This window comes from Bos javanicus, chromosome X (genome assembly GCF_032452875.1).
Source record: "Bos javanicus breed banteng chromosome X, ARS-OSU_banteng_1.0, whole genome shotgun sequence".
NCBI classification, from domain to species: Eukaryota; Metazoa; Chordata; class Mammalia; order Artiodactyla; family Bovidae; genus Bos; species Bos javanicus.
In genome coordinates, this window is record NC_083897.1 from 143,165,761 (window position 1) to 143,223,748 (window position 57,988).

Consider the following 57,988-nt stretch of genomic DNA (forward strand, 5'->3'; position numbering starts at 1 on the left):
ATGTCCTGGCCAGGGTTCTTGTAGGAGGGTCGCAGGAGCGTCAAGTCCCAGAGGGAGATGGGAGGACAGAAGTCACAGGGGGAGACATGGGGAGAGATCGAGGCTGAGATGCATCGAGAGACATAGATGGGAAGAATCTGTGCTCCTGCTTTTGAAGGTGGATGAAGGGGTCATGAGAGAATCCATGCATGCTGCTGCTAAGTCGCTTCAGTCGTGTCCGACTCTGTGCAATGCATGGGGGCCCCCTAAAAGCTGGGAAAGACGAGAGGACAAGACGGTTTGAAAGGAGGAAAGATAACGGGAGGAAAGACTCCAGTGTCTCTCCTGGAGTCCATTTCACAGGCTCTTTCTTCAGGTAGTTTCAAACATTGTATGAAAGTGAAGGTGCTCAGTCGTGTCCGACTCTTTGTGACCCCACGGACTGTTTCTCCGTCCAAGGGGTTTTCCAGGCAAGAGTGCTGGAGTGGGTTGCCATTTCCCTTCTCCAGGGGATCTTCCCCACCCAGGGATCGAACCCAGGTCTCCCGCATTGCAGGCGGACACTGTACCCTCTGAGCCACCAGGGCAGCCCCCAAAGATTGTGTACACATACGACATGAATCTGAGCAAACTCTGGGAGATAGTGGAGGACGGAGGAGCCTGGCATGCTGCAGTCCATGGGGTCGCAAAGAGTTGGACACGACTGAGCGACTGAACAACAACCTCCATGTCAGCTTTATCCACTCACCTCCTGATGGACACCTAGGTTGCTTCCATGTCTTAACTATTGTAAACAGAGCTTCTGTGAAGGTTGGGCTGTATGTGTCTTTTCGAATCATGGTTTTCTCTGAATATAGGCTGAGGAGCGGGATGCTTGGGTCGTAGGTCAAAGATGTGGCTCTCTTGACGCCAGGAGAGAGGAGCGAAGGTAACAACCTTGGGGCATTTTAACCTTGGATACCCTCACTGTTTGGTGAGTGTAATCTCAATGTAGATGCACCATAAAACTTATGTGTGCTACCAAAAAAAAAGCATTTAAAAGCTTGATACATTTATCCCAGTTGTACATACCGAGAACAGGAACACTGTTTGCCTCCAACCTTCTAGAACTGAGATGTGTTGTTGTTCAGTCACTAAGTCGTGTCTGACTCTCTGCGACCCCATGGACTGCAGCACCCCAGGCTTCCCCATATATCACCAACTCCCGGAGCGTGCTGAAACTCGTGTCCATCGAGTCGGTGATGCCATCCAGCCATCTCATCGTCTGCCGTCCCCTTCTACTCCCGCCTTCAATCTCTCCCAGCATCAGGGTCTTTTCCAGTGAGTCAGCTCTTTGCATCAGGTGCTCAAAGTATTGGAGCTTCAGCTTCAGCCTCAGTCCTTCCAATGAGTGTTCAGGGTTGATTTCCTTTAGTGTGGGCTGTTAAGATCCCAAACAAGTTGTTTGACAGCAGTATCAAGCCAGAAGAAATACCATTTAAGGAGCAGAACATGTCAGCTGTGATTGGTCCAAGTTGAGTTTCTGGTTCAAGTTACTAAGGGAATTTTTTCTTTTACTTTGGAGGTGAACAAAGCCCACCTGTTTATAGATCTTTAGAGACATGAGGTTATCTTCCTTAATACATCTGAGGTTTCCAGAAACTAGAGTCTGCTTGACAATACATGTGGAGAAAGTAGATGCTGTTATCATCTATAAACAAAATCACACATGGTAATTTCAGACCAAGTGCCAATATCTGGATGCTTTCAACAAAACCCTCTTCTTTCAAAACAAACTGAACATCTTAAAAGCCAAGCGTGCTTTATCCTCAGATGATCTCAGAATATCCCTAATTCCCCATTTGACTGGCCCTCTTTCAGGTGGATTACTCATATAATGCCGGATTGGGGATTTATCTTTCCAAAATGTGTTTATTTTTTTTCCTTGCCTACCTAAACATGTTTGCATTTTCTCATTCCCTTCAAGTGATGAAATAGTGCATAGTCTTATCATTCATTCAAAGGAAATACTTGAAAAGACGTTGCAAATCTGACAGTGTTTGGACTGATCCAAGGTTCTGATGCTAAAGCTGAAACTCCAGTACTTTGGCCACCTCATGCGAAGAGTTGACTCATTGGAAAAGACTCTGATGCTGGGAGGGATTGGGGGCAGGAGGAGAAGCGGACGACAGAGGATGAGATGGCTGGATGGCATCACTGACTTGATGGATGTGAGTCTGAGTGAACTCCCGGAGCTAGTGATGGACAGGGAGGCCTGGCGTGCTGTGATTCATGGGGTCGCAAAGAGTCGGACACGACTGAGCAACTGAACTGGACTGAAGGTTCTGAATGACTTAGCAGACAAGCCTGGCTCCCCTTACCCGGTCGCTGAGACTTTCCTCTGTTCGGATACCCGCTCATGGTCCAAGCGTTCTGTGGTTAGTTTCTAAGGGCCAGAGTGAGGATTGACCAGCTGTGTGTAAAAATTTCCAGAACCGCTTGTCTCCAAGGCAACCCATCGGATGTTGTGATGATTTCGATGGCCAGACATTCTGCTCTTGCGTTGGTCGATGGTTGGGCTTGCTGCAAACTCTGTCACCTTCTGAGAGTTTGTTGTAAATTCATTTCTGTCCCAAGGATCAGGTCAGATCAAGATGTAACATCCTGGTCACTAGAAAGTCCTTTCTGTGTCTTTCTGGACCCATTGGGTTTTTTGGAGAGGAGGGGGTGGTCAAAAACGCACTCCTTTTCCTTAAGATTTTATATTTTATTTTTGGCTGTGTTGTCTGTTTGTTGCTGCTCAAGGGCTTTCTCTAGTTGCAGCGTGCAGGGGCTCTTCTCTAGCTGGGGTGTGCAGGCTTCTGATTGCAGTGGCTTTTGTTGCAGAGCACACGGGCTTTGTTGCTCCACGGCACGTGGGGTCTTCCTGGACCAGGAATCGAAGCTGCGTCCATTGCGCTGGCAGGCAGATTCCTTACCACTGGGGCACTGCCAGGGCCAGCCCACAAACACACTCTTCAGGACCCGACTTGGAATTCTTGACTACGCTGGCCACTTTTTTACACGAGGTGCCCCGGGCTCTGAACATCCCACGTCTGGTCCGTACCTCGGAACGCAGTACTCCTCCGGGTTCTCAAGAGCGTACCGTGAGAAAGGGGCCTTCCTTTCACGACGCTGTCTTTCTACCAGCATGATATTCGCTCAATAACCTCCAGTTAGGGTTTGATTACATGCACCACTGAGTCAGGGGACGTGAGTTTGAGCAAATTCTGGGAGATAGTGCCTGGACTGCTGCAGTCCATGGGGTCGCAAAGACATGGTCACGACTGAGCGACTGAACAGCAGATCAGATTTAAGGATGGTTAGACCTGCTTGGGTTGGTTTAATTTAACCTTTAATATAATTCTTTCAATTTGGGGGGAATTTTCAGCTGTTAACGGTGCAGATGTTCTCTTTTCTCCTTCTCGTCCATTCTGTCTCTTTTCTCTGGGGCAGTCCTTGGATTCTTGCTACCGTTTTATAACATAATCTTCTGGATATCTTTCAAAAGCCTCTTTGGAGGAGCACCATTTTCAGTTGTATTTCGGGCTCGCCAGTTCTCTAAGTAATGAGCGCTCTATAATTATCTCACATGTTGAATTATGTATCACAACTTTTATTAAAATTTTTTTTTTTTTTTTTTGCCTACCCCAAGGCTCGCAGAATCTTAGTCCCCCAACCAGGGATTGAACGCAGGCCACCACAGTGATTCAGTGATCAGAGTCCTCACCACTGGATCGCCACGGAACTCCCCTACCAAGTGCTTTTAAAAAGAGTGAGAAGGAGAAGAAGGTTCATCTGGACTGTTTTTCTAGATTCCACAAATGCATGTTAGTACACGGCTTTCTTTCTCTTTCTGACTTACTTTACTCTGTATGACAGACTCTAGGTCCATCCACATCTCTACAAATTATTCAGTTGCATTCCTTTTCGGGGCTGAGTAATACTCCATTGTATAAACGTACCACATCTTTTTCATCTGTTTCTCTGTCGATGGACACTTACGGTGTTTCCGTGTCTTGACTGTCATAAACTGTGCTGCCTTGAACATTGGGGTGGGTGTGTCTTTGTGAATTATGATTTTCTCAGGGTTTATATGCCCAGGAGTGGGATTGCTGGGTCATATATGGTAGATCTCCTCCAATTAAGGGCTGCCCTGATGGCTCAGCTGGTAAAGAATCTGCCTGCAATGCGGGAGACCTGTGTTCGATCCCTGGGTCTGGACGATCCCCTTGAGAAGGGATAGGCTACCTACTCCAGTAGTCTTGGGCTTCCCTTGTGGCTCAGCTGGTAAAGAATCCACCTGCAGTGTGGGAAACCTGTGTTCAATCCCTGGGTTGGTAAGATCCCCTAGAGAAGGGATAGGCTACCCACTCCAGTATTCTTGCCTGGAGAATTCCATGGGCTGTATAGTCCATGGGGTTGCAACGAGTCAGACATGCCTGAGCGACTTTCACTCTCACTTTCCAATTAAAAAAAGAAAAGAAAAAGAAATAAAAGAATAAGCCAAAGATGAAGAGACCTCTCCCCGTAGCATCTTAATGCTGTGAGACCATCTTTGACAGAGGGTCAGTCTGGGAAGAATGGAACCAACCGCCCTCCACGAGGTGGCTTTTGCCAGCAGACCTGTTTGTGACAATGTTCTTTTAAATTTTCTTTTTTTTTTTTTTAAAGTCCAGCCCCATCCAACATCTGGTATTTATTGTAATGTTGTTGATGGAAGCGCAGGAGGAGAAAAGGGCAGAGCAGGGTGTCGGGGAGACGCTCCACCCGGCGAGGAGTGGGTGGCACGGTGGTGACGTGCAGGGCAGGAGACGTCTGTGGTCAAGACGTGAGTCATGAAGTCGGGGGACGGGGAGCCTGGAAAGAAGGAGGACCCTGGGGTCTGGGAGGGACAACCAGCCGCTCGACGCTGGATGTAGAACTTAGGAAGATCTGCCGGCAGCTCGCAGTCTAAGACGGGCGTGGTGCAACTTGAGTGATGCTAGGATCCTAAAGATGCCAGCCTCGCTGAGAGTGGTCCCCCTTCTCATTGGCCTTGATAATGATTACAAGCGTTGCTGGCTTTTATCCTCCTCTGTGCTAACTAAGCTGTATGGCTTCTCCTCTTTTTTCTTTCCTTTCTTCTTTGTTTAGCTGCACAGAATTCCCAAAGTCCTGTCGCCCCGTAGGAATCAGATTGATGTCATTTCAGCCTTACCGTGTGCTTTTTATTAATGATGGAAAGTTTCCTTCGCCCGCACCAAAGGAGTTTTATGAGAGACCCAAGGCTGTACACGAAACTGTTATTAAAAAATGATAATAATAATGATATTGACCCGTCTCTTTGCGGGGGATTATCTGGAGCTATGAAAAGATGCATAAAAAGTTCATAAGATGAGATCTTACACTCTTTCTATCAGACATTTCATCCTGTTCAATAGAACCGTCTTCTCTCAAGTCACGAGAGTGAAGCCTCCAGCACCTCGTCAGGGCATCTTGAATTCATATGGAGAGGCTGCGGATGCGTCCATTATTTTTAAAATATGCTCAACGGACAGATTCTGGAAGCTCCAGATGTGAGAAGTTTACAAAAAGCGTGTTTCCCTTGGAATCCTGTCAGAATCTTTTAGGGTTTGTTCATCTTTCTTACTTTTGCTTGCCTGTATGTTAAGCTGTGTCCAACTCTTTGCGACCCCATGGACTATAGCCCGCCAGGCTTTTCTGTCCGGGGGATTTTCCAGGCAGGAATACTGGAGTGGGTGGCCATTTCCTCCTCCAGCTTCTTTTGTAGCAGTGTTGATTTGCTACTTTGAGAGAAGCTGGTTATCCTGAAGGTGTTGCTATCTTTCAATGGCTGTTAAAGATTTTCTTTTTTCACCTGGAGTGTTAACATTCGTTTGCATTTCTCTGTTTATTGTTGCTATGCTGTGTGTTCGTTTGCTCTGGTGGGCTTTTCTCCCGTTTCGGTGATTGGGGGCGACTCTCCAGTTGGGGTGCGTGGGTTTCTCATTGAGGGGCTTTCTCTTCTTGTGGAACAAGAGCTCTGGGGTGCGTGGGCTTCAATAGTTATGGCACGCATGCTGAGTTACAGTTGGTAAAGAACCCGCCTGCCTATGCAGGAGGCGCAAGAGAGGGGGGCTCAATCCCTGGGTCAGGAAGATCCCCTGGAGGAGGAAATGGCAACCCACTCCAGTCTTCGTGCTCGGAGAATCCCCTTGGACAGAGGAGCCTGGTGGGCTACAGTCCATGGGGTTGCAAGGAGTTGGACACGACGGAGAGACTAAACAGCAGCAATTGGTCTTCCTTTGTCCCCCCCGGGACCTCTCACAGACGTCTGTAGACTCTGAAGGGCAAACTCCCGAGGTTCGTTTTCATTCTAACCCAGCTTTGTTTCCGTTCCAGCAGAGAAACAGACGGCCACGATCCAGCCACGTGCCCATCTTCGCTAAACCGTGATGGGACTGGTAATCATTAAAAAAGCGTAACGCTTCACAATTGTGACAGCTTGTTTCTCTCGTGGCCTGAGTCCGTGTCCGAAAACATCAGGTCCTGGTCTCTAGAATCTGGGGATGTGATGTTTGTTGGACAAGAAGTCCCTGCAGAGCTCAGCCCTGCCTGAAAATCCCAGCTATTCAAGGTTAGAATTTTATTTATTATTATTTTGTTGGCTTTTATGTATTTATGATTTAATTTTTTATTGAGGTATGAGCAACATAGTGATTCGTAATTGTTGCAGATTATGCTCAGAGAAGGCGATGGCACCCCACTCCAGTACTCTTGCCTGGAAAATCCCATGGACAGAGGAGCCTGCTGGGCTGCAGTCCATGGGGTCGCTAAGAGTCAGGCATGACTAAGCGACTTCACTTTCACTTTTTACTTCCATTCATTGGAGAAGGAAATGGCTACCCACTCCAGCATTCTTGCCTGGAGAATCCCAGGGACGGGGGAGCCTGGTGGGCTGCCGTCTATGGGGTTGCACAGAGTCGGACACGACTGAAGTGACCTAGCAGCAGCAGCAGCAGCATACTCCATTTAAGGTTTTGTAAAATATTGGCTCTATTTCCTGTGCTGGACAGTATATTCTTTAGCGTGTTATTCCAAGTACAATGTGTCCTTCCAGCTCGTCTATTTTATACACAGTGGTCTGTACCTTGTATCCCCGCCTTCTATCTTGACCCTGCCCCTTCCCTCTCCCCTTTGGTAATGTCTGTGGGTCTTTTTCTGTGTTGATATATTCGTTCATTTGTTTTATTTCCTTTTTAGATTCTGCGTGTAAACGGTAACATAGACTATTTGTCGTTCTCTTTCTGACTTCACAGAGTATGATCTTGTCTAGGTTGATCCACGTTACTGCAAATGGCATTCTTCCATCCTTTTTCATGGCTGCGTAATATTCCGCTGCATATCTATGTACCACATCTTCCTTATCCATTCACTTGCTGGTGGACACTTAGGTTTTCACTTCCTCATTTTCACTGTCGTACCCAGTGCTGCCGTGAACACTGAGGAGCATGTTATTGTTTCGAATCGGTGTCTCCTTTCTGTCCGGATGCACAGCAGGTTTGGGAAGCGAGAATGGAGGTGAGCATGAACAGGGAGAGGCCTTTCCAAACATGCTCTGAGAACAGAGCCGTGACGTCACCCAAACCTTCTGGTCCTTGATTCCTGCCTTCTGACCCTCCAGGAAGTCCTTGTCCGTCCAGATGCCCCGCCCTGCCCAAGCTGTTGCCTGGGAACCCGGAGGCTCTGAAAATGCTGAGGGATCGAAGGCGGGTCAGCAGCAGAAACTGGAAACACTCGACCTTTAGATTCAGGTCAGCGCTCCTCCGCGTCGGTGGAGAGCACAGCGTTCCACGTCCGTCTGGTGTGTCTGCCGAGCAGACCGGGCACGGAAGCACACACAGCCTCTGCCAAAAGACGTCGATGACAGGTGAGGTCAGCCTTGAGAATGATTTTCCAAACGCATTGAAGCTCCAGATCATCCTTTCAGTGCGGAAAGCTGAGAATTCCATTATTAACAGCCTGGAGACGTTTTCTTCTAGGAGCAAATGGGAAGACGCAATAGGAGGTCGTGTGGAGTCCCCTCACTCAGAGGGATGAGGGGTCAGAGGTATCATTCCTATTTATGGTGCTGGTGGGGGAGGGAGGGGACATCATCACTTCTTCCGAAGTGAGTGTGCCAGCAAACTGAGAATTTCCAAAGCATCAGCTTTCTAAGTTTTGATATGCAAGACGCCCCTGGTGGCTCAGGGGTAAAGAATCCACCTGTTGACGCAGGAGATGTGGGTTTGATCCCTGGGTCAGGAAGATTCCCCTGGAGGAGGGCATGGCAACCCGCTCCAGTATGCTTGCCTGGAGAATCCCATGGACAGAGGAGCCTGGCGGGGCTTCAGTCCCTGGGGTCACAGATAGATGGACATGACTGAGCAGCCTTCACTTACTTAACGGAGTTGTAGGAAACTGATGATTCTTTTTCCCCAGCCCCTCCCTCTTGTATCTGGAATGACTACCAACGGCTGCCTTCACCTAGGAGGTGACGTTGTCATTGTTGAGATGCTGGGAGGAGAACCCATCTTGTCTCATGAGCAGGAGATGACGCCTGCTTAGACCAAGAGGGGATGTGAGCTCTGGTGTATGTGGCTGCTTCTCCCTTTGTCTCAGTCTGTCTGTCTTCCCTATCTGTCTGTCTGTCTACCTACCTATTGTATCCATCCGTCTATCATATGTCTTATCTACCGTCTATCTTATCTACCTAACTACCCGCCTACCAGTATCTGTCATCTTGTCTAGCATCTGTCTATCTATCTGTCTCTCTATTTGTCTGTCGTGTCCGACTCTGTGCGTCTGTCTACCTATTAATACCTACCTACCTGTGTATCCGGCTTCCCGTGTGGCTCAGCTATTAAAGAATCTGCCTGGGTTTCTTTACCGATGCGGGAGACCTGGGTTCGATACCCTGGGCTGGGAACATCCCCTGGAGAAGGGAGAGGCTACCCACTCTTGTCTTCTGGCCTGGAGAACTCCATGGACTGTATAGTCCGTGGGGTCGCAAAGATCAGACACAACTGAGCGGCTTTTACTTCGCTTTACCCGTGTATCATACCTGTCTATCCTTCTAACTGTTATTTATCTAATCTGTCTATCTGTCTGGCTCTGTTTGTCTATCTACCTGCCTATCGTATCTGTATATCATCTCACCTACCATGTATCTTATCTGTCTGTCTGTCTGTCTGTCTAATCTCTGTCTCTGTGTATCTCCCTTTGTGTATGTGTGTGCTTAGTCGCTCAGTCGCGTCCGACTCTCTGCGACCCCATGTACTGCAGCCCACCAGGCTCCTCTGTCCATGGGGATTCTCCAGGCCAGAATACTGCAGTGGGTTGCCATGCCCTCCTCCAGTGGGGGGGATCTTCCCAACTCCAGGGATGGAACCCAGGTCACCCGCATGGCAGGCAGATTGTTTACCAGCTGAGCCACCAGAGAGGCCTAAGAATACTGCAGTGGATGGCCTGTCCCTTCTCCAGGGGATCTTCCCAAACCAGGAATTGAACCGTGGTCTCCTGCATTGCAGGCGGGTTCTTTACCCGCTGAGCTTCCAGGCCAAGCCCATCTACCTATCATCTATCTTATCAGGTGATAAGATACCTATCTGTCAGGTAGACAGGTAGATAGATACCTATCTGTCATCTACTATCTACCTACTCTATCATCTAATATCTACATATCTCGTCTCTGGGACCTGAGACGCCCACGATCCCTAGAGAGGACCCTTGCTCTCCACGTTTGTCTCCTTCCTGACGCCACGGCCGCTTCCACGATCCCGCCTGCATCCTCTCAGCTCCCTTCTTGGAGATGTTTCCCCCATCAATCACCTCCTTAATGCTCCTCCTAAATCACCCGCAACGCCGTCCCTCTGGAAGGCGCCTTGGGCTTCAGGGCGGCCGTCGGGGTTTAAGTTCTTGCGAAATGGATATTTACCGTAATCCGTTTAGCAATTAGGATTATCTCCGTTTGTGGGAGCTTGGCAGGGAGAGGACGCAGCGGCCTGGACACTTTGCGGGAGAAAGAGGGATGGCCCGAGGTTTCTAAAAGGAGGTGAGTCAGACCCATGAAAGCTGTGCAGAGCACGGCTGTGTGATGCTACTCACAGGGAAGAAGTCCCTGGTTTCGGAAGATCCCCTGGAGGAGGGCTTGACAACCCGCTCCAGTGTTCTTGCCTGGAGAATCCCACGGACAGAGGAACCCAGGTGGGCTACAGTCCACAGTGTCGCAAAGAGTCAAACACAACTGAGCGACTAACACTACTAATACAGCAAAAAGGGATTTATTTACAGACACGCCTGTTCATGGCAACAGCTGGGGTCTGTCGGGTAGCGTGAGCGCTGCAGACGAGATGTCCCCAAAGGTGGAAAAATATCAGGAGATGACGTGTGTGGAGTCTTCCATACGAGACTTCTGCAGAAAAAGGTGTCATTCCAATGCCATAGACAAGGAGCAGCCACTTGTTTCTTAAGGTTTCTGCTTGAATTCCTTGGAAGGAAAGCTATGAGAAACCTAGACAGCGTATTAAAAAGCTGGGATGTCACCTTGCAGACAAAGGTCTCTATAGTCAAGCTGTAGTCTTTCCAGTAGTCATGTACAAACGTGAGAGTTGGACCGTAAAGAAAGCTGAGCACCGAAGAATAGATGCTTTTTTAAAAAATTAATTCATTTTTAAAACAACTTATATATTTTTTGTTTTTTATTTTTTTGAATTTATTTACTTTAATTGGAGCCTACTTACTTTATAATGTTGTAGTGTTTTTGCCATACATGGATATGAATCAGCCATCTGTGGTGTTGGAGAAAACTCTTGAGAGTCCCTTGGACTGCAAGGAGATCCAACCAGTCCATCCTAAAGGAAATCAGTCCTGAATATTCATTGGAAGGACTGACGCTGAAGATGAAACTCCAATACTTTGGCCATCTGATGGCAAGACCCAACTGATTGGAAAAGACCCTGATGCTGGGGAAGATTGAGGGCAGGAGGAAAAGGGGACCACAGAGGATGAGATGGTTGGATGGCATCACGGACTCGATGGACATGAGTTTGAGCAAGCTCCGGGAGTTGCTGAAGGACAGGGAGGTCTGGTGTGCTGCAGTCCATGGGGCTGCAGAGACTCGGACACAGCTTGGCAACTTTGCAGTACCTATCATCTGTCTAGCTGTCTTTTTATCTATCTATCTATCTATCCATCCATCATATCTATCTATCCGTCCATCATATCTATCTATCCAACCATCTGTCTGCAGAGAGAGACGGAATCTCTTGTGAGTAGTTGGCGCCATGATTATGGAGGCCCAGACATCCTGCCATGAGCCACCTGCAGGCAGGAGCCCCCTTCCCACTTGCCTGCCTGGACAAGAGAGGACTGAAAGCTACTGCTCCGTGTCCCAGGCTGCTTGGACAGAATCCAGCACAGCACAGCACCCAGAACCCATGTGGTTCCGTGGCAGACACACTTCCCGTGACCTCCATGAAGGGACTCGGACTATTTCAGCGCCGGTTAGCCCTCTGCAGCATGTGAGGGGGCCGTGTCTAGACAGCCTGTTTTCCCCGCATCCGAGCCAAGCCCGCTGCACACGTGCGCCAGTTCTCTGGCAGCCCCGTCTTGCGCAAACATCCTTAATACCTGTGGTCTGTGAACTGGGAGTTTAATATCAGTGACTTTTTAAGGAGACGTCAAAACCTCAGACGCTGAGTGGGATGATCAGTCTATGACATCAGGTCTCAGACTGTCAGGAGATCAGAGCATCCACGGAACTGAAATCTGTTTTGTTTTTTTTTTTTTAAGGTTCTATTATTTTTCCCTCTCGCTGAGATGGTTTTGCATTCATTACAAGTCAAGCTGTTTCACAGATGCCCATTGGACGGAGAAAGGAAGCTGCCTCTTCTCACCAGCCAAGGGTCTCCGAGGATAATTGAAGCTCCCAGGGGCGTTGGAGAAGACTCTTGAGAGTCCCTTCCTTGCAGTCGGATAGATAGATAGATAGATCATCCTAAAGGAGATCAGTCCTGAATATTCACTGGAAGAACTGATGCTAAAGCTCTAATGCTTTGGACACCTGATGCGAAGAGCTGACTCACTGGAAAAGACCCTGATGCTGGGAAAGATTGAAGGCAGGAGGAGAAGGGGACGACAGAGGATGAGATGGTTGGATGGCCCCAGCGACTTGATGGACATGAGTTTGAGTAAACTGTGAGAGTTGGTGATGGACAGGGAGGCCTGGCGTGCTGCAGTCTATGGGGTCACAAAGAGTCAGACACAAGTGAGTGACTGACCAACAACATCTTCAAGAGAAAAGGCACATGGATACCCACAGAAAATTCTGTACACCAGTCTAATGTTCTTCATAGTCAGAGCACAAATCCATTTATCCCAGACATGATACTCTCTAGAAGTTCTAAAAACCCCAGGAATGAAAGAGCTAAATCCTGTAAAATTGCCCCAAATTCCTAAATATGTTTATGGACGCCTGCTCCTACACCAGCTATATAGGATAGCTATAGAACTCTACAATATATTTATATGCACATACCCTGGTGACGCAGACGGTAAAGAATCCGCGTGCAATACAGGAGACCCCGGTGCGATCCCTGGGTCGGGAAGATCCCCTGGAGGAGGGCATGGCAACCCACTCCAGTATCCTTGCCTGGAGAATCCCATGGACAGAGGAGCCTGGTGGGCTACAGTCCATGGGGTCGCAAAGAGTGGGACACGAGTTAGAGACTAAACAACACCAACAATGTGATATTCTCCTGTTTTCTTACATTTATTTTACATCTTCTAGGTGAGCAAAAGACAAGAAGAATCAGGCTTCCCAAAAGAGGAGTCACGTAGGTGAGTAACCCATTAAAAAGTGAACCAATTGTGTTTGTAAATGAGAAACTCACTTTGGGACGCAGCTTGCTATCTTTGGAACTTTCTTTGGGATGCAGCTTGCTGTCTTTGGAGGTGCAGGAAAAGAAAGCGTGAGTCGCTCAGTCATGTTCGACTCTCTGCGACCCCGTGGACTGTAGCCCACCAGGCTCCTCAATCCATGGGATTCTCCAGGCCAGAATACTGGAGTGGGTTGTCATTTCCTCCTCCAGGGAATCTTCGAAACCCAGAGACTAAACCTGTGTCTCCTGCATTGCAGGCAGATTCTTTACCAGCTGAGCCATGAGGGAAACCCAAGACACGGAACCACTTAAGAAGTCAGGGGCTGTCTTGGTGAGAGTGATGCAAACTGCCTTGACAAAGACGCCGCAGAATTTTGTCAACTTATCGCAGCCGCAGCTGACTTCTCGTTTCAATTACTCATCCGTTCCAGGTGTTCCTGCTTGGGGAGATTTCTTCCAAGTGGTGAGTGACAGGCCCAGCACCCTTGCCAGCCTGGTCCTCTGCCTTCTTCAACACCTGCCTCCCGAGGTCCTCGTGTGTGCGCTGGTCGCTTCTTTGGTCTTGCTGTTTTTGTGTCTGTTGCTTGAATGCCATCCAGCTGAAAAAACTAAAATGCATGCACACTTGCTAGCCATGGGAGATTTCCATGGTGTTCATCCTTCCCCTGGCCGGAACGTCTCCACACGAGACACGTCAAATGCTAAGAGCAGCTGGGATGTGTCCTCAAGCTGAGACGAGCATCTGAGTCTGCTATCGCTGAGTATGGTATCAGTGACTAGCTGCTGTGAAAATGAAAGTGTCAGTTGCTCATTGGTGTCTGACTGTTTACGATCTCATGGACTGTAGCCCATCAGGCTCCTCTGTCCAGGGGGATTCTCCAGGCAAGAATATACAGGAGTTTGTAGCTACTGCCTTCTCCAGGGGGATCTTCCCAACCCAGGGATCAAACGCAGGTCATCTGCATTGCAGGTGCATTCTTTACCCTCCGAGCCACCAGGGAGGCCCTCTGCCCATGGGTAAAAACCCTCTGTTAATGGCTGTGCGAACATTGAGAGCACGCTTCCCTTGCCGCCAGGATTATACATTGGTACAGTCGCTTTGGAAGTCTGTTGGGCGCCCTCTTGAAAAGCCAAAGGTGACCCAGAAGTTGCACTCGTGGGTAGAAACTCTGGAGAATCCCTTGCCTGTGTGTGCATGTGTTAGCCCGTTCTCAGGAGTCGTGTCTCTGATATTGAAACCTGCAATCAACCTGCGTGTTTGTGGGCAGGAGAGCGGGATATACAGAGTGTGAAATGATCGCACAATGGGATGTTGTACAGAAGTAAAGCGAGTTGGCTCAGCATACACGCCGCGCCCTCGTGGATTTTATTTTATTTTGCTTTTATAATTCCTGTTTATTTGTTTTTGGTTGCAGTGGGTCTTTGCTGCTGTTTGGGGGACTTTGGTTGTGGCGAGCGGGAGCGGCTCTCGGTTGCCGTGTGTGGGTTTTGCATTGTGGCGGTTTCTCTGCTTGCGGAGCACCGGCTCTGGGTGCCTGGGCTCAGTCGCTGTGACGCATAAGCTAGGTTGCTGCATGGCATGTGGAATTTTCCCAAACCGGGGGTCAAACCCTGCGGTGGGAGCCCTAGAGGTCCCTCCCTGGCATCTGCTGTCACATCCCCCTTTGCCCCAGTCCCCAGGTCAACGGCAGTGTGTCCCTCATCGGCACTGTGGGAGCAGCCCGTCGACTGAGTGGACCAGGCCCACGCGCCCTGGGGAGGGCAGTCTGCTTTGCTCAGTGTCCTGGTTCACATGTTCATCTCATCCCATAGGGCCTAACTGTAGAGCACAGGGAACTACATTCAATAGCCTGTAATAACCTGTGAGTGGAAAAGAATCTGAAAAAGCGTGTATGTGTAACTGAAGCACTCTGCTCACGCTAGAAGCTAACCCAACGATGTGAATCTACCATGTAAGTGCAGTGAAGATGCAAGTGTCGGTCGCTCAGTCGTGTCCGACGCTTTGCGACCCCGTGGACTGTAGCCCTGCCGGGCTCCTCTGTCCGTGGAATTCTCCAGGCAAGAATGCCTGGAGGAGGGAGTGTCATTCCCTCCTCCAGGGATCCTTCGTCCTGATCCAGGGAGAGAACCCAGCTCTCCTGCATTGCAGGCAGATTCTGCACCCTCTGAGCCACCAGGGATGCCAACATTATAAATAAATGACACTTCAATGTGAAAAATTTTTTTAAATGTGAATCTCATTCAGAAACACTCTATACCAGACACACGTAGAATCATGTTTTACCAAATATCTGGGCACTTTGTGGGCCCATCAAGACACAGAAAAGTAACCTTCATAATGTGTGTGTGTGTGTGTGTGTGTGCATCTTATAATGTGCTAAGCACCGAGCCAAATAAAAGATTTAATTTTCACTGCAAATCTGTGTGCTCTAATAATATTCTACAGTCTTCCTGAAACATCATTGGCGATGTCCAAATACGGATTAAGTGAAGGATCTGAAAAAGACGAGAGAATGCAGCTAGTTGGCTAGACAGTACAGAATGCAGACACCCTTGATGCCACAGCAAAATTCCTAAAGGGCCCCAGGAAGTTTCCCTGCGTTCTTCTGCATTCACTGCTGAGGAAGCAACACCTTTTCCCGTCTCCCCATTACTGTCATGGCATTTGGAGGAACTGGTCGTTGGCAGCCCTCCAGGCTGTGAGGTTCGTAAAAATCTGTGTTCGTTTTAGGAGTGTACATTGGCTGAGACCGCTCACCCTGGCCAGGCACCACAGTAACCATGTGTGTGAGTTAATTTATGACAGGAGGTCCTCCTAGGAAGGAGCTCAGAACTGACAAGCCATACCCCTGTCGGGAGAGTTCGGGAAAGGTCAGAAGGAGACACCACGTGTCTTAGCCTTTCCCGGAATCCTTCTCTCTGGCACCCTTCTTGGCTGACTGATGCATGTACCACCTAGAACGACCCCGAGTCAGAATGACTGGGCAGACAAAATCCAGAAAGTAATGCCATCACCATAAAACCTGGGACTGCAAGCCACGAGGCACAGCCGTTCCCCTGGGTTTCTTACCCCACGACTCTCCATCTGGGCACCCCTTCCCAATCAAGTCTCCTGCTTGGGCAGCTCGTGTGTCTCCTCGGATAATTCTTTTCCAAGCGTCAGGCGAGATCCCACTCTCGGACCCTGGAAGGGGGGGGTCCCCCTTCCTGTAACATTCCCAGTTCAGGTAAAGAATGCAGAGGCTTATTTCATTCCTTTGTTACGGCTGAGTAATATTCCACTGTATAGCCGTACCACAGTTTTTTTTTTTTTAATCCATTCACATATCGATGGACACTCAGGTTGCTTCTCAGCTGTCAAAGAGAATGAAATAGCGTCATTTGCAGCAACCTGGATGGATCTAGAGATGATCGTTGCTAAGTGAAGTGAGTCAGACTGAGAAAGACAAAGAGCATTGTGATATCACTTATATGTGGAATTAAAAAATTAATAATAATACAAAACAACTTAGAAAACAGAAGCAGACTCACAGACACAGAAAATAAACGTATGGCTACCAAATGAGAAAAGGAGGAGAATAAATTAGGAGTTTCGAATTAGCAGATACACATACTGTATATATATCAATGAAATAAACAACCAGACCTACGGCATAGCACAGGAACCATAATCAATGCCGCGTAATCCCCTATGATGGAAAATAATATGAGAGTGAACATGCATATATATGTATAACTGAATCCCTTTGCTGTACTCCCAAAACTAACACAACACGCTACATCAAACTATTCTTCAATTAAGCAATAAAATAAGAAAAAAAAATTCAAACTCAGCAGATTGAAACTCAAGCTGAATTTTAAAACGACACACAGGTGATCGTCTCAGGAAAAGAGAATTCCTCGCTTCTTTACCAGAACTGAAACCGCTGGCTTCAGAATTCAGTGCCCCAAGCTCAGTGTGTGTGAAGGAGTGCCGTCTCCTTCGGTTTGGTCAAGCAGCTGTTTTAACCAGCCTATGCATCTCAGACGCGCTACACGGTACCCCAAAGTTCTTTTAACTGCGAAAGATGGACAGTTTGTAATTGTATGTAAAGCCCAGATTTAAAAAGTCCAGGTAATATGTTTTTGCAGAGGCTGCCAGAAATAGTCATCGCAGTCTATTCAGAGGAGAAAGTCACAGCGCCTAGAATCTTTAAGCAGGATGTGCATGCTCAGTTGCTTTGGTTGTGTCCAACTCTTTGCGAACCTGTGGACTGTATAACCCCTCCCGGCTCCTCTGTCCATGGGATTCTCCAGACAAGAATACTGGAGTGGGTTGCCATGCCTTCTTCCAGGGGATCTTCCCGACCCAGGGATCGAACCCACGTCAGCCTGTGTCTCTAGCATTGCAGGGGGGTTCTTTACCCACTGAGCCATCTGTGAAGCCCCAAACACTGTATCAGTTCTGTTCAGTCACTAACTCGTGTCTGACTCTTTGCGACCCCATGGAAGCCCTGCAGCTTGCCAGGCTTCCCTGTCCATCACCATCTCCCAGAGTTTGCTCAAACTCCCGTCCATCGAGTCATTGATGCCATCCAACCGTCTCATTCTCTGTCGTCCCTTTCTCCTCCCACCTTCAGTTTTTCCCAGCATCAGGGTCTTTTCCAAGGACTCAGTTCTCCGCATCAGGTGGCCAAAGGACTGGAGTTTCAGCTTCAGCTTCAGTCCTTTCCATGAATGTTCAGGACTGATTTCTTTTAGGATCGACTGCACCCACAAGTATCGCAGCAGGTTCTAATATATGTCTTAGCATATATGTATGACACACGAGCTTCCATGACTTATATTTCCAACCACAGCAGACTTTATGCCCTGCAGAGTCACCCAGGATCTTATCAGCGAGAATTCCACAGCAAGCAACAGTGACTGCCTCTTTGTATGGAAACTCTGAGGATGCACATGGCTGACTGATAAGCACCTAATTAGAGCTAATGAACTGTTATCCTTGTAAGAATCCTATAACAAGATAGGTCAGTCCATGAGTCATCACAGATGCCTCTTCTCTCATATTAGGCAACCAGCATTTTACATCTGTTTGTGTCATTTAGCAGTCTCAAAACTTGGCAGGGAACATTCAAGACCGGAGTTAAATCTTACAAAACTTGATGCACACCATTTGCGATTTTCTTGAATATGAGGCTTGAGGCTAACTAGGTGGATTCGCTCAGCCTACAAAAGTTCGGTAACCAATCTTATTTCTGATTTCCTAAAGGTAATCAACCCAGAATATTTATCAGAAGGGCTGATGCTGAAGCGCCAAGACTTTGACCACCTGATGCAAAGAGCAGACTCATTAGAAAGCCTCTGATGCTGGGAAGGATTGAAGGCGGGAGGGGAAGGGGACGACAGAGGATGAGATGGCTGGATGGCATCACCGACTCGATGGACATGAGTTTGGGGAAACGCCAGGAGTTGGTGACGGACAGGGAGGCCTATCGTGCTGCAGTCCATGGGGTCGCAAAGAGTCGAACACGCCTGAGCCACTGAACAACAGAACCTGTGGGAAAATGCTAGTAGGTCCGTCTAGTCGAACCTTTGATTTTTCCAGGAGTCATGTATGGATGTGAGAGTTGGACTGTAAAGAAGGCTGAGCACTGAAGAATGGATGCTTTTGAACTGTGGTGTTGGAGAATACTCTTGAGAGTCCCTTGGACTGCAAGGAGATCCAACCAGTCCATGCTAAAGGAGACCAGTCCTGGGTATTCATTGGAAGGACTGATGCTGAAGTTGAAACTCCAGTACTTTGGCCAGCTCATGCGAAGAGTTGACTCATTGGAAAAGACTCTGAACTGGGAGGGATTGGGGGCAGGAGGAGAGGGGACGACAGAGGATGAGGTGGTTGGATGGCATCACCGACTCAGTGGACATGGGTTTGAGCAAACTCCGGGAGTTGGTGATGGACAGGGAGGCGAGTTGGACACGACTTGGCAACTGAACGACAACATAAGCAACATAAGCTCAGACAATTCACAACGTTTCAGACACGCTTCATTTTGCCGCTGCCCAGGAGAAGCGGCGTCACAAGAAGTGTGAGAAGCACCCACACGTCACAGGTGGTCCAGAGCTTTCATCGGTGGAACAAGGCCAGAGTGGCTTTTTCTGAATGAGGCCCTTCCTCTTCCTCAGGGCCTCATACACCAATGTCCGTGGTGATGAGAAAGCTCCAAAGGAAATCTCCGTGGCCCTGCAGCAGCTGTTGTGTGAACTGTACGATCACACAAACTCCAAAGCATGTAAACAAGAGAGTTGACCTTCTCAAGCGCGCTGCCAGACGTCAGAGATAAATCATCGCTCTTTCGTGCCCACACGCCATCCTCAGCAAATGGAACTTTCTCTTCCACGTCTTCCGCTGACAAGTTAATTCTGGGGGGTAGCAATTAAAGATGCGTTCCTCCCGTAATCCTTCCTGGGAGGACAGTGGAAGAATGCTTTCCCGACCGAGAGTGGAAGAGACCGTGTCTTGCTTTCAGTTTAAATGGAGGGGAGGGCTGTTGGAACGGGGCATTCTTTGTGAAGTGGCCACGATGGATCTCAGAGTTTACATTCATCGATCTTCTACAGGAAGAGATCACGTTGGTGGTGGTGGTTTTTAATTTTTATTTTTTATTGATTTATAATGTTTCCAATGTACAGGAAAGTGATTAAGTGATTATGTAACTTAATATATGTAATATAAGTTAATATATGTTAATATATGCAACAGGGAAGCTGAATATATATATTCAGTTTATATTCACTGAAAGGACTGATGTTGAAGCTGAAACTCCAATCCTTTGGCCACCGGATGTGAAAAGCTGACTCGTTTGAAAAGACCCTGATGCTGGGAAAGATTGAGGGCAGAAGGAGAAGGGGATGACAGAGGATGAGATGGTTGGATGGCATCACTGACTCAATGGACATGAGTTTGGGTGGACTCTGGGAGTTGGTGATGGACAGGGAGGCCTGGCGTGCTGCAGTCCATGGGGTCGCAAAGAGTTGGACACGACTGAGCAACTGAACTGAACTGAACTGAATATATATATATAAGGATTTATATGTAGCTGAATATATATATATAAGAATATGTAGCTGGATGTCAAATAATATATTAAGTAACTAAATATATATAAAAACATGTGCTGAATATATATAAAATATATATGTAGCTGGATCTATATATATAAGAATATATGTTACTGAATATATATAAAAGAACATATATGTAGCTGAATATATATATAAAAGGATATATATGTAACTGAAGCACTTAGCTCTGTACTTGAAACATTGTAAATCAACTCTACTATTGTTTATAAAATAAACAAGAAGGACCTAACAGATAATTGAACTGCATCCAATATCTTGTAACTACCTATAATGAAAAAGAACCTGAGAAGTGTACATATATTCAGTTATGTATATAACATATACACACTATATATATATTGTTGTATATATAGTTATATCCTTTATATATGTTATTGGGTATATATATTGGAGAAGGCAATGGCACCCCACTCCAGTACTCGTGCCTGGAAAATCCCGTGGATGGAGGAGCCTGGTAGGCTGCAGTCCATGGGGTCGTGAAGAGTTGGACATGACTGAGAGACTTCCCTTTCACTTTTCACTTTCATGCTTTGGAGAGGGAAATGGCAACCCACTCCAGTGTTGTTGCCTGGAGAATCCCAGGGACGGGGCAGCCTGCTGGGCTGCCGTCTATGGGGTCGCACAGAGTCGGACACGACTGAAGCGACTTAGCAGCAGAGCATATATATCCACACGTATATGTAATATGTAATAACCTATAGTGGAAGAGAATCTGAAAAAGTACATATATGTTATAATATATATAAGAACATATATGTAACTGAAAACAACAGAGTGGGAAAGACTAGAGATCTCTTCAAGAAAATCAGAGATACCAAGGGAACATTTCAGGCAAAGATGGGCTCGATAAAGGACAGAAATGGTATGGACCTAACAGAAACAGAAGATATTAAGAAGAGGTGGCAAGAATACACAGAAGAACTGTACAGAAAAGATCTTCACGACCCAGATAATCACGATGGTGTGATCACTGACCTAGAGCCAGACATCCTGGAATGTGAAGTCAAGTGGACCTTAGCATCACTACGAACAAAGCTAGTGGAGGTGATGGAATTCCAGTTGAGCTATTCCAAATCCTGAAAGACGATGCTGTGAAAGTGCTGCACTCAATATGCCAGCAAATTTAGAAAACTCACCAGTGGCCACAGAACTGGAAAAGGGCAGTTTTCATTCCAATCCCAAAGAAGGGCAATACCAAAGAATACTCTAACTACCACACAATTACACTCATCTCAAACGCTAGTAAAGTAATGCTCAAAATTCTCCAAGCCAGGCTTCAGCAATACGTGAACTGTGAACTTCCTGATGTTCAAGCTGGTTTTAGAAAAGGCAGAGGAACCAGAGATCAAATTGCCAACATCTGCTGGATCATGGAAAAAGCAAGAGAGTTCCAGAAAAACATCTATTTCTGCTTTATTGACTATGTCAAAGCCTTTGACTGTGTGGATCACAATAAATTGTGGAAAATTCTGAAAGAGATGGGAATACCAGACCACCTGACCTGCCTCCTGAGAAACCTGTATGCAGGTCAGGAAGCAACAGTTAGAACTGGACATGGAACAACAGACTGGTTCCAAATAGGAAAAGGAGTATGCCAAGGCTATATATTGTCACCCTGCTTATTTAACTTATATGCAGACTACATCATGAGAAATGCTGGAGTGGAAGAAGCACAAGCGGGAATCAAGATTGCTGGGAGAAATATCAGTAACCTCAGATATGCAGATGACACCACTCTTATGGCAGAAAGTGCAGAGGAACTAAAAAGCCTCTTGATGAAGGTGAAAGAGGAGAATGAAAAAGTTGGCTTAAAGCTCAACATTCAGAAAACGAAGATCATGGCATCTGGTCCCATCACTTCATGGGAAATAGATGGGGAAACAGTATCCGACTTATTTTTTTGAGCTCCAGAATCACTGCAGATGGTGACTGCAGCCATGAAATTAAAAGACGCTTACTCCTTGGAAGGAAAGTTATGACCAACCTAGATAGCATATTCAAAAGCAGAGACATTACTTTGCCAACAAAAGGTCCATCTAGTCAAGGCTATGGTTTTTCCAGTGGTCATGTATGGATGTGAGACTTGGACTGTGAAGAAGGCTGAGCACCAAAGATTTGATGCTTTTGAACTGTGGTGTTGGAGAAGACTGTTGAGAGTCCCTTGGACTGCAAGGAGATCCAACCAGTCCATTCTAAAGGAGATCGGCCCTGGCTGTTCTTTGGAAGGAATGATGCTGAAGCTGAAACTCCAGTACTTTGGCCACCTCATGCGAAGGGTTGACTCACTGGAAAAGACTCTGATGCTGGGAGGGATTGGGGGCAGGAGGAGAAGGGGACGACAGAGGATGAGATGGCTGGATGGCATCACCGACTCGATGGACGTGAGTCTGAGTGAACTCTGGGATTTGATGACGGACAGGGAGGCCTGGCGTGCTGGGATTCATGGGGTCGAAAAGAGTCAGACACAACTGAGCAACTGAAGTGACTGAACTGATGTAACTGAATATATATATATATATATATGTATGTACAGACATGTATATGTAATAATCTATAATGGAAAAGAATCTGGAAAAGTATACATATATATGTAAGAATATATATGTAACTGAATATATAGAGAGAGACATAAATGTAATATGTGTAAGAATATATATGTGTAACTGAATATATATACACACAAACATATATATTCTTGCTCAGATCCTTTTCCATTATAGGTTGTTACATATTACATTTATTTGTATGTGTTTATGTCCTTTCCGATACTACAGGATCCTGGATGTAGTTCCGTATATATACGGTCCTTAGTTTTTGTTTTATATATATACTAGTGCGTATCTGCTAATCCTAACCTCCAAATTTATCCCTCCCTCCCCTTCCGCTTTGATAAGCGTAAGTTTGTTTTCTACACGTGTGAGCCTATTTCTGTTTTGTAAATTCATTTGTCTGATTGTTTGGATTCCGCGTATTACTGATACCATATGATTCTTGCCTTTATTTCTCTTCCATGATGGGTCTCTGGATCCATCCACATCTCTGCGAACGGCACGATTTCAGTCTTTTTCATGGATGAGTAGTATTCCGCTGTGTGTGTGCACCGCATCTTCTTTATCCGTTCATCTGTCAGCAGACACTTAGGTCACTTCCATGTCTCGGCTGTCGTAAAAAGTGCTACTAGGAACGTCGGGGTGACGTTATGTGTTCTAGTTACGGTTTTCTCGGGGTGTATGCCCAGTCGTGGAATTGCTGCATCAAATGGTATGTCTGTGTCTAGTTTCTAAAGAACCTCAATCCCGCTCTCCGTGGTGGCTGTACCAACTTACACTCCCGTTAGTGATGTACAGGGATAAGGAAATCATATTTTTAAGGAGACAAGGAGCCTAGGACTTGCTCAACATGATGCCTCGTCAAGGATAAACTCAGAAACCGCCATCTGCCTTCATTTTCACTTTGGCAGATTTAAAGGGGGAAGTGGCAAGACAATGAAATAACAGTGTCTACATTAGTGCAGGAAAAAAAATGAATACATAAACCTTTCACAGAATGTGGCTGCGGTTTTGCTCTCAGGAAACGTCTTTTTATTTTGTTAAGATTTTTTTCTGTTGGCAGATTTTTGTTTTTCACGAGACAGGTCTTCTTCTCAAATGCCGTCGGTCAGAATCAGTTACCGTCGGCACTTCAGTGGTTGGGACTTTCCCTTCCAATGCGGGGGTGCGGTGGGGTGCAGGGTTCATCCCTGGAGGCGGGGAGCTGAGATCTCACATGCCTCTGGTCCAAAAAACCAAACCAAAAAGCAGAAGCAATATTCAATAAAGAGGTTTTTTTCTTTTTAATGGAAAAAGAAACCTTAAGGATCGGTTAACATTGTCTAATGTACCAGCGTTGGGCTTGAAGCGCAGATAGAGCATAAAGCTCTTGCTGTCGCCTGGAGGTTAAAGGATCATGGCTGGAAGCTTTCCCCAAATCTTGTGTTTTGATCCTCCGGCTCTCTTTTCAAATTATGAGCATAATCTTCTTCGTTGCTATTAAAACATCGTGGCGGTTCTAAATACTCCATTAGATGGGCATGCAGAGTCAATGCAGTGCCCAGATCGTGTATGTCTGCTGTGTATCAGGGCCAGTGTTTTGCTGGAAATAAAATAAACGTCCTACTTTTAGGAACTTAAATGTGCTGTCTATATTCAAAAAATCAGGTTCACTTTCCTCGATCCGTCTGATAATTCAGTTGACCTTGAATTCTGGAGAAATCTCTCAGGTCGGTCGAGGGTTTGAATTTACGATTTCAGGAGCAGATGACCTGTGGAAAAGTAAGGAATGACTATACCATTTAGATAAACACTTGGTTTGTTTTTTTTGTCTTTGCTGCTTTTCGTAGCATTTAATAATTTCCATCGTAGAAAAACGTACAGATGAATGATTGCTTCAGAAAATTTGAAATTATGGTTTGAAAAACCCACGTTAACTCTGACCGCCAAGATAAGTTGCTCTGGATCTCATTTTCAGTAGTACTAATTTTGCGTTTGCCAGCATCCCGTGGACGGAGGAGCCTGGTGGGCTATAGTCCACAGGGTCGCAAAGAGTCGGACACGACTGAGCGATCTATAGATAGATACAGATAGAGCAGACTTTTTGTTCCATGAGAATAAATGGCAAATGCAAGAACAGTGAATTCCTTTACTTATCATTTCTCCAAAAAATAACTTTTTTTTTTTCTCTCTCTTGCCGCTCCAGACAGGTATTTATATAGCAAAAGCCGTACCATACGAAGCTAAATATTTGGGTTGGTGTCTTAGTAAATTTGCTACTAGAGATACAGACAGCATTTTAAGTTCCACATTGCTTTCTGGGAAACAAGCTTTTCAGGGTTTTTACAATCTTCAGATCATATTTCTTAGATTTCTTCTTGAACTGGCTTCGGGACGCCTGCTACCCGTATTAATGAGGTACTGGGAAGCGTTTAAAGCTGGCTTCTGTGAGATTTTACACAAGCCATTGTTTCTGGGTTTTTTCCAGCTGCGTCGATATTTTTTTCTCCCCACTAAGTAACGCTTCTGTGTATCCCCTAGACAGTGTTACAGGAAGAAAACACTCAAGTGTATTTGCACGGGAAATCTTTAAGCAGTAAAATTGCTGCCTAACTGTGTTGTTAAGTTGGAGGATGGTATAGGTTCTGCGTCTTTAGAAAAAGTGCATCTTTAGGCTAAGTGGTGATGTCTTCTGTCTGTCTAAAGTATGAATATATTGTAAATGAGCAGATAAAAGGGAGGATGGATCGTAAGAAATAGGGAACTACATCTCTGAGTCTCTCAAAATTTGGTTATTCCCGTGTTACCCCACTCCTTCACGGACTGGGGTCTGTTCATTCACTGGTCACTCACTGGAGAGAATTTTTGGGACCCAACTGTATCACACGCCAGGGTCAACCCCTTGATTTGTTCCCTGTGTCCAATTTATTTCTGTTTTCCCTAGAGAGGGACAACAAGGGTGTGGCTGAGAAAGGAACTTACACTTTTCTCGTGAGCGATTCCGGTCACTCCTAAGGGTGGGCTTGAGAAGGAAGACTGAAAGAGATCTTTTGTATCATCCACCAATGTTACATAACTCCGGCTACTTGAAAACCCAGAAACTTTTTTTTTATTGAGGTATCACTGACTACAACTTATATGACTTTCTGGTGTGATTCAAAATTTTTATAGATTATAGTCCATTTATAGTTATTGTAAAATATTGGCTATGTTCCCTGTGTTGAACTGTCCTTGTAGCTTATGTAATTTATGCATAGTGTGTGTGTGTGTGTTCTTAGTCGTGTCCGACTCTTTGCAACCCCGTGGACTGTGGCCCGCCAGGCTCCTCTGTCCATGGGATTCTCCAGGCAACGATACTGGAGTGGGTTGCCATTTCCTCCTCCAGGGGATCTTCCCAACCCAGGGGTGGAACCTGCATCTCTCGCATCTCCTGATTTGGCAGTCAGACCTTTCACCAGGGAAGCCCTTATACATAGGTCTCCCACATTGCAGGAGGATTCTTTATTCAGCTGAAGCACAAGAGAAGCCCAAGAATACTGGAGTGGGCAGTCTTATCCCTTCTCCAGCAGATCTCCCCAACCCAGGAATCGAACCGGGGTCTCCTGCCTTGCAGGCGGATTCTTCACCAACCGAGCTATCAGGGAAGCCTCTTTATACGTAGTCGTTTGTACCCATTAATTCCTGACCCTTATCTCTCCTCTCCCCCATTCCCTCACCCCACTGGTCACCCCGAGTTTGTTCTCTAGATCTGTGAGCATGTTTCTGTCTTACTATATTTATTTGTATTACTGTTTAGACTCCACATAAAAGTCATATCGTTGGATGTCTGTCTGACTTCACTGAGTATGACCATCTCTAGGTCAATCCATGTTGCTGCAAATGCCACGATTCTTTTTCATGGCTGAGTAATATTCCACTGTGTATCTATGGGCCAGCTTTTCTTTTTTCCATTCCTCTGTTGATGGACACAGGTTGCTTCCATGTCCTGGCCGTTGTAAAAGGTGCTGCTCTGAACATGAGGATATATGTGTCTCCTTGAATTAACGCTTTCATTTTCCAGATACATACCCAGGAGTGGAATTACTGGGTTATACAGTGGTATTATTTTTAGTGTTTTTTTTTGGTTTTTTTTTTTTTTTGAGGAAACTCCATTCTCCTAAAGCCCATATTTATATAGATCCCTGGTATATGTTCCTGCTGATGAAACATAAAAGGCATATTCTTATTGTTGTTACCCCAAGGTTGTATGTATTTGGATTTCTTGCAGTTTGGTACTCTGCATATAAGTTAAATAAGCAGGGTGACAATTTACAACAGAGTTCTTCATGAGAAACGCTGGGCTGGGTGAAGCACAAGCTGGAATCAAGGTTGCCAGGAGAAATATCAATAACCTGAGATATGCAGATGATACCACACTCACGGCAGAAAGTGAAGAAGAACTAAAGAGCCTCGTGATGAAAGTGAAAGAGGACAGTGAAAAAGTTGGCTTAAAGCTCACCGTTCAAAAAACTAAGTTCATGGCATCTGGTCCCATCACTTCATGGCAAATAGATGGGGAAACAATGGAAACAGTGGCAGACTGCTGCTGAGAAGTCACAGAAGGAAACACCATTATGGCAGAAGAGGAGATGCAGGGTGGAAGGGATTCATACGATGTATTTGTGGGTGGGCATGGGTGCACAGGATACGAGAAAACAACACCAGAGAAGAACTCGGAGATGGGACTTGGGGTAAGGTAGCTGTTGTTCAGTCGCTCAGTTGTGTCCGACTCTGTGACCCCATGGACCGCAGCACACCAGGCCTCCCTGTCCTTCACCACCTCCCGGAGCTTGCTCAAACCCATGTCCATTGAGTCAGTGATGCCATCCAACCATCTCATCCTCTGTTGTCCCCTTCTCCTCCTGCCTTCAATCTTTCCCAGCATCAGGGTCTTTCCCAATGAGTCAGTTCTTCCCATCAGATGGCCAAAGTATTATAGCTTCAGCTTCAGCATCAGTCCTTCCAATGAACATTCAGGACTGATCTTTAGGATGGACTGGTTGGATCTCCTTGCAGTCCAAGGGACTCTCAAGAGTCTTCTCCAACACCACAGTTCAAAAGCATCCATTTTTTTGTCACTCAGCTTTCTTTATAGTACAACTCTCACATCTGTACTTGACCGTTGGAGAAAAGCAGCCGTAGCTTTCTGCGAAGCTTTCTCAGCGAATGATGTCTCTGCTTTCGAATGCACTGTCTAGGTTGGTCATAGCTTTTCTTCCAAGGAGCGGGTGTCTTTTAACTTTGATGGACGTTTTTATCATGCAGTCCCACTCTTGGGCGTATATCCAGACAGAACTCTTCCTTCAAAAAAGACACGTAGAATCCCAGTTGTTCATAGCAGCGCTGATCACAATAGGTAGGATGTGGAAGCAACCTAAATAGCCATCAACAGAGGAATGGATAAGGACGATATGGTACTTATAGACAATGGGATGTTAGCCAGCTCCCAGAAAACAATGCAGTAATACCATTTGCAGCAACGTGGATAGACCTAGAGGTGACCATTGCTACGTGAAGTAAGCCAGAGAAAGACAGACAGTATATGATATCGCTTAAACATGGAATCTAAAAAGCAGTGCAAACGAGTGACTATATAACAAAGAAGAAGCGGACTCACAGATAGACAGAACAGACTAGTGGTTCCCAGTCGGGAGAGGAAGGGGAGAGGAGCACGATGGGGGAGGGCATTGACAGATACAAAGTTATGTGTAAAATAGATACGCTACAAGGATATACTATACATCATGGGGAACACAGTCAGTGCTTCATAATAACAATAAATGAAGTAAAGACTACAAACTTTTGCATCAACTTTGTTTATACCTGAAACTAATATCATATTATCAATTACCTATAATTAAGAAAACACTTACCGGAGTTTTGGGGGAAGAAGTACAAAGGAAACGATGAAATGACTCCAAGGACAGTTAATGTGCAAAGTCAGCTAATCTGAATAAGTTGTGTATTAGTCAACGTTCCCCTCATACGTATTAAAATCTTAAAAGTATATGAGAGAGACCTCCTTCTACTATTTTTGCAACACCTTTTTTTAATTGAAGGATAATTGCCTTACAGAATTTTTGCAACACCATTTGAATCTTAATAACTTAATAATTAAAATAAATATATTTCTTAATAATAAAATAACTTAATAATCTTAATAACTTAAATGTCAAAAGTTTAAAAATGGCAAAAGGGGAGAAAAACAAGATAAAGAAAATGTGTCTATTTTTCTACGCTTTTTTTTTCTTCAGTGCAGTCGCTCAGTCGTGTCCGACTCTTTGCCACCCTGTGGACTGCAGCACACCAGGCCTCCCTGTCCATCACCAGCTCCCAGAGTTCACTCAGACTCATGTCCATCGAGTCAGTGATGCCATCCAGCCATCTCATCCTCTGTCGCCCCCTTCTCCTCCTGCCTTCAACCTTTCCCAGCATCAGGGTCTTTTCCAGTGAGTCAGCTCTTCGCATCAGGTGGCCAAAGATAATTGTTTTCTGTAACTGATTGTTTTTTGGGTGTGCTGGGCGTCTGCACGAGCTTTCTCTAGCGACAGGAAGCGGGGGCTCCTCTCCAATTGTGATGCATGGATTTCTCATGGCAGTGGCTCCTCTCAGTGAGGATCACGGGCTCTACAGCTCAGACTTCAGTGCTTGTGGCACACGGACTTACTTACCACGAGGCATGTGTGGCATGCCATCTTCCCGGACCAGGGATCCAACCTGTGTCCTCTGCACTGGCAGGCAGGTTCTTATCCACTGAACCACCAGAGAAGTCTGTGTCCTACTCTTCACTGTCAGAATGGTAGTCATGTGTCTCTAGACTTGAAAGGAGCTTTGGAGGTGGTCTGACTCAGAGTAGAAAATTAAGAACCAGAAACGTTGTGGGTTTTTTTTTTTTTTTTTTTATGTTAAGGTCCCATCATTGGTGGGGCTTCCCAGGTGGTAAAGAGCCTGCTTGCCAATGCAAGAGACTTTAGAGATGAGGGTTGGGAAGGTTGATTGCTGGTTTGGGACCATCCCCTGGAGGAGGGCATGGCAACCCACTCCAGTATTCTTGCCTGGAGCATCCCATGGACAGAGGAGCCTGGCGGGCTGCAGTCCACGGGGTTGCAAAGAGTTGGGCACGACTGAAGTGACTTAGCAAAGCACAGCACATCATTGGCGGGAAAATCAGTTCTTTATTAGTGCCTTAGATTTGAGGCTCAGGTCCCCAGTTGCCTGACAACAGGAAGACGGGCAAAATGTTTATGAAATTTAGATTCTGAGATCGTGAATCATGTTTTGATGTCTTATAAACATAAGACATCGGAGTTTAGAGTCTTATAAACATCGGAGTTTAGATGTCTTATAAACATCGGAGTTTAGAGCTTATGACAAGTTGAAGTGGGTAACACAGGAGCAGACTCCACACTCGATCAGGCAGGTGGCTGGGTGGTGGGGCGGGCCATGCAGAAAATAGTTATCAGCACAGAGATGAGGCTTTAAAACATGGGAATTTTTCAAGAAACTACAGTTCCCCTGGCTCACTCAGGTGGGTTACTCCTGAAACCAGTCCCTGAAGGTGTTAAAAAAGCAGCTGATTCTGAGCAACAGAGTTTGTGTGGAAATAAAAAGCTGCACAGATTAGAAGGTGTCCATCACGCAGCAGTTTTAAAATATCGTGAACTGTATCCTGTGTTGATTCCCTCTTGTTGTTAAACTCGGAGGTCACTTGCTGTTTTGCCAAGTTTATGTCATTTTGTGGGCTTTCTAGATGGCTCAGCAGTGAAGAACCCACTTACCAAAGCAGGAGATGTAGGTGAACCAGGTCTGATACCTGGATCGGGAAGATCCCCTGGAGGAGGAAACGTCAACCCACCCCAGTATTCTTGCCTGGAGAATCCCATGGACAGAGGAGCCTGGTGGGCTGCAGTCCATGGGGTTGCAAAGAGTCGGATGCGACTGAGCAACGAACACTTCACGATTATCAACTGAAAAAAGCTCATCTTTATTTTGAGTTAATTGACTTTTTGACCACTGCATGGAATCTAAGGGACTTGACAATACTGAGAAGGCTCTGGGCTGGGCGAGAGGGAAATGGGATTCTTCCAAGCTCACTCACCCTCCAGCCAGAGCCTGATATACCTTCAGTTCAGTTCAGTTCAGTTCAGTCACTCAGTCGTGTCCGACTCTTTGTGACCCCGTGAACCACAGCACGCCAGGCCTCCCTATCCATCACCAACTCCCGGATTTTACCCAAGCTCCTGCCCATTGAGTTGCTGATGCGATCTAACCATCTCATCCTCTGTTGTCCCCTTCTCCTCCCACCTGCGATCTTTCCCATCATTAGGGTCTTTTCAAATTATATACCTTAGCCACCCTAGAACACGTGGGATCCATTCAGAAGGATTTTTGCAAGGCTCCGAAGAAACCTGGGAGACCGAGGTTTCCTACCGTCAGCGTATCTTCATGGAACCCTGGGACGCGGTCTTGGGAACGACAGCCGGGATGTTGCCCGTTACAAAAAAGGTCGCCTGAATGAAGATCTTTCACCCGCCAGCCACTTGGAAAATGACAATTTCCACGCTGAAAATAAACACACAGCCCCGCATCGAAACCAGGTGGTGGGCGCACCCAGGATCTCTCTGGGTTCGTTTTTCCCCTTCTTTTGCATTCCTTCTGAAATGGATGCAATGTGTACCCTCCTGGAAATTCCTTTGCACAGCGAGATCTCGCGTTGGTTTGGGGTCAGCATCCTTAGATGGACAAATAGAGAGATTCCGGAGTTCTGACTCAGCTGGGGGGCTGGAGACGGAACTATATGGTACGTTCGAGGACACGTCTGGAACAAATCAGTGAACATGTACTTGTTCATTAACACCGCTACAGGCAGTAACCTAAAAGCAATTTCTAGATTTCCTGCCCCCACCAATCAATCCCTCTGTTTAGGATGGTCACAGCTGGTGCAGATTTTTCATCCAGTCGACAAGACCTTGACTTTTCTGCATTTGACACTTTTATTTGAGATACTATAGTCTCGCTGCTCTTGTAAAAACAATTGCCTCCTGGACACCCCCCTACACGCTGCCCCACCGCCCTGCCAAAAAAAAAGTTACGTCAACTGTGCAGTGCACCAGTAGAACTAGAAATGTGTAAGGGATTCCACAAGCTCATTGGTTTTGACTTGTCCTTCTGGGTGTTGCTGCTAAGTTGCTCAGTCGTGTCTGACTCTTTGCGACCGCATGGACTGCAGCACGCCAGGCCTCCCTGTCTATCACCAACTCCCGGAGCTTGCTCAAACTCACGATCATTAAGTTGGTGATGCCATCCAACCTTCTCATTCTCTGTCGTCCCCTTTTCCTCCCGCCTTCAGTCTTTCCCAACATCAGAGGCTTTTCTGATGAGTTGGCTCTGCATCAGGTGGCCAGAGTACTGGGGCTTCAGCTTCAGCATCAGTCCTTCCAATGAATATTCAGGACTGATTTCCTTTAGGACTGAGTGGTTTGATCGCCTTTCAGTCCAAGGGACTCTCAAGAGTCTTCTCCAACACCACAGCTCAAAAGCATCAGTTCTTCGGCGCCGAGCCTTCTGTGTGGTCCAACTGTCGCATCCATACATGACTACTGGAAAAAAATAACTTTGACTAGATGGATCTTTGTCGGCAAAATGATGTCTCTGCTTTTTAATATGCTGTCTAGGTTGGTCAGAGCTTTTCTTCCAAGGAGCAGGTGTCTTTTAATTTCACGGCTGCACTCACAGTCCCGTTAATTAGGGTGAACGTGGACTTCCCTGGTCGTCCAGTGGTTTGGACTCTGTGCTTCCACTGCATTGAACATGGGTTCAGTCCCTCGTCAGGGAACTAAGATCCCACATGCTATGTGTCACCGCCGAAAAGAAAGAAATGCTGATTGGAGTAGATTTTTCTTACAAGGAAATGTAAATCATTGAATTGCTTCTCTAAGAAAAGCGATACGGAAATGGAATTTCAGAGACTAGAAAAATACACGAGGAACTTCTGACCTGTTAAATTGAGTTTGTTCAAGTATTCTGTGCTGGGAATCAAAATGGATGCGTTGCAATTTTCTGTAGACTCTCTTACAAGTTTTTAGACTTAGGATGAGGAATTTTAGAGGTCAGCAGAAATTTCGGAGAAGGGATATAAGTTTTCAGAGTTTGACTTACGGCCTCTGACTTAGACTCAACCAAAATAATACGAAACCTGGTCTTAATTTACCAGCCGATATTTTACGTAAGAGTTATTTTTTGTTTTCAGCCGAGAGAAGGAGCCTGGAGCGTTTTCATCTTCTGCTCAACTACAGTGGTTTTCTAATTGTACATTATGTGTGTAACTTTGAGGCAGTTGAGTACAACTGTGAAATAAGAAAATCTTATTTTGGTACACTTGGCAGAAAATGGATGTGGTTTAATTTTATTATTATGTCTAAGCCCAATTAATGAAAGCAGGAGAAAAAAAAAAAAAAAAAGAACTTTTCCCCCAAAAAGTGGGCAAGGTTACAGAATGAGGAAAAGAAGCAGGGCAGAAAAGAAGAGCAAAATCCAATTGATTTACAAAGTTTTTCGTTTTTTAATTTATTTTAATTGGAGGCTAATTACTTTACAATATGGTAGTGTTTTTTGCCATACACTGACGTGAATCAGCCATGGGTATGTATATGTGTCACTTGATTTACAAAGTTTTAAGGCAGGAAAATGGCGGTGTTCCAAAAAAAAGAAGTAGAGAGATTGGATCTTGCCAGTGGCTAGTTAGAAGTCACCTCGACACACACTGCTTGATCTTTTGCCAAAGATGACGACGAAATAGCTCGGGGAGCAAGCCGCTCTGGCCGAATGTGACTAATATTCTTTTCCAGTAAGCATACTCAGCCTCCACCGGAGACCATGAGCTGGATTTCAGGGAAAAACCCAAGAATATTCCACATTTCTCCTAGGATATTCCCAGCAGAGCACATTCCCAGGTCTGGAAGCACTTAAGCATCTCTTGCTTACTTGAGAAAAGTCAGAAAGGATTATTAAAACAGATTGGAATGTCGAACCCAGCCTGTCACTGTTGCTAAGCGGTGTTTGTGAACCGAAAAAAAAGATGCTGAAACAGGAGAAACAGTGACCCTGGCAACATAGCTGTGAATGCAGTTCACCGCTCCCACAGGGGAAAGGAGCTGTGAATATTTCAGAGAACAGAATAAGTTGGCCGCTGACAACCAAGAAAATAAGAGAGAGAAGTTGTCCAAAGAAAATACAGTTAACTTTCTCCTTGTCATGGTTCTGTTGCTGAGTCGTGTCCGACTCTTTGCAACCCCACGGACTGCAGCACACACCAGGCTTCCCTGCCCTTCACCATCTCTTGGAGTTTGCTCAGACTCTCGTGTGTTGAGTCGGTGATGCCATCCAACCATCCCATCCTCTGTCATCCCCTTCTCTTCCTACCTTCAATTTTTCCCATGATGAGCAGCTGTTCCATTGAGTTTGGAGGGCTGGGAAAAAAAAAAAAAGATGGAAAAAAAAAATGAAACAGAACTCTTACTGTTTACGATGTCAGCTCTGAAAGGCTGTTGTTGAATCACGCGAATACACCGGGATTTTTGGCCCCCTGAGGAGAAGAATTCAATCCGGGGCCAGAGACGAGGAGGAGAAGAATTCAATCCGGGGCCAGAGGCTTGATCGCTCAGAGCTTTTGTGTAATAAAGTTTTATTAAAGTATAAAGGAGATAGAGAAAGCTTCTGACATAGGCATCAGAAGGGGGTAGAAAGAGTACCCGCTTGCTAGTGTTAACAATGAAGTTATATAATCCAAAGAATATCTGGGGGTTGTAAAGACCTCATCAGACCTACTCCCATAATTTACGTTTTAAGATAACACTGTCCTTAGGCAAGATACATCCTTGTAAAGACCAGGTCTACTCCCATAATTAACATTTTCAGATAACAGAAGGTTGAATCCAAAGACTGTCCTTAGGCAGGATACATTATTGTTCTATAATCCTAAGGAATGTGGAGAAAGAAAAAAGTTTGTCCTTTCTTCCTCCTTGAGAATTCCAGACCCCTCTCTCCTTGGGGACCCCTAGACTCCGTATCAACCTGCCTAGGAACTGACTCTCTCAGCTCCTTGGGTGAAAGTGTAATGGATTCATTCATCAGATAAGACAGGGCTTATTCAGCACATCGATTGCACAAATACTGCTTCATCACCTCGTGCATACAGGTCAACGTACTTTTTGTGGGCAGCAGTTGAGTAAAAATGGAAGTGGGATCTCAAGGGCTTCCCAGATGGCGTTCGTGGTAACCCACCTGCCAATGCAGAGAGAGTCAAGAGACACAGCTTCTTCAATCCCTGGGTCGGGAAGACACCCTGGAGCAGGGAGTTGCAACCCACTCCAGTGTTCTTGCCTGGGAGACCCCCTGGACAGAGGAGCCTGGCGGGCCACGCAGCCTGTGGGGTTGCAGAGTCGGACAGGACTGAGCACACACAGCAGTTCTGTAGGAAACGGGAACGCTCCGTGGATGCTTGAGCCATATTGAGAGAAGGATATGTTCTGCTTCAGGAAAGGAGACAGCCCTAAGGGTTCATTTCTTGCACAAACAGTCCTGCAGGGAGCATGAGAAGTCAGGTGGTAGATCAGATAGCCCCTTGGTTCTGCCCATGCAGACTTTACACGGTATGATTATTTTTAATATTTTAGTTAATTTATTTGTCTGTGCTGGGACTTCACTGCTACGTGCGGGGGGCTTTCTCTGGTTTCACTGTGCGGGCTTCTCATTGCGGTGGTCTCTCCTGGTGCGGAGCTTGGACTGTGGGTCCAGGTTTCCACTCCCAGGCCCCAGAGCAGAGGCTGAACAGTTGTGGTGCACGGACTCAGTTGCTCCGAGGCAGGTGGGATCTTCCTGGACCAGGGATCGAATCTGTATCTTGCCATCTATCTACTGAGCCACTGGGGAAGCCCACATTATGATTTTTGAGTAAGGGTCAGTTCTCTGCGTGTTATCAAAACCATCAGGGAAAAGAAACAAACATAGGGAATCTGAGGAAGGTTAGTATTCCACCTGTAGGGAACATTCTAGAGGTGAAGTGTGCTTCCCTGGTGGCTCAGCTGGTAAAGAAGCCACCTGCAATCTGGGAGACCTGGGTTCGATCCCTGGGTAGGTAAGACCCCCTGGAGAAGGGAGCAGCTACCCACTCCAGTATCCGGCCCTGGAGGATTCCATGGACTGTATAGTCCACGGGGCCGCAAAGATTCAGACACGACTGAGCGACTTGCACTCCGCATCACGTCACTAAAGGTGGGAGATTTGAATTTCAACTGCGGCCAAGTACATCACAGCTTTCCGGATGCAATTGGTCAGGGAGAAATTAGGAAATAAGACATGTGACAATCTCACATTCACAAGTTACTCAAGTTGCCCCAGATCACATCAGTTCAGTGCAGTTCAGTTCAGTCGCTCAGTCGTGTCCGACTCTGTGCGACCCCATGGACTGCAGCACGCCAGGCTTCCCTGTCCATCACCGACTCCCAGAGTTTACCTAAACTCATAGCCATTGAGTCAGTGATGCCAGAATAAGGACAAAATTGGGAGTAGACGAACAGTTAAGGTCTGGCAGGGACACTTTATTCATGAAAGCCTGGAGACCCCTCTTTATGGGAATCCAAGGGTCCCCAGACGAACCCTACCAGCTCGGTGTCAACTCAAAGATTCTAAAGTGTCCCATGAGGAACTTCCAAGAAAAGTTTCCTGTAGGGAAAGAAAATGCACATTAGAAAAGAAGGGTTTTCTTGGAAGTCTTTTCTGTTAGGAAAGCACTCAGATGCTGATTCGCAAAAGTCAAACTAGGTACTCTTTTTGTATCCTGAATTAAAAGTTATTTTCCTAGAGAGTAAAAAGCATGGTTCTTAACTCACTCCTCTCAGAGGACTTTAAAACAGCTTTATTCTAAAGTCACTCCCGTGCTCCCAGGGAAATTCTAAAGCTGAGTTTCCTTCCTGCGATTGTCAGAAAATTGCATTAGGTGGGTATGAACCAGAAGTCGTGACAATCAGGTATTGTTTCTCCATAACTCTTAGATGTATATTTTAGCATGTTTTTTTCCCCCTGCATACATTGGTTTAAATATAGTTGTTTGTTCGAAAGGTGGTGGTAGCTTGAAGATGTAAATCACAGGCTTGTCACCTCCTGCATGGGAAGCGGTCGTTTCCTGCACACGCAGGGAAGGTCATTCTTTTCCTGACCCCTTGGTCCTGAATGGTGCTCCAGGTGTGTGTCACAGACAAATGTGATACAAAAAGCAGCTGGAGATTCAGGGAGGCATGTACGCATCGTATATGTCGCTTTGTACTCAGCTTGATGCATCTGTTGTATGGTCACTAAGTCGTGTCTGATCTTTTGCGACCCCACGGGCTGTAGCCCACCAGCCTCGTCTATCCATGGGATTCTCCAGGCAAGAATACTGCAGTGGGTTGCCGTTTCCTCCTCCAGGAGATCTTTCCGACCCAGGGATCGAACCCACATCTCCCGCATCAGCACTGGATTCTTTACCACTGAGGCACCAGGGGGGTCTTCAGCTTGATGCATGCCAATGAGCAGATGTTTCATGAGGATATTAGGTTGTTCAACGGTCACTGCAGTTTCAGAGTCGTAGGACAGATCCAGTTGGGGGCGTCACAGCCATTGGGTGTCCCTCTTCAGAAAAGCAAGGCCGTGGGTTTGTTTGTCCAGTCCCCTTCCTGTGCTGTGCTCAGTCACTCACTTGTATCTGAGTCTTTGTGACCCCGTGGACTGTAGTCCGCCAGGCTCCTCTGTCCATGGGGTTCTCCAGGCAAGAACACTGGAGTGGGTAGCCTTTCCCTTCTCTGGGGGATCTTCCCAACCCAGGGATCAAACCCAAGTCTCCTGCCTTGCAGGCGGATTCTTTACCAGCTGAGCCACCAGGGAAGCCCAAGAATACTGCAGTGGGTAGCCTATCCCTTCTCCAGCAGATCTTCCTGACCCAGGAATTAAACCAGGGTCTCCTGCATTGCAGACAAATTCTTTACCAACTGACCTAGCAGGGAAGCCCAGATATATGATAAATCCTTAATAGATGATAAATAATGAAAAGGTGGTACCTGAGACAGATGATGGACAAATAAGTATATCAGTTCAGTTTACTCACTCAGTCGTGTCCGACTCTTTGCGACCCCATGAATCACAGCACGCCAGGCCTCCCTGTCCATCACAAACTCCCGGAGTTCACTCAGACTCATGTCCATCGAGTCAGTGATGCCATCCAGCCATCTCATCCTCTGTCATCCCCTTCTCCTCCTATCCCCAATCCCTCCCAGTTCAGAGTCTTTTCCAGTGAGTCAACTCTTCACATGAGGTGGCCAAAGTACTGGAGTTTCAGCTTTAGCATCATTCCCTCCAGAGAAATCCAGGGCTGATCTCCTTCAGAATGGACTGGTTGGATCTCCTTGCAGTCCAAGGGACTCTCAAGAGTCTTCTCCAACACCACAGTTCAAAAGCATCAATTCTTCGGTGCTCAGCCTTCTTCACAGTCCAACTCTCACATCCATACATGACCACAGGGAAAACCATAGCCTTAACTAGACGGACCTTTGTTGGCAAAGTAATGTTTCTGCTTTTTAATATGCTATCTAGGTTGGTCATAACTTTCCTTTCAAGGAGTAAGCGTCTTTTAATTTCATGGCTGCAGTCACCATCTGCAGTGATTTTGGAGCCCAGAAAAATAAAGTCTAACACTGTTTCCACTGTTTCCCCATCTATCTGCCATGAAGTGATGGGACCGGATGCCATGATCTTCGTTTTCTGAATGTTGAGCTTTAAGCCAACTTTTTCACTCTCCTCTTTTACTTTCATCAAGAGGCGTTTTAGTTCCTCTTCACTTTCTGCCATAAGGGTGGTGTCATCTGCATATCTGAGGTCATTGATATTTCTCCCGGCAATCTTGATTCCAGCCTGTGTTTCTTCCAGTCCAGTGTTTCTCATGATGTACTCTGCATATAAGTTAAATAAGCAGGGTGATAATATACAGCCTTGACATACTCCTTTTCCTATTTGGAACCAGTCTGTTGTTCCATGTCCAGTTCTAACTGTTGCTTCCTGACCTGCATACAGATTTCTCGAGAGGCAGGTCAGGTGGTCTGGTATTCCCATCTCTTTTAGAATTTTCCACAGTTGATTGTGATCCACACAGTCAAAGGCTTTGGCATAGTCAATAAAGCAGAAATAGATGTTTTTCTGGAACTCTCTTGCTTTTTCCATGATCCAGCGGATGTTGGCAATTTGATCTCTGGTTCCTCTGCCTTTTCTAAAACCAGCTTGAACATCAGGAAGTTCACGGTTCACATATTGCTGAAGCCTGGCTTGGAGAATTTTGAGCATTACTTTACTAGCACATGAGATGAGTCCAATAGATGATAGATATAGGTAGAAGATAGATAAAATAGAGACAGATATAGTTTATACATACATATCAGAATAGCTAAATAGAGAAACAGAAAGATAATGGAGATGATAAGCAGGTAGATGATATTAATAGATAGATAGGTATTGATGGATCGATGGATGAATAGGTAGATGAATACATGGGTATATGAACGCGTGGAGAAAGAGAGGTGAAGGATGGATAGATATACAGATACGTAGATATGGATGAATGGACAGATAGACAAATGGATAAAAAACAGATTAATGGATGGATGAATGGATAGATTATAGGGAGAGAGACTGCAGATTGGTAAATAGATCGAGGTAGCTAGGTAGACACTTAGATGATAGATATCTATACATCATTTATCTATTATCCGTCCATCATCTAAGAATGTATCGACCTACCCTGATCTATTTACCTATCTTCTCTCTCTGTCCATGTAATCTATCCATCCATCCATAGATACATAGACGTGATAGGTAGGTAAGCAGATAGAAAGACAGACACATAGACAGATAGATGTCATAGGTAGGTAGATAGATACAGAGATGGATAGATGTCATGGGTAGGTAGGTAGATCCATAGATAGATGTGATAGGCAGGTAGGTAGATGGAAAGATAGATACAATAGGTAGGTAGGTAGATAGAACGATAGACATAGATAGATGTCATAGGTAGGTAGAAGGATGGATACATACATCACTTCAGTTCAGTTCAGTTGCTCAGTCGTGTCCGACTCTTTGTGACCCCATGGACTGCAGCACGCCAGGCCTCCCTGTCCATCACCAACTCCCGGAGTTTACCCAAACTCATGTCCATTGAGTCAGTGATGCCATCCAACCATCTCATCCTCTGTCATCCCCTTCTCCTCCTGCCTTCAATCTTTTCCAGGATCAGGGTCTTTTCCAATGAGTCAGCTCTTTGCATCAGGTGACCAAAGTATTGGAGTTTCAGCTTCAGCATCAGTCCTTCCAATGAATGTTCAGGACTGATCTCCTTTAGAATGGACTGGTTGGATCTCCTTGCAGTCCAAGGGACTCTCAAGAGTCTTCTCCAACACCACAGTTCAAAAGCATCAATTCTTCAGCGCTCAGCTTTCTTTATAGTTCAACTCTCACATCCATACATGACTACTGGAAAAACCATAGCTTTGACTACATGAACCTTTGTTGTCAAAGTAATGTCTCTGCTTTTTAATATGGTGTCTAGGTTGGTCATAGCTTTTCTTCCAAAGAGTAAGCATCTTTAATTTCATGGCTGCAGTCACCATCTGCAGTGATTTTGGAGCCCAAGAAAATGAAGTCTGTCACTGTTTCCATTGTTTGCCCATCTATTTGCCATGAAGTGATGGGACCGGATGCCATGATCTTAGTTTTCTGAATGTTGAGCTTTAAGCCAGGGTTTTCACTCTCCACTTTCACTTTCATCAAGAGGCTTTTTATTTCCTGTTCACTTTCTGCCATAAGGGTGGTGTCATCTGCATATCTGAGGTTCCTGATATTTCTCAAGGCAGTCTTGATTCCAGCTTGTGTTTCATCCAGCCTGGCATTTCTCATGATGTACTCTGCATATAAGTTAAACAAGCAGGGTGACAATATACAGCCTTGACGTACTCCTTTCCTGATTTGGATCCAGTCTGTTGTTCCATGTACATACATAGATAGATGTCATAGGTATGTAGGTAGAAAGATAGATACTTAGATAGATAGGTGTGATAGGTAGGTACCTATGATAGGTAGATAGATGTCATAGGTAGGTAGGTAAATAGAAGGATAGATAGATATGACAGGTAGGTAGGTAGATAGGTAAGTAAGTAGATAAGTAAATAGATGTGATCAGTAGGTAGGTAGGTAGGTAGGTAGGTAGGTAGATATTATTGGTAGGTAGATAGATAGATTGATAGGTAGGTAAGTAGGTAGGTAGATGTGATCAGTAGGTAGGTAGGTAGGTAGATATTGGTAGGTAGATAGATAAATTGATAGGCAGGTAGGTAGGTAGATAATGATAAGTAGGTACTTAGAACAATAGACATAGGTAGATAATAGGTATTTTCTAGGTCTCTCTCGTGTTGCTGTGTTAGGTCCTTTGGAGCCACGCATGCATATATACTGAAGCCATGCTCATGAAAATCTGAGATGTGAAAACACGAAGGTCATGCAAAGTCTCAGCAGGTCTGTTATATGTAGGGTTACGTTCATCCAGACCTAAAAATCCAGCACATCATGGCAGCCGCAAAAGTGCCCCTGCGTTTCTCTCTGTGACGCCGTCTCTTGCACCGTTAATCTTTCAAATGTCAATTCCGGGAGCATCTTATTAGAGGGTCCCCTCCCACCGTGAACACAGCACAGCACTCACACCCACGAGAGCAGCGGGTCAAAGCCTGACCGGGTCTAGGCAGGTGGGATTCATTACCAAACGTCACCCACCCCAGCACGCACACATTCGCTGGTCCTCTGGGCAAAAGCAAACGCTGAAGAATGAAAAAAACACAGCCTACACATGTTCTTGGGAGCTTTCCCTTGCTCCTTGGGGCGGAGCAGAAACCGGCCCCAAACATCAGGGACACTCAGAGTCTCTGCAAAGCCTCCCTGCCAAGGCAGTAAAAAGGGAAGTGTTAGTCACTCGGTCGTGTCCGACTCTCTGCGACCCCGCCGTGGACTGTAGCCCACCAGACTCCTCTGTCCATGGGATTCTCCAGGCAAGAACACTGGAGTGGGTTGTCGTTCCCTCCTCCAGGGGATCTTCCCGACCCAGGGATTGAACCCAGGTCTTCTGCTTTGCAGGCTGCAGCCCGCTTGTCTCCTGGTTCTTTGTCCCAGGCGGTGCCAGCCACGGGCCCCTTCTGCCACATCCGCCCTCTGGTTCTGACCTGGGTACTGCCTTTCACCTTAGTGTGTCTGGTTGCATGTGTGTGTTTCTGCATGCATTTATGTGTGTGTGTGTACACGCTTTTGTGTGCACTGTAGACGTGCGTGTGTTTCTGCATTAATGCACGTCTGTGCATGTACTGCTGTGTCAGTGTAGGCATGCGCGTGTCACGGCATGACTTCATCCGTGTATGTGTCCATGAACATATGTAGCTTTACCTGTCTCTCTGTGTCCTCGAAAACAGTGCTGTGTCTTCTGAAGGAGAAATATGGTGTGACATCCCTTCTATATGGAATCTAAAATGACATGATGCAAAGTAACTTACTTACGAAACAGAAATAGACTCACAGACTTAGAGAGTGAACTGGTGGTTGCTGGGGGAGGATGGGGAAGGGATACTCAGGGAGTCTGGGGTGGACATGGACACACTGCTGTATTTAACACGGAGAACCAGCAAGGACCTGCTGGACAGCACAGGGAACTCTGCTCAGTGTCATGTGGCAGCCTGGATGGAGGGGAGTTTGGGGGAGGACGGATACCTGCATATGGACAACTTAGACCCCTGACTGTCCACCTGAAACCATCACAACATTGTTAATCAGCTCTACCCCAATACGAGATAAAACATTTTCTAAAAGCAGTCTCCTTCTCACCTCCATTAATCCTGCATGCTTTTCCACTCCCCAGATGCCGCCGTTCCAGATAACAAGGCAAAGAATGAGCTCATTAAAACGTCCCTCGTTTGTGAAGCTCACAGCACATCTCACCAGCATTTGTTTTTAGACCATGAAAGGTTTATGTTAAAATAAATCCTGAGGTACTCCACACCTTCAGATATATTCCCAAGAGGAAAAAAAAAAAGAACGTTTACCCGTATAAATGTCTGACAGATAAATGAAAACTTACTTCAGTGCCTAGAGATCGTATCTGAAACTTCAGGCAGTACACACATCCACAGCAGTGGGTGTCACCTATAAATATTATGAGATTCGTATTGCCAACAGGTTTCTCTTCAGGCCATTAAGATGACATTGGATATCTCATGTGTACGCTGGTTAATCTCGTCTAAAATGAACGGTGTCTCATAAACACACACAGATATAGAGAGTGTGGAAGCCCAAATTCATCGCTTCTATCCACCATCCTCCTGTAGCTCACAGTGACCTCTGAGAAACATAAGGAGCAGATTCTATGCCCTTCCAAACATAACATATGGTTAAACTCAGGGCCAGGAGATCCATGGTGTGAAATGGAATATTTCCTGCCGTATCACTAAAGAAAGGGTGTCACAGTCATCAGAATTGATGCTTTTGAACTGTGGTGTTGGAGAAAACTCTTGAGAGTCTCTTGGACTGCAAGGAGATCCAACCAGTCCATCCTAAAGGAGATCAGTCCTGAATATTCGTTGGAAGGACTGATGCTGAGGCCGAAACTCCAGTGCTTTGGCCACCCGATGCGAAGAACTGACTCATTGAAAAAGACCCTGATGCTGCGAAAGATGGAGGGCAGGAGGAGAAGGGGATAACAGAGGATGAGATGGTTGGATGGCATCACCGACTCAATTGGACATGAGTTTGGGTAGACTCCGGGAGTTGGTGATGGACAGGGAGGCTTGGCGTGCTACAGTCCATGGGGTCACACAGAGTCAGACACGACTGAGCGACTGAATTGAACTGAGTCGTTAGCTCTTGCACCCACCATGGATGGTGAGCCAGTGAACCCTGAGGAAGCTCAGGATTCGAAGACACAGGATACAGGCCCCACGTAGCTGTGTGCTCAGTCGTGTCTGACTCTTGCAACCCCATGGACTGTAGCCCTCCAGGCTCCTTTGTCCATGGGATTCTCCAGGCAAGAACACTGGAGTGGGTTGCTGTTTCCTCCTCCAGCAGATCTTCCGGACCCAGGGACCAAACCTGCGTCTCTTGTGTCTCCTGCACTGGCAGCCGGACCCTTTACCACTGAGCCACCTGGAGGCTCCTTGGCAGCTGTGTGGTGCAGATCGAAGCAATGATTTCAGCAAGCCTAGACCCTTACATCTTCCTGTAAACAGAAAGGCACTGCGATTCCCTAACTTGAGATATCTGATCTTCCTTCAGTTAAGAACAATCGTTTGATGTTCAGACTACCTGCCCTTTCTTGCAAAACTTCTGTATCATCTGATTCCTCCCCTTGCCTCCTTGGAGTAGTGTTCTCAGGGCCGTTTGAGATGCCGCCTCCCAGGCTTAAAGTCCTAAAAATTCCGGCCAAATGAAGCATAGCTCTCAACCCTTACATTGTGAATGTTAAGTCCTCAGTGGGTAGCTCTGTCCCACTGCTAACATAGCTTTGCATCAGGGCTTCCCTGCCGTCTCAGTCGGTAAGGAATCGGCCTGCCGTGCAGGAGACCCAGGTTCAGTTCCTGCGTTGGGAGGATCCCCTGCAGAAGGAAATGGCAACCCACTCCAGTGTTCTTGCCTGGAGAATCCCATGGACAGAGGAGCCTGGTGGGTTGCAGTCCATGGGGTCGCAAGAGTCGGACACGACTGAGCAACAAAACCAGCCCCTGGCAGAGGCAGATTTGGGGGGTAATGCAATTCAGATCCATAAGGAGCAGAAGGAAAAGATACATCACGGCGACCATTATTTTGCATGTAGGTCCAAGTCAGTTACGGCTACTACGCACAGATGTGTTAGAGTTCCCCGTGTCAGCTGCAGACTGACACTTGCCATCCACCTCTACAAAGACTAAATCAAGCATTGCTGCACCTGCCAACCTTCAACATCCCCTGAAAGGAGTTGAGGGTGGAGAGCAGGAATAGGGCATGTGCTCCTGGAAAAACTGGCATGAGAGGTTTTCAGGTAGTTAGATGTTTTTCAGGAGCTAATTTCATGAGCCCAATTCTTGTATCTCATCATATCTAGAAAAAACACTAAAATCCTTCGTGGTGATGACTCGTCCTTGTGATTAGCACAAATTGCAGAAGACCCACAAAAACTTTCTACAAAAATTGTTATTGCGTGAACTCCCCTTTCCCCAAAATCATATATGTATCGACCTTCCTCCCCTGCCTGTTTGGAGCGGTCTCAGAACTATGTGAGACGCTGTCTCAGCCCTCATTTTCCCCTCACACCTGATGGCGAAGAATCAACTCATTGGAGAAGACCCTGATGCTGGGAAAGATGGAAGGCAAGAGAAGAGGGTTGGCAGAGGATGAGATGGTTGGATGACATCACGGACTCAATAGACAAGAGTTTCCGCCAACTCTGGGAGGAAGTGAAGGACAGGGAAGCCTGGCGTGGGTCCATGGGGTCGCAAAGGGTCGGACACGAGGACGCCAACTGCAAAAACTGAACTTGCAACTCTCACCTTTTTTAAGTCTCGCTTCCCCCCCACCCCCCGCCCCGTCTCCAGAGAAACACAGCCCCTGAAAGTCACGAGGCAGGAATGAGTCCTTGCCTGGGACGGATGGTGCGGGCAGACAGCTCAGGTATCAGACACAGTAAGCTTGGAGATTTATCATCTTGGAGGTTTGCACTCCGCTCTGCGCCTCTGGGCAGACAGCTGCGCCCCAGCTCTTCCAGGGGAGGTGACGTAACTGGGTCTGGAAAAGGCAGGCAGAGCGCTGCTAAGTCTAAAGCCTGTGGTGTCTGCAGAAAGTTGGGAGGAGATCTTATACCCTTTATCAGTCTTATCTACCGCCTTTGTAGCCAAAAGCCCTCCCTGGGGGCGTCCACATGTCCTTGTAAAATCTCCAAATATCACCGGCCTGGGGGCGGGGTGGGGGCGGGGTGGGGGCGGGGTGGGGGCGGGGAGGCCTGTCGGAAAATGTTGTTTTTGCAAAAGCATCCTCTTTTAAGATAACGTGTTGGAGCCACAAAGAGGGTCTCGCTGGCAGTCCAGACTTACTCATTTTCTCTGGAAAAAGAAAAAACTTGGAAAGATTAAAAAAAAAAACACACTCAGACAAGTTTCCCAAACTGACACTGGGAGCATTTGTCACGCTTGGCCGATGGTAAGTGCAGTGGAAATATTGTTAGAAGGTCTCCTGTCAAGTCATTTCTCGGGGCCGGGGGCGGGCGGAATACAGGAAGGGTCTACGGTGACCGCTTGTACATCGGCCAAAATCGGTGGGTCTTGTCGCGTCCCGGGGAGCGCTGTCTTCTTGGCAATGAGCTGTACCACAGCTAAGGACGGGGCAACTGTGCTTAGATGTCTGGGCAGTTGATCAGACCCAGGGATTCCTGTGGAGAGAGACGTCCAACCAGAGCTTACGTTTTCCCCTCTGGGTGCGTGTTAAGCTCAGTTCAGTTCAGTCGCTCATCCGAGTCTGACTCTTTGCAACCCCATGGACCTCAGCACACCAGGCCTCCCTGTCCATCACCAACTCCTGAAGGTTACTCAAACTCGTGTCCATTGAGTCAGTGATACCATCCAAGCATCTCATCCTCTGTCGCCCCCTTCTACTCCTGCCTTCAATCTTTCCCCGGCATCAGGGTCTTTTCCAGTAAGTCAGTTACTCACACATTCAGTTCAGTTCAGTTCAGTCAGCTTTCATTAAGAAAAAAGAAGAAGAAGGAGCGTTTTCAAAAACTTAATGATAATTTCCTGGCTATGACACTAATGCTAGGTATGCCTCAGTCACTCAGTCATGTCCGACTCTTTGCAACCCCCTGGACTGTATCCCGCCAGGCTCCTCTCTCCGTTGGGATTCTCCAGGCAAGAATACTGGAGTGGTAGGCATTCACTTCTCCAGGGCATCTTCCCGACCCAGGGATCAAACCGGAGTCTCCTGCATTGCAGGCAGATTCTTCACCAGCTGAGCCACAAGAGAAGCCCATATTATATATATTAAATAGTAGTAGTAATATATAAGCTATTTTGGTTCTGTGTCCGACTTATGTTTGTGCAAAGGTATATGAATGGCGATGAATCTGTGAAAGTGAAGTCGCTCAGTCGTGTCCGACTCTTTGTGACCCCCATGGACTGCAGCCTACCAGGCTCCTCCATCCATGGGATTTTCCAGGCAAGAGAACTGGAGTGGGTTGCCATTGCCTTCTCCGGTGGTCGCTAGAGCAATGCAGATAAAAAAGCACGGTGAGGTACCACTTCACACAAAACCGAACAGAAAAGAGTAGAAAATCAGAGTTGTCGATGAATACAGTACAGATGAACCTGCCTTCAAAGTAGAAATAGAGACACTCTACAGACGGAGAGAACAGACATACGGAGCCCAAGGCGGGAACGGGGTGGGTAGGGTACATTGGGGGATTGGAATGGACACATACACGCTATTGACGCTGTGGATAAATAGATGACTAATGAGAACCTACAGTCCAGCATAGGGACCTCTACCCAATGCTGTGTGGCAACCTTGTGCTCACCTCAGTGGAAAGGAAATCCAAATGAGGCAATTTATGTATTCATGGAGGTGATTCACTTCGCTGTACGGCAGACACTAACCCAGCATGGTAAAGCAACTCTACTCCAATAAAATACGTATTTTTTAAAAAACGAGGAGTGAGGGGCAAATTCAGAGACTAGCCCTGACGTATACACATGACCGTGTGTGAAATAGATGGCGAGTGGGAAGCTGCTTCCCAGCCCAGGGAGCTAGAGGGGTGGGGAAGAAAGCTCAAGAGCCAGGGGATGTATGCACAGTCACAGCTGATTCGTGTTGCTGTCGAGCTGCAGATAACGCAACGTTGTAAAGCCATTATCCTCCAATTAAAAAAGAAGTATCGAATATTTATGCATCTATATGGACTCCGAGAGCCAGGTGTGGGCAGGGCTGGGCTCTCTCCTGGGCGTGTAGACGGCCGTCTGCTGCCTGAGGCCTCAACGTGCTTGTTCCTACGTGTGTCTGTTTCCTCACCTCTTATAAGGACCCCAGGCCTATGGGGTCAGGACCCACCCCTGTGACCTCATTTGACCTTCATCCCCTCCCCTGCCCCCCCATTTAAAGACCCCCCATCTCCAAATACAGTCACATCCTTAGGTCCCAGGGGGGCGGGAATCAGGATTTCAACTCAGGAATTTGGCGCAAAACCTCAGTTCAACCCACCCGTCTCCGTGGGGAGTTTGGGTTTGTACAGATCCACTGAAGTCAGCGCTTTTTCAGTTCTCGTCTCCCGTCAAAGAATGCAACCCTCCCCTCTGGTAATCGTTCCGGGGGCCGGAGAAGAATGTGCTTGACGCTTGCCAAAGGAAGCCGAAACCGTGCTCGCGGGTTTTTTCATCCTTTGCATGTCCCTCCCGAGAGCGTGTCCTTGAGTCTCCCGGGGGTCCCGGGAAAGAGAGGGACAGAGGGGAAAGTTGGGGTCAGGGCAGGTCTCACTCGCTCGTCCTGGCTCAGGGGTGCATCTCTTCCTGTGGTTATTGTCCCATCGAGAGACTTCACCTAGCATCTCCTGTCCTAGGCTTTGAGGGACTTGGGGACTCGTTGTCATTTCACACCAGTAGCTCGTTCGTAAGACAGAACCTATTGGCAGGGAAGCCATGGAGATGCAGACATAGGGAACGGACTTGCGGACCCAGAGTGGGAAGGGGAGGGCAAGATGAATTAGACAGAGAGCCGAGTGCAAACATACATATCACGACATGTAAAACAGGTGGCCAGGGGGCATTTAGGGCTTCCCTGGTGGCTCAGACGATGAAGCATCTGCCTGCAATGCAGGAGACCCGGGTTTGATGCGCTGGTCTTTTTTTGTTGTTGTTTTTTAAGAGTTGGTTTCTTTTTATTCTGCAATAACTATGCCAACTTTCCTTAATATGGAAGCTGACCAGTCAAGAATCTTAAGCCGACCACTTAAGAATCCAAGTGGACTGTAAAGCTGATATCCGTACTCAAACCTGTAGCTTGCTTTTACTTACAAAACTGTTAGAATTTCTTTTCCTAAAATGTTCACAGCAGAGGTACTCATTTCGCTTCTAGTTACTGCCGGGGTTCCTGGGATTTGTGTGAGGAACGGACCCAGTGGGTATCACCAACCCAACACGGAGATCTGGAATTGGGATCGAACGTGGCTTATGGCCACGCCTTGCAAAGTGCTGAAAGCTCAACCTAGAACCTTACAGAAAGCTAAAATCTTGACTGCCGGAGTGGGTCACATTATAAACCACGGTTCCTACTCCCTCCTCGCCCAACACCAATTAGCCTTCTTGTGAAGACAGTGTAAGAAATGGTTTTCAACCCAAGAGACAGCAATGTAGGCGTCCTAAACAGGGAGGAAACCTCAAGGTCTGGTTTTGACGGGGGAATAGGGAACGAGTCCCAAGTTACACAAGACTCCAAAAACTCGGGAAGAAGCTGACCTGAAAGAAAAGAAGCTATGTAGCTGTTATTTTGTGGTTGTTGCTAAGTTGTATCCAACTCTTTGTGACCCCACGGACCGGAGCCCACCAGGCTCCTCCTCCATCTATGGGATTTCTCCGGGCAAGAATACTGGAGTGGGTTGCCATTTCCTTCTCCAGATACCTGGGCCTTTGACCGTCCCTTTTTCTCATGAAACACGACCCAGGTTTTACTCTGAAATAAGCCGATGTGTAAGATTTCCACTTAGCGTCATGAAGTGCATGGTTCGTTAAGTCTGTACTTGACCGTATAGGAATAGAGATTATTATACATTCTCATTCTACTTTGGGAAAAGGTACAATTGTTTTTACATGCTGTGTGCTGCGCTAAGTCGCCTCCGTCGCGTCTGACTCTCTGTGACCCTGTGGACTGTAGCCCACCAGGCTCCTCTGTCTGTGGGATTCTCCAGGCAAGGATCCTGGAGTGGGTTGCCATGCCCTCCTCCTCCACGGGATCTTCCCAACCCAGGGATCAAACCCAGGTCTCATGTCTCCTGCTGCCTGCTTTGGCAGGCGGGTTCCTTAGCAGTACAAGTGAAGTTGCTCAGTCATGTCCGACTCTTTGCGACCCCATGGACTGCAGCACGCCAGGCTTCCCTGTCCTTCACCCTCTCCCAGAATGTGCTCAAACACGATCTGACCAGCTCAACCTCTGTCGTCCCCTTGTCCTTCTGCCTTCGATCTTTTCCAGCATCAGGGTCTTCTCCAAGCAGTCGACTCTTTGCATCAGGTGGCCAGAGTGTTGCGGCTTCAGCTTCATCATCAGTCCTTCCAAGGAATGTTCAGGGTAGATTTCCTTTAGAATCGACTGGTTTGATTTCCTTGCGGTCCAAGGGACTCTTATGTATTTTGGACAGAATGCAATAAGTTGAGAAATACATCACAGACACAGGCCAGAATAGGAAGCATAGAAAGTAACAGAATTTGTATATCCATCTTACCAAATTCATCTGGACATCACCTCAGAGGAAACGGTAATGAAAGATGGCACGTTTTGGGTCTTAACCTCCAGCATCAAAATCCCTCCATTTATAAAATCTATACACTGCATGCCTAGGAATGAGGTGTTTTCTCCAAGAAATGACTCTTTTTATTACCATAACCTGTATATACATTTGTCCTGATTCTTACAAATACTTTTAAATAGGAAAAACAACTTCTGTTTATACCTGAGAACATTTTTTTAAAAATAATGATTTTAGCAGATATGGATTGCCTAGAATAGCTTATTTATTCACAGTATCGGGAAAGGATTTCAATGGAAATTGCAAAATAGGATTTTGTTCTAAACACAGTATTTGGTGCTTGTGGTATGAAAGCTTCTGTCACTGAAGGTATTTTATGAAAGTTTCAGGGGTAAATTGAACAGCAATCCATTTTGCTATCCTTTTAACATCTCTGAGAGTCCCTTGGACTGCAAGGAGATCCAACCAATCCATCCTAAAGGAGATCAGTCCTGGGTGTTCATTGGAAGGACTAATGCTGAAGCTGAGTCTCCAAGACTTTGGCCACCTGATGCAAAGAGCTGACTCATATCAAAAGACCCTGATGCTGGGAAAGACTGAAGGCTGGGGGAGAAGGGGACGACAGAGGATGAGATGGTTGGATGGCATCACTGACTCAATGGACATGAGTTTGTGCAGTCTCTGGGAGCTAGGAGTTTGTGCAGTCTCTGGGAGTTGGTGATGGACAGGGAGGCCTGGCGTGCTGCAGTCCACGGGGTGGCAAAGAGTCGGACACGACTGATCGACTGAACTGAACGGAACACCTCTTCATTTTACTGTTTAATGTTTTCGCAGTCACTCTGTGAGGCAAATAAGCCCATGACAGGCATGCAAAATGTGAAACTTGCTTGAGACTAATGTAAGTCGTCTACCTACAAAGGAATTCCATTCCAAGAGCACGTTCCTAAGTCCACTTCGTAAGTGCAACAGAGTTGCCTGGGTACCCAAAGTAATAGGAGACGGAGGGCAATCTGTGACGTCACTCATTCCTGACTTTGAGGAAGTGTACCTTTGAATCTTTGAAAGTTTGCAACTTGAAAGTTCATCTGTAGGGGACTTACTGTATTTCAGACTTGAGTCTTGGGCTTGGCATTAAAACATAGCTGTCCATCTTCTTCTAGAGAAGACTCTTGAGAGTGCCTTGGACTGCAAGGAGATCCAACCTGTCCGTCCTAAACAAAATCAGTCCTGAATGTTCATGGGAAGGACTGATGCTGAAGCTGAAGCTCCAATACTTTGGCCACCTGATGCAAAGAACTGACTCATTGGAAAAGACCCTGATGCTGGGAAAGATTGAGGGCAGGAGGAGAAGGGGACGACAGAGGATGAGATGATTGGATGGCATCACCGACTCAATGGACATGACTTTGAACAAACTCAGGGAGACAGTGAAGGACAGGGAAGCCTGGCGTGCTGCAGTCCACAGGGTCACGAAGATACAGTCAGATACGACTTAGCCATTGAACAACAGCAACAATACCTCCCGGATCAGAACATAAGCTCTGTGTGTATTTGAAGGTGATGTAGGAGAAATGACATCTGTGAAAGCTTTGAATTGAAGGCAGTAAACAGCAACTTATTTCCCCACAGTAATAAAAAATAATAATAATACTTCCCAAAAGATAAAAGTTAAAAACTATATGGCAAATCTTTTTTTTTTTTTTACATGACAGTGATTATCATTGTAGCTTTATCTAGATATCTTCAGTGCTCTTAAAGACATTTATTAAAACCAAAGGAAGCTCTGTTTCCATTCACATGCCCTGAAGGCCGAATTCCTACGTGTCCCTGACAAGCAGAGCTTAACACGGGATATTTCTGTAGCTTTTCCGTCATTGGCACAGAGGCCTCCTGACAGGATACCATGCAGGACTAATTGGTGCCCTATATAGCAGGGCAAAGCTCGTTTCCTATCCACACAGGACGTGTGAAAACTGGAACCTCTGAGACTCCGTGTCAGTGAGCAATTTGAGCAGAACACCCGTGGTTCCGTCTTCTCACCCGCTGCAAAGCAGGCTTTAACGTTCCATGAAACACAGAATCGGGTCCTGTGCAGAGACCTGGATGGACCTAGCGTCCGTCACACAGAGTGAAGTCAGCCAGACGGAGAAAAACAAGTACCAATATTAATGCATATATGTGCAAGCCGAAAAAAAAACAGGTACCGACGATCTTATTTGCAAAGCAGAAATAGAGACACAGAGAAGAAAGGTATGACGGGGTGGGATGAATTGGGAGATTGAGACGGAACATATCTACATGATTGATACTCTGTATAAAATAGAAAACTAACCAAAACCTACTGCACAGCCCAGGGAACTCTATACTCACTGCTCTGTGGTGACCTAAATGGGAAGGAAATCCAGAAAAGAGAGGATATGGACACGTAGCTGATTCGCTCTGCAGTACAGCGGAAACTGACAGAATGTTCCAAAGCTACCGTGCGTGCATGTGTGCCAAGTCGCCAAGTCAGGACCCACTCTTGGCGACCCCGTGGACTGTAGCCGGCCAGGCTCCTCTGTCCATGGGGATGCTCCATGCAAGCATACTGGAGTGGGTTGCCACGCCCTCCTCCCGGGGATCTTCCCCCAACCCAGGGATCGAACCTGCCAGACCCATAAGACGTGTCTCTTACATCTCCTGCCTTGGCAGATGGGTTCTTTACCTGCGAAGCCCAAGGCAGTTAGTTATACTCCAGTGAAAATTCTTTAAAAAAAATTAACTTCCATGGACAAAACGGCTCCTTTTTCTAACCTGACACCACCTGGCTTCATCAGTTCCGCGTCACATCCACCCACAGAGAACACCAAAATGTAGCATTGCAGAAACCCATCTAAACTGTGTATGCAAAAAAAAAAAAAATGTTCTCAGTTTTAAGGTAGCAATCTGACCAGGGCTTTTTAAAGATTATGCAGCGGAAATAATATTCCTATTTTGTGAAATGCCATCAAACCATTATGAGTGTTTATGATGTGCTGAAAGCTCCGTTAAACGCTTGGCCCTGGGCTTCCCCGGTGGCTCAGTGGTAAAGAATCCACCTGCCAATGCAGGAGATGTGGGTTTGGTCCCTGGGTGAGGAAGATCCCTTGCAGGAGGCCAGGGCAACCGGCTCCGGTATTCTTGCCAGGAGAATTCCATGGACAGGGGAGCCTGGCAGGCTACAGTCCATGGGGTTGCAAAGGTTTGGTCTGAGCGTGCACACACCCACACACATTTATAGCTACTCCAGGAAGAACTTTTGTTATTATCCCCATTTGAGGAAGATTCAGCCTTGTCATGGCGATTTGAGTCAACAACTACACCATCCATCGGTCCATCACTTGGGGTCCACCATGGATTCCATCTGATGGGTTTGCTTGTTTAGAACAAGAAAGAGCAAGGTCCATACTTGAATGGGGATGAGTGAACGCCCAGCTCCCGTGAGTCTCACGGGGTTCATTGTCTCAGTGCCGTGGGTGATAGCTCTCTGGACACACGTTTCAGATTTGGGGAATGACCCAGGAATTGGTTTCTACCAGGCTGATTCTGGGCTTCCCTTGTGGGCTCAGCCGGTAAAGAATCCTCCTGCAATGCGGGAGACCTGGGTTCCATCCCTGGGTTGGGAAGATCCCCCTGGAGACGGGAAAGGCTACCCACTCCAGTATCCTGGCCTGGAGAATCCCGTGGACTGTACAGTCCATGGCTCATCTCTGCCAACACAAACATACTTTCTGGTCTAGCTGAGACTCAGCTACTTCATACTAGTAAGAAAAATTTAGCGAGATGAAACATTTAATAGCACTTCATTAAGATTATACCATCTGAAGCCACTTGGCTTCCGAACACTTAGCTGTTGTCATGACCTCGGGTCTATTTACTGATGAAGAAGAATTAAACCAGGCTGCTTTTTTTTTTTTTCTCTCTCTCTTCCTGGATTAAAAAGACTGTAAAAGAAACTTTTTATCTAAGAGTTAGACTTGTCAAAAGGCATGTGCATTCGTTTACCGCGAACGGAATCCAAAAGCTGAATTTTCATCTTCCCCATCCTAATTTTTTTTTTCTTTCCAGCTCTTGGCTTGGTCTCACCTATTTTTCCTTTTGGTTCCGAAGGCATGTCCAAAAACCACTCCCAGAAAACAATTTAACGAGTTTTCTCTTCCTAAAGTATTTTCATAATCTATCATGTCAGTGTGCCTTCTTCTTAAATTTATATATTCCCACAAAGGAAAAAAAAAATATATATATGATCTTACTGGCACACGAAGTGACACTTATAGTCATGATCGTAATAAAGTACATCTACCCCAAATGCCAGAGGAATGAAGAAAACAGATTCTTGTGTCTCCGGTAACCTTAGAAATGCGTTCAGTTATTTTTATGGCTTCTCTGGGCCAGCCGAGCACGCAAATGGTATTCAGGTTGGGTCGTTAGGATGCTAATGTTTTGTGAAGTTTGTAAAAACTCATGCCTGCTACCTCTCAGTTGTCTTGGATGTGTGTGCGTGACAAGTGGTTTCAGTCGTGTCTTAACTCTTTGAGACCCTACGGGCGGTAGCCCGCCAGGCTCTTCTGTCCATAGGATTCTCCAGGCAAGAATGCCGGAGTGGGTTGTCATGCCTGCCACCCCTGTGTAGTCTTTGATTTCATGAACCCCAAATCATCTTTCCCTTGACATCCCTCAGCTCTTCCTTTTCTGGGGTCACACCTAGGATGCTTTGGAACTGTGGTGTTGGAGAAGACTCTTGAGAGTTCCTTGGACTGCAAGGAGATCCAACCAGTCCATCCTAAAGGAAATCAGTCCTGAGTGTTCATTGGAAGGACAGATGCTGAAGCTGCAGCTCCAATCCTTTGGCCACCTGATGCAAATAACTGACTCATTTGAAAAGACCTCGATGCTGGGAAAGATAGAAGGCAGGAGAAGAAGAGGACGACAGAGGATGAGACGGTTGGAGGGCATCACTGACTCAATGGACGTGAGTTTGGGCAAGCTCCAGGAGCTGGTGATGGATGAAGCCTGGCATGCTGCAGTTCTTCGGGTCGCAAGGAGTCAGATACAACATAGCAACCGAAAAATAACAACAAATGGCAAATCAGAAGAGTCTTGGCAGAAGTGCCCTGGCAGAGTCACCGATCCTAAATTATAGCCTAAACTAAATCTCAAGGGACTGTTCAAAGTTGGCAAGCCACTTAAGCACTCTATCTTTACCATCATATTGAAAATGGAATTAGTTAGCAATGCTATGTACTCGGTGAGCTTCCCTGATAGCTCAGCTGGTAAAGAATCTGCCTGCAGTACAGGAGACCCCGGTTCGATTCCTGGGTCGGGAACATCCCCTGCAGGAGGGAAAGGCTATCCACTCCAGTATTCTAGGGCTTCCCTTGTGGCTCAGCTGGTAAAGAGTCTGCCTGCAATGTGGGAGACCTGGGTTGGCTCCCTGGGTTGGGAACATCCCCTGCAGGAGGGAAAGGCTACCCACTCCAGTATTCTGGTCTGGATAATTCCATGGACTGTATAGTCCGTGGGGTTGCAAAGAGTCGGACACAAGTGAGCGACTTCAGTTTCATGCACTCAAAACATAGTTACACTTTCTTTTAAGACTGGACTCTTGAATTAGTGGCAATATTTGGGTTAAATTAAGGTTTAAAAAATAAAAGAATTGTCTTCCGAAATGTGGATTGGGTGAGAGGCAAATACACGTATTTCTATGTATACTTCCCTCGCAATAATTTGTTCAACGGCCAGAGAATTCATTTTTTTCCAGATTTCTTAACCCTGTTACACAGGAACTCCAAGAAACAGAGCAAGTCCATGTGCGTTTTCATTCTTAGGGGATGTTAGCCTTTTGAAAACCATTACCCGAACGTGGAGGAAGCAGAATTAATCTCTCCCGGAAAAAACAGGGGTATCTGCCATGAGGCGTTTCTCATCAGTCGCCTGTCTTTTACGGCTGTTTTTCATTTTCTTAGAATTTACTGAGCACTGAAGTGACTTTTACTTCAAGATCATAAAATACAAGACAAAATCGAGACCCCCCCGTTTTCAACAGTTTACAGGCATTTGCACATAAGCTCGTGAAGAAAGTGTCTTTTGGTGAGTGTGAAGAGTTGGACACGACTTAACAACTTAACAACAGTGAGTTCGTTGCCCACCTCAAATTGAGATATATTCTGGAGGGCTGAATGGCCCTGAAGGCTGAATCCAGGAGTAACTCTAAAGATAAAAATAAAATTGCTAACTAGAGACGTTGTATTTATCCCAGCGGATATTTCTACCAATGTGTTTGTGTGTGTGTGTGTGTGTGTGTGTGTGTGTATCTGGTGTCTGAGTCTGGGAAATTAATGGGGCGACTTTGGGGTGGTCAAATAGTTAAGAATCCATGCTTCTAGGCAGGGGACACAGGTTTGATCCGTGGTTGGAGAACTAAAAGCCCCATGCGTGTGTGTGTGTGTGTGTGTGTGTGTGCGCGCGCACATGCTCAGTCATGTCTGAATATTTTGTGACCGCATGGAGTATAGCCCATCAGGCGCCTCTGTCCATGGGATTCTCCAGGCACGATTAGTGAAGTGGGTTGCCATGCCCTTCTCCAGGGGATCTTCCCAACCCAGGGATCAAAACTGCATCTCCTGCATTGGCAGGCGGATTCTTTTTTTTTACCACTCAACCACCAGGGAAGTCAAGATTCCCTTGGTGCAGCCAAAAAAAATTTTTTTTTAAATAAATGGGTCAAGGACCATAATGTTTATAGAGAAGAAGGTTTCTGTGGGCTGAATTCTGTCCCCTGCAAAATCCTTACGTTGAAGCTCTGACCCTCGGGACCTGAGAACGAAACCGTATTAAGAGATGACAGTCTTCGAAGCGGGGATGAAGGTAAAATGAGGTCACCAGGGTGGGCCCTGATCCCATAGGACTGGGGTCCTTATAAGCAGAGTACCTAGAGTCTCTGCTGCACAGCAAGAGAAACCACAGCAATGGTAAGCCTGCCCACCCCAACTAGAGCATAGCTCCTGCGCGCCGGGACTAGAGAAAAGCCCGCAGCAACGAAGACTCAACACAGGGAAAAAAAAATCTTGCATGGAAAGAGACTGGAAATTATCTGTTTAAGGAACAAAAATTTCCCCAGAAAAATAATTGCAATTTGTTGCCAAGGTAAATACAGTTCTTAAAACCTTGAGACGGATAACATCGGCAGGCACTGCTTTTTGCCCTGAATGCATTCGTTCATTGATTTGCATTGATTGAACTCTCATATTAATTAATGTATGGGCACCACCCGCCAAATGTGTTCTTTACTCCCAAAGAGACTGTCGAGAAAAATTCACGATCACGACAAATGGCTGGGAAGTGAACAAAGCTTGTCCCACCTTGAAAGGACGCCCTGTGTGAGCAGGTGATTGATTTTAATGGCTGGTCGTGTCAGTGAAAAAGAAAATCCCTCTGTGACAAAGATGAAACCACCGGGCTCTCTCCCATCTTGCAGAGGATTAGAATAGATATTTTGCAGGAGTGGGCTTGCAAGGTTCATGTTGCTGTTACACCGAAAACAGAAATGAATGAACAGGTCTTTTTCTACACACCAGCCAAACACGCCTGCAAGCGTTAAACAATTTTAGTTATTTTTTTTTTTTTTTTTAGCTAGTCCCAGGTGTCTCAGTGGAAAGAATCCTCCTGCCAATGCAGGAGACCTAAGAGAAAAAGGTTCACTCTCTGGGTCGGGAAGATCCCCTGGAGGAGGACATGGCAACCCACTCCAGTATTCTTGCCTGGAGAATCCCATGGACAGAGGAGCCTGGCGGGCTACA

The 57,988-nt window shown here is 46.4% G+C and overlaps 1 long non-coding RNA gene across 2 annotated transcripts; it reads left to right on the top strand.

Moving 5' to 3' along the window:
- Positions 1–3,245: 3,245 nt before the first annotated feature.
- Positions 3,246–21,102, top strand: LOC133242166 (uncharacterized). Of its 2 annotated transcripts, none has more exons than XR_009734796.1 (3): positions 3,246–8,089; positions 12,809–12,858; positions 13,157–21,102. It is a non-coding gene; the product is annotated as an uncharacterized LOC133242166 (long non-coding RNA). The 2 variants fall into 2 exon arrangements; XR_009734795.1 differs by lacking the exon at positions 13,157–21,102 and having other exon boundaries at positions 3,246–6,616; positions 7,664–8,089; positions 12,809–12,932.
- The last annotated feature ends 36,886 nt before the right edge of the window (positions 21,103–57,988 follow it).